General features: G+C 40.3%; 2 protein-coding genes across 2 annotated transcripts; both read left to right on the top strand.

Annotated features, from left to right (window-relative positions):
• The first annotated feature begins 38,548 nt into the window (after positions 1–38,548).
• On the top strand, positions 38,549–41,716 carry LOC140981616 (uncharacterized). Its single transcript, XM_073448039.1, has 3 exons — positions 38,549–40,367; positions 40,491–41,051; positions 41,196–41,716. Exons 1-3 carry the CDS (start codon positions 38,549–38,551, stop codon positions 41,714–41,716), a joined length of 2,901 nt encoding a protein of 966 aa, XP_073304140.1.
• Positions 41,717–42,373: 657 nt separating this feature from the next.
• LOC140981614 (uncharacterized) lies at positions 42,374–42,889 on the top strand. Its single transcript, XM_073448038.1, has 2 exons — positions 42,374–42,536; positions 42,705–42,889. The coding sequence occupies exons 1-2, from the start codon at positions 42,374–42,376 to the stop codon at positions 42,887–42,889; spliced, it is 348 nt and encodes a 115-aa protein (XP_073304139.1).
• Positions 42,890–72,089: the final 29,200 nt, after the last annotated feature.

The following is a 72,089-nucleotide window of genomic DNA, read 5'->3' as shown; positions in this document are numbered from 1 at the left end:
AAAAACCTTGGCTCTGATACTTCTGTTGGATCTCGATTTTCTACGTGCCCAAACGCAGCGGAAGTTTAAAATTTTTATTTTATTTTGAAAACAAAATAATTCTTTTGGACACTCGTATGGTTTTCAGGAATTAAACATGCATAGGATGTTTAAAAATTATACCTTTGTGAATTAAATCACTGGACTCCAACTAATCCGGTATAAACGGATTAGCTCTTGTTGATTCCCTACGAACTTTCTTCAAGAAATCCTCCTATCAAGTCCACGACTAGATAGTGTGTTCCTCTTCCAATTTGCACTAGAAAATATGGAAGATATTTTGCGTAGAAGAGAAAATAATTGAGAGATGGCTCAAATTTTCCTTCAAAAATAGTGGCCAATTTTTTTTTTTCCTTTGGAAGTGGGAGTCTCGAAGGGGTGGTAGGTGGTGGTGTAGGGTTTGACCTTTTTTTTGTATTATTTATAATTAACTTAAACCCTAACTACATAATTAACATTAATGGGCTTGATTTAATTAATTGGGCTAGTCCAACTAGTTTAATTAATTTAATCAAAGCCTATTAAAACTTTAATTATTTATTATGATGGACTTGTACTCTTACAAGCCCATTAAACATACCCACCTTATTTAATTTATTAATTAATAAACTCAACTTTTGAGCTTAATAAATTAAATACATTATAAATTCAACATTTGAATTTATTATTTAAATTATAAATTCAACTCCTTGAATTTTTATCACTTCCAAAATTTAATATTTAATAAACCCAACATTTGAGTTTAATATATCAAATTCTCAAATTTTATAAATTCAACTACTTGAATTTATTCTCTCAAAATTTAATTATCATAAATTCAACTCCTTGAATTTACTATATAATATAAATTCAACTTCTTGAATTTATTCTCTCAACGGGAACAAACAATCCAGTACTTGTGTGACCCTCAATGGTTCAGGGATACAGCTAGCCGTGGGTTCACAACTCTTTGTGATTCAGGACATAATCCTTTATTCGGGCTTACCCTAGTTAGCCCCATTCTTTTCATCAACACCTTGATTAAGAATGTCAGAACTCATTTCTGATTGCACCCATCGGATCATGGTAAGAGCGTCTAGTAGCATCGCCCCATGATCCCCTAGGTATCACTGATAGTGCCTGCAAGAACCAGTCGATTATGATTAACGTACAGTACGGTCCCTTCATCTCATATATCCCGATCGAATCTGCAACCATTGGTTCATCGAGGGTTGCATATTAATTCGATAACTATGTGATAACTATAATAGTGGCATCGCGTGTACTATTGGAGAACTCCTTCTTCAATGTACATCTCATACTCTGGCCAGAGATTCCATGCACTATTATTACATTAGATCACATAGGATATCCACACCCGTAGGTGAGCGGTGAATCCCCGACTACAATGCACTGGCTCCTATATGTGTCGCAACTATACCCAACCTCGCCACCTGATGACTCTCCTGGAGTCGGTAAACGAGTCAAAGCACAGCCCTAGCACATAGAGCCTCAGTGTTGTCCCGGGTCGTAAGGACTAATGGTGTACAATCATAACCACGGACTTATCCTCTCGATGAATGATAACCACTTGGAAAGTCCGAGGGAGGGTTGTTCGGTATAATCATCATATGACTACCCATCTGTATGTTTGGACATCTCTATGCCCTTACCAAGAAACGCAGTACACAACATCACAGATGCTAGTCTCGAGCTCAAGCGACTTTTATCCACGTTTTAGGCGGCTGAATCGACTAGGAACGAATTTAGATCATACAGTGTTTACAAATGAGTTTCAACATCGAATTACGATTCATTTGTATTAAAGTATAATCAAGGTCTTTATCTATGTTTGAAATCATGGGTATACAGATAAAGAAATAACAAACCATGAAATAATGAATTATATTAAAATAAAGATTGTTCTTTACAACTGAGTCAATAAAATCCCTAGTCAACAGTTGACTTGCAGGGCATCTACTCTAACAGTATCAATATCAATAATAAGTCATATTCTAAACGTGTACCAAAATCAGGAACATAAATCCATGTACCATATTCAGGAACATAAATCAATATTAATCAATGAATCACTTTCCGTGATTCTCAGACTCAGACTCAACTCAGTCCTAATTTAGGGATCCCGATCTGAATAAGAACATACACCCACCTACACTCCCGATCGGGGTGGTGGTACGTTTTTATTCACGGACTTTGGCCCTTTCCATATCGAACCTCAGTAATAGAAGCAACTCCAATTCTATCCACTTCGATATGACCAAACGTCCGATGTCCTGACCTATCCGTCAAAGACTATGGCACTTCCGCCATATTCATATACTGTGACAATGTGCAATGTGCCAGTGACGATTCTATCACTATCCGGCACTTATGTCACAAGATGACTCATCTAATACTCGTCTAAAATCAATAGAGCAAGCATATCAATTCATTAATTGCAAATATCAATGCAATAAAATAAAGTATGTGATTTAGGGAAACTCGAGTCAAACCTCACTCGAGTTGTGCAATCCCAACTCAACATTAATTTATACCTTTATCTTCCCTGTTTGACGAAGTCGAAGTCTCGAATTCCACTCTTTCCATACCCAATCTGGCAATGATAATATCGAACAGGCACAATATCAATATATAACTCAATTCAAAGTCTGTTATGATCAATACTCAAATCAAAACATAATCTAATCAATGTCAACGATACAACAATACCATCTCGATCAATACTGAATCTAATCAATATCAATCTACTGATGTTTCAGCAGAACAATACAGTCTCGATAACTCCGTCAATCTCAACATCACAGATATAATATCAGAACTCAAAATCAATAACAATACAACTCTGATATTGAATCTCAATCAAATCAACTCCGAAAATCATAACAATTACATACACAATCTGTTCTTTGATCTGACTTCAATTATACGATGTTTAGTATCTCGAGAACAACATATATGAATTATATCCAATTCCTTCAATGGCATATTTTCAAATCATATCAAAACGTAGTAATACTTACGTCCAGTTGAAGCTCTCGTCGAGAGGAGTCTGAAACTGTGTTCGGATTTAAAATCGGATTGCCGGATCGAACAAAATCGTAAATCTAATATCAATTGGGGCTTGGAGGATTTCTGAGAGAATTTCCCGTTTCTTTTTCTTGTTTCATCTGAAAGAAGTGAAAGAATATATATATATCATGCATGTTACTGTACGGGTGGCTAATTTTTCAAGCAACACGTCTCGCGCATATGCGCGACCTCCCTCGGCGCATATGCGCGAGACCTACTGGTCTCCGCGCTGGACTTCACAACTGCTGGCGCATATGCGCGACACCACTCGGCGCATATGCGCCAAAAGTTCTGTTCTGAACTTTGTCTTCCCATCTTCTCGCGCATATGCGCGCCCCATCGTCGCGCATGTGCGCCCAAATCTCTGCCTTCACATCTTGGCTACGGGTCACCTCGCGCATGTGCGCGCCTCCACTCCGCGCATGTGCGCGCAATATTCTGTCCAGCACAATGGTTTCTCGCACAGCTCTCGCATGATTTCACTTCTTATTCCATATCATTCATATCTTCTTCAAGCTTCTATAAATAATCACATTAATCATTAATAATTATTTTCTGATTACAATATCAGTAATCTCAGGTCTTACATATAAGGTCCAAATGGAGGCGTTGTTTGGACATTTTAGTAGGATGATGAAGGTAGAGTTGGAGCCCTTACATGAGCGGTTGGATAGTCTTGAAGTTAGTACTAGTGGAGATAAACCTAAGCCTAAAGATTTGGGTAGGATAGAAGAAGAGGAAGATTATGATTTGGGAAGAGATGAGGAGAGCCAAAATGAAAATTGGGGTAGGAATGGAAGAGGTAGAGGATTTGGTAGAGGGGGGAGAGAAGCCATACGTGATAGATACAATGACGGGAATAGGGAGGATGGTAATATGGGTAGTATTAAAGTGAAGATTCCTTCGTTCCGTGGGAAATCTGACCCGGAGGCATACTTAGAATGGGAAAAAAGGGTAGAGTTTGTGTTTGGATGTCACCACTACTCCGAACAAAAGAAGGTTAGGTTGGCGGTGGTGGAATTTCTAGACTATGCCCTCATTTGGTGGGATCAATTAGTGACCACTAGGAGGAGGTATAATGAGAGGCCCATTGAAACTTGGGATGAGATGAAGAGGGTCATGAGGAAGAGGTTTGTGCCCAACCATTACTATAGGGGGATGTTTAAGAGGTTACAAACTTTGAGGCAAGGGGTAAGGAGTGTTGAGGACTACTATAAGGAGATGGAGGTAGTCATGATTAGGGCAAATATTGAGGAAGATAGTGAGGCGACGATGGTTCGTTTTCTTTGTGGTTTGAACATGGAGATTAAGGATCAAGTGGAGATCTTAGGTTCGATAAAAAAGGCGCCTTTTTATTGTAATTCCCATGGGCTGTTCCCGATCCAACTGGCGAGAGTCGGTTTGTAATGCCCATGGGCTGTTCCCGATCCAACTGGCGGGATTCATTGAAACGTTCCCATACATCATCAAGTACAAACAAGGTAAGGAAAATGTAGTGGCCGACGCACTATCACGGAGGTACGTACTAATTTCTACCTTGGAGTCTAAAATTTTGGGGTTTGAGCATGTGAAAGAATTATATGTACTAGATGAGGATTTTAAGGAAGTATTTGAAACTTGTATGCAGGGTCCACATGAAAAATTCTATTTGCATAATGGTTTCTTGTTTAGAGAAGATAGGTTGTGCATCCCTAAATCATCCATTCGTGAATTACTTGTTAGGGAGGCACATGGGGGTGGTTTGATGGGACACTGGTGTGGCAAACACCTTGAATGCTTTGCATGAACATTTTTATTCGCCACATATGAACCGTGATGTTGAGCGAGTTTGTGATAAGTGCATAAATTGTAGGCAAGATAAGTCTAAGACACAATCACATGGATTGTATACACCACTTCCAGTTCTTAGTGAACCTTGGATTGACATTTCTATGGACTTTGTTTTGGGGTTGCCTAGGACTAAGAAGGGGAGGGATTCGATATTTGTTGTTGTTGATAGATTTTCTAAGATGTCACATTTTATTGCTTGTCACAAAATTGATGATGCCTCTCACATTGCGGATTTGTTCTTTAGAGAAGTCGTTAGGTTTCATGGCATGCCTAGAACTATTGTTTCTGACCGTGATGTTAAGTTTTTGAGTTACTTTTGGAAAACGTTGTGGGCTAAACTTGGCAAAAAATTGTTGTTTTCTACTACATGTCATCCTCAAACGGATGGACAGACTGAAGTTGTTAATAGAACTTTAGGGACACTTTTGCGTGCTATTCTTAAGAAGAACTTAAAGAATTGGGAAGATTGTTTACCATTTGTTGAGTTTTCTTATAATCGTTGTGTGCATTCTACTACAAATTATTCGCCATTTAAAATTGTATATGGTTTTAATCCTTTGACTCTGTTGGATTTGATGTCTTTACCTGTGAGTGAAAGGTTGAACATGGACGGCAAAAAGAAGGCTGAATTTGTTAGGGGGTTGCATGAAAAGGTCAAGGCCAACATTATGAAGAGAAATGAGCAATATGCCAAGCAAGCCAACAAGGGGAAGAAGAAGGTGATCTTTGAGAAAGGTGATTGGGTGTGGCTCCACTTGCGGAAGGAAAGGTTCCCCGAGAAGCGTCGTTCAAAGATACTACCTAGAGGCGATGGACCATTTCTAATTCTAGAAAGGATCAATGACAACGCCTACAAACTCGATCTACCAGGTGAGTACAATCTGAGTTCCACTTTCAATGTTAGTGATTTGTCATTGTTTGATGTAGGTGATGAACAAGATTTGAGGACAAATCCTTTTCAAGAAGGGGAGGATGATGCAAACACGGGTGATCGAGTGCCAAGGAAAGCATGGGATCCTTTGGAGTTGCCGGAGGGACCGAGCACGAGAGGACGACTGAAGAAGTTTAAGGAGGCACTGCAGGGAGTCATGATCAATCAAGGAGGGCTTACGTGCAAGGAGCAAAGTGCCCCTTCGTGATGCATGAGAGTGAGTTCGGGAACCAAAAGAACATTATTCAAGCAGTCCAGAGCCTACACGGACCCGAGCACGGACCTGTACACGGGGTCCGTGTCCATAACAGCCGAGAATGAAGAAATCCAGAGTGTACACGGACCCGAGCCCGGACCTGTACACGGGGTCCGTGTACCTCACAGTGCCTACACGGACCTAGCTCCGGACGTCTACACGGGGTCCGTGAACTTTGCGGTTTTGCGAGATTTTATTTCTTCTTTAGAGTTTTATTTTTTTGGGAAACTAGATATTGTTATCTTTTTTATATTAAAACATATTTGGACGAAATTTTAAAAGACACATTGTTATTGATTGAATATCAAACTTTGAGATTTTTCTCTCAACATTCAAGGCTTTTGCTTGGTAATCAAAAATCAAACTTATCAAAGTTTTTAACTTTGTTGCGTTTGTCGATCGTTCTTACGCGGATTGTCAAGGGCGTGTTTTTTGAAGGTTCGTTATAGTTTCGATTGTTTTCTTTATGATTAATATGTTGCTAAACTTTTCATAGTTTGGAGGTGAAAATCACGCACACACTTGATTCCAAAGATCGGGACACAACACAAATCATTTTTAACGTTATTGAATTGAGGGCGCGGTTCTAGAATAATCGTGTATGCTTTTCTTACGTACGTGGATTCATATCAGGAGCACGGAAATATGTTCGGATTAAAATCGAATGGTCGGATTCTTCACAATCCAATTTCTAAGCTATATGAAAATTGAGAATTACTCTCGGTTCATTGGCTTACATCTGAAAGAATGAAAGTGATGTACAAATTATATACTTCCAACAAGCATGGCAAGGACAAGTGTCGATTTTTTGTTCAGCATGCCTTGCGCATATGCGCGTCCCCCTTCGCGCATGTGCGCCAAAAGTTTTGTCTCGGAACTTTGGCTACTGCCCTACTCGCGCATATGCGCGCCTCTTCTCGCTCATATGCGCGCCTTTCTCCACGAATGTGCGCGACATCTGCTGGTCTCCATTGTAGCCTTTTGCTATCCCATGTCTTCTTCAACGCTTGTGATGCGAACATGTTTGATCGAGTTGATCAACCTCCAAAGGGGCAACAAAAGATGAACAAGCGGCATGCTAAGTGGGTGGCATTCATTGAAACGTTCCCATACATCATCAAGTACAAACAAGGTGAGGAAAATGTAGTGGCCGACCCACTATCACGGAGGTACGTACTAATTTCTACCTTCGAGTCTAAAATTTTGGGGTTTGAGCATGTGAAAGAATTATATGTACTAGATGAGGATTTTAAGGAAGTATTTGAAACTTGTATGCATGGTCCACATGAAAAATTCTATTTGCATAATGGTTTCTTGTTTAGAGAAGATAGGTTGTGCATCCCTAAATCATCCATTCGTGAATTACTTGTTAGGGAGGCACATGGGGGTGGTTTGATGGGACACTGGTGTGGCAAAAACCTTGAATGCTTTGCATGAACATTTTTATTCGCCACACATGAAGCGTGATGTTGAGCGAGTTTGTGATAAGTGCATAACTTGTAGGCAAGCTAAGTCTAGGACACAACCACATGGATTGTATACACCACTTCCTGTTCCTAGTGAACCTTGGATTGACATTTCTATGGACTTTGTTTTGGGGGTTGCCTAGGACTAAGAAGGGGAGGGATTCGATATTTGTTGTTGTTGATAGATTTTCTAAGATGACACATTTTATTGCTTGTCACAAAACTGATGATACCTCTCACATTGCGGATTTGTTTTTTAGAGAAGTCGTTAGGTTGCATGGCATGCCTAGGACTATTGTTTCTGACCGTGATGTTAAGTTTTTGAGTTACTTTTGGAAAACGTTGTGGGCTAAACTTGGCACAAAATTGTTGTTTTCTACTACATGTCATCCTCAAACGGATGGCAGACTGAAGTTGTTAATAGAACTTTAGGGACACTTTTGCGTGCTATTCTTAAGAAGAACTTAAAGAATTGGGAAGATTGTTTACCATTTGTTGAGTTTGCTTATAGTCGTTGTGTGCATTCTACTATAAATTATTCGCCATTTGAAATTGTATATGGTTTTAATCCTGTGACTCCGTTGGATTTGAGGTCTTTACCTGTGAGTGAAAGATTGAACATGGACGGCAAAAAGAAGGCTGAATTTGATAGGGGGTTGCATGAAAAGGTTGAGGCCAACATTGAGAAGAGAAATGAGCAATATGCCAAGCAAGCCAACAAAGGGAAGAAGAAGGTGATATTTGAGAAGGGAGATTGGGTGTGGCTCCACTTGCAGAAGGAAAGGTTCCCTGAGAAACATCGTTCAAAGCTACTACCGAGGGGCAATGGACCATTTCAAATACTCGAGAGGATCAATGACAACGCCTACAAACTTGATCTACCAGGTGAGTATAACGTCAGTTCTACTTTTAATGTTAGTGATATTTCTTTGTTTGATGTAGGTGATGAGTGAGATATTAGGACAAATCCTTTTCAAGAAGGGGAGGATGATGCGAACACGGATGGTCAAGCTCCAAGGAAAGCATGGGATCCTTTAGAGTTGCCGGAGGGACCAATCACGAGAGGACGCCTAAAGAAATTCAAAGAAGCACTATAAGGGCTTATGAGCAATTNCTTCTTTTTGCCGTCCATGTTCAATCTTTCACTCACAGGTAAAGACCTCAAATCCAACGGAGTCACNGGAGTCAGAAGAACACCATTCAAGTGATGAATGAAGAAAACGTCCAGAATGCTCCGCGCCCGAGCGGTAAAAGTGATGAATGAAGAAAACGTCTAGAATGCTCCGCGCCGAGCGGTAAAATACTACCGCCCGAGCGCCAAAAGTACTGCCCAAGAGTTGATTTCCAGAACAATCGGCGCCCGAGCGGTCACTTTCTACCGCCCGAGCGCGAATAGTCCAGAACCATTGGCACTCGAGCGGTAATATCCTACCGTCCGATCGCGAGTCAGATGCGAGAAAATCTTTAGTTTCCTAGTTAGAGTTTAATTGATCTTGGTAACTTGATTTTGAGAATCTTTAGATTGTACACAATATTATGGACGAAATTTTACACACAACACACATTATTATTGATTGAATATCAAACTTTTGAGATTTTTCTCTCAACTTTCAAGGCCTTTGCTGTGTAATCAAAAATCAAACTTATCAAAGTTTTTAACTTTGTGGCGTTGGTCGATAGTTCTTACGCGTATTGTCAATGGCGTGTTATTTGAAGGTTCTTTATAGTTTCGATTGTTTTCTTTGTGATTATTTGTTGCTAAACTTTTCATAGTTTAGAGGTGAAAATCACGCATACACTTGATTCAAAAGATTGGGACACAACATTGATTCCTTGTTCGTTATTGAATTGAGGGCGCGGTTTTAAAATAATCGTGTTTGCTATTCTTACGTACAAGGATTCGTATCACATATTACCATCCTCCCTATTCCCGTCATTGTATCTACCCCGTGTGGCTTCTCTCCCTCCTCTACCAAATCCTCTACCTCTTCCATTCCTACCCCAAATTTCATTTTGGCTCTCCTCTTCTCCTCCCAAATCATAATCTTCCTCTTCTTTTATCCTACCCAAATCTTTAGGCTTAGGTTTATCTCCACTAGTAGTAGCTTTGTAAGGCCCGAGATTCTATCATTTTAATCCGAGATTATTTAATTTATGAATTTTGGATTGATGAATTAAATTCCACGATTTTTGTAATTAAGTAGGATTGAAATAGAATTAAAAAGAGTTTTGAGGACCAAATTGCAAATAGTGAAGAATTCAAGGGCTAAAGTGCAATTATGACTTGAGTGGACACTTGTCACACATGCAATTTGTTAGATATATATTGTATAGTCTTCATTCCTTTGAGACCAGTAGCAAGAATCGAAATTTCATCTACAAATTCTTTCAAGTTCCTCCAAGCTTTGGATTGTGAGTTTGTTTGACTCGGCTATCCAAATTTTAATCCGACTTCAGTTCTGTGACCCTCGCGTCGACAGCTACAACTGGACGTAAGTTTGATTGTGTTCTGTTATCATTTGAAAATATGATGTTGTTCAAATTTGATATGATTCATATATGGTGTTCTGGACATGTTAAACATCGTAGAATCGAAGTCAGATTGAAGAAAAAATTGATTATGAAATTGTTATGAATTTCTGATTATATCGATTGAAATTGGACATATTTTAATTAAGGATTGATTACAGATTGTAGTGGATATGGGTTATGATTTGTAATTGATATCTGTTGATATGGTATTGACGGGGATATCGAGATTGTGCAGTTATGCCGTTGATTTGCATTAAATTCAGAGTAATCAGATTCAATATTGAATTGGGAATGGAATGGTGATATTCTTATTCTCGATATGTCATTTCAGATTTACAGAGACAGTCTTGAGTTCAGAACTTATATTGCTTCAGACCGAGACTACAAACGAAAGGTATAAATCAATGTCGAACCCGGGAAAATGACTCGAGTTAGATATAACTTGAGTTTCCCTAAACCACATACTTATTGTTATTATATGCATTGATTTGAATTGATATGCTTGTTCTATTGATTTATAGAAAGCGTGATTAGACGATTGATCTTGTGACAGAGGTGTCAGACTGTGATAGAGTAGTCACTGGCCAATTGCACATTGTCACCGAAGAGTTATTGGCGGAGCTGCCAAAGTCTTTGACGGATAGGTCAAGACACTAGATGTTTGGTTTATATCGATGTTTGATAGGAGTGGATTTACTTCTATTACTGAGATTCGATCTAGTATGCCAACGTCTGGAAACCGGGATCCCTAGACTAGGAATGAGTCTAGTCTGAGCTGTAGAGTCACGAGTTATGTAAAGTGTTATATCGATTTATGTTTTCAGATTTAATACATGTGATTGGTATTTGTTTCATGCTTTTATATCGATTATATGATTGCATTTTTTGTTGATTTATACTGGGATGTATTTGTCACCGGAATTATCCGAATGTTGTCGTGTTTGTATGTGTGCATGGCAACAGGTGGGACAGGATCGGGGTCAGGAAGAAGATGAGAGAGATCGTGATTAGAGTGGAGACTTCGGACTTTGATGTAAATAGGGTTTGGAACACTTGACATTTAGTTGTTACACCTTAGTTTGAGTTTGATGTTTGTTGTACAAGATTTGTACTATTATACTGATATGTATATTAGATGAATTCCATTACGTTCCGCACTTTAAAAAAAAATTGTAGACCCAGATTACTTACATTGATCCAATTATCCCAATGACGATTAAGAAGATGATTAGAGTCCGGGTCCCCACAACAGGTGGTATCAGAGCCGTAGGTTCTTGAGACTGAGATAGAACCAGAATAGATTGCTATAGAAGCTAGTGAGCGGGGTAGATTGAGTTTTCTTTCCTGCTGTTGTGCGCTAGCATGTTTACTGTTTTCAAATACATGTTTACCTAAATTATCTGATTTGATTGGTAAAGTGTGTTATTGAGAATGAATTAGAACCGATTCTTGATCAGAGGTAAGATGATCAGAAGAGGACTGAGACAGAATTATCAGATTTGATTACTAATTTTTTTTGATAATCAGATATGCCTCCTCGAAGAGCCCCAGAACAAGGTAGTATCTCCGGTAATCTGATGGATGTGACAGCAACACCGACTTTGAAGGGTACTGAGACTTCAGTTGACTGCGAGAGCTGGCTTGATGATATTGAGATGTTATTTGATTCACTTGACTACAATGATGAGCGGAGAGTGAAACTGATAGGACACCAGTTGCATGATGTTGCCAAGAACTGGTGGATTACGACCAAGAGGGCCTTAGAGCAACGAGGTACGCCTATTACCTGGAATGTCTTCAAAACCGAATTCTATCAGAGATTCTTCCCTGTGTCATACAGAAAGGATAAAAGTGCTGAGTTTGCAAATCTGAGACAAGGGCAGTTGAACATTGAGGAATATGTGTCTAAATTCTCTACACTACTGAGACTTGCTCCACATGTGGCTGAGAATGAAGAAGCGGTGGCTGATCAGTTCATCAATGGCTTGAATCCGGAGATATTTACATTGGTGAACACTGGGCGACCAAACAACTTTGCTGACGCCCTGAACAGAGAAAAGGGAGCAGAAGCTGGTCTTATGAGACAGAGAGGAGCTTCATATGCTGCCCCAGCACCGATACCACAGCAACCCCCTCCCAGATTTGAAAGTGGTAGCAGCAGTGGTGGAAAGAAGGACTATTTGAAAGCCAGAGGAAGACAGTTTAAGAAGTCTGGCAGCAGTTCTTCCAGTTCCAGTGGCTCAAGACAGACTGGTCAGAGCCAAAGTTATACGTTGCAGCACTTGTGGAGGGAAGCATTCCACAGAGCAGTGCCGCGGAATGTTTGGCTCTTGTCGTATATGTCGACAGCAGAGACATTTTGCCCGAGTATGTCCCCAGAGAGGTACGCAGGGATCCCAGGCAGCAGAGTCATCTGGATCAGTGGCTCAGACTGGTAGACGACCAGCTGCAGTCCACTCCTTTTAGCCAGCACCAGCCCAGTCACAGCAGAGGCTAGAGGGAAGCCAGACAGTTAGCCAGCCTCCTAGACAGCAGGCCAGGGTGTTCGCTTTGACTGAGGAGCAGGCACAGGATGCACCTGATGACGTTATTGCAGGTAACTGTTTTATTTCTGGTTATCCTGCATATGTATTGTTTGATACTGGTGCCTCGCATACTTTTATTTTGGCGCGATTTGCATTGAGTCATGCATTGCCTATTGAATCGTTGTCTGCGGTAGTGTCTGTCTCTTCTCCGTTAGGGACAGGGTTGATATCAGTGAAGTATGTTAAATCTTGTATACTGCAGTATGATGGGCATGAAATCGAGTTAGATTGTATTGTGCTTGGGATTTCTGATTTTGATTGTATTATCGGTATCGATATACTGACCAAGTACAGAGCTACAGTTGATTGTTTCCACAAGATTGTACGGTTTAGACCTGAGATGACTGAGGAATGGAAATTTTACGGTAAGGGTTCTCGAGCCCGAATTCCTTTGATATCTGTTATGAATATGACTCGATTATTGCAGAAAGGAGCGGATGGATTCCTTGTCTATTCAGTTGATTTACTGAAATCGAGTCCATCACTGGCGGATTTGCCAGTGGTTTGCGAGTTTGCTGATGTCTTCCCAGATGAGATTCCTGGTTTGCCTCCGATTCGAGAGATAGACTTCAGCATTGAGCTGATGTCAGGTACAGTTCCGATTTCCAGAGCTCCGTACAGAATGGCACCGATTGAGTTGAAAGAGTTGAAAGAACAGTTGGAGGACTTACTGGCCAAGGGTTACATCAGACCGAGTGTATCTCCTTGGGGTGCTCCAGTATTATTTGTTAGGAAGAAAGACGGTTCTATGAGACTCTGTATCGACTACCGACAACTGAACAAAGCAACGGTAAAGAATAAATATCCCTTGCCTCGCATTGATGATTTGTTTGATCAGTTGCAGGGTTCATCTTTATATTCCAAGATCGATTTGAGATCTGGATACCATCAGCTGAGAGTCAGGGATTCTGATATCTCAAAGACAGCATTCAGAACCAGGTATGGACATTACGAGTTTATTGTCATGTCGTTTGGTTTGACGAATGCACCTGCTGTATTTATGGGATTAATGAACCGTGTGTTTCAGAAGTATCTCGATGATTTGTGATTATATTCATTGATGATTGAGCATGCAGAACATTTGAGAACTATGTTGAAAATTCTGAGAACTGAAAAATTGTATGCTAAACTGTCAAAATGTGAGTTCTGGTTGAGACAGGTAGTATTTCTGGGTCATATCATACCCGGAGATGGTATATCAGTTGATCCCAGCAAGGTTGAGGCTGTGATTTCTTGGCCGAGACCGACATCAGTGCCAGAGATTCGCAGTTTTATGGGTTTGGCAGGATATTACCGTCGGTTTATTAAAGATTTCTTGAGCATTGCCAAACCGATTACTCAGTTAACGCAGAAGAATGCTCCGTTTGTGTGGTCAGAAGACTGTGAGTCCAGTTTTCTGGAATTGAAGAAAAGATTGACCAGTGCACCGATACTGACTATCCCCTCAGGTACTGGTGGATTTGTTGTTTATTGTGACGCTTCTCACAAAGGTTTGGGTTGTGTATTGATGCAACGAGGGCATGTGATTGCTTATGCCTTGAGACAGCTGAAGCAACACGAGACTCGCTACCCAATTCATGATCTTGAATTGGCAGCCATTGTATTTGCTTTGAAGATATGGCGACACTACCTCTACGGTGAGAAATTTGAAATTTATTCTGATCACAAAAGTTTGAAATATCTGTTTTCACAATCAGAACTGAATATGAGACAGCGAAGATGGCTTGATTTAATGAAAGACTTTGATTGTGAAATCAAATACTATCCGGGGAAGTCTATTGCAGCAGCTGATGCATTGAGTCGAAAGGTATGTGTTTTATCCTTATCGACATTAGGTGTTTCAAATTTGATTGAAGACTGCTGTTTTTCTGGATTGGTATTTGAGACAGCTTGTAGACCGTTGAGATTATATTCTATTCAAGCTGAACCAGAACTGATTTTGAAGATTAAAGCGGCTCAGAAAGTTGATCAGAAAGTTCAGAAATCGATTGAGATGGTCAAATCAGGTCATCAATCAGAGTTTCAGGTACGTGAGGATGTACTGGATGTGAATAATCGTCTTGTTGTGCCAGATGTTTCAGATTTGAGTCAACAGATATTGTCAGAAGCGCATAGCAGTCGATTCAGTATTCATCCTGGTGGCAGAAAGATGTATAATGACTTGAAAGGACAGTTCTGGTGGAAACAAATGAAAGCTGATACTGCAGAGTTTGTATCCAGATGTCTGAATTGCCAGCAGGTGAAAGCAGAAAGAAAGAAACCAGGAGGTCTACTGCACAGTTTGTTGATTCCTGAATGGAAATGGGATCACATTTCCATGGATTTTGTGACTCAGTTACCGAGATCCTCCAGATGTTGTGATGCGATTTGGGTTGTGATTGACAGATTAACCAAATCAGCATGTTTTATTCCGTACCAGATGACGTACAGATATGACCAGATGGCAGAGATTTATGTCAGAGAAGTGGTCAGATTACACAGAGTGCCGGATTCGATTGTATCAGACCGTGATCGTCGGTTTAGTTCGCAGTTTTGGCAGAGTCTGCAGCAAGCTCTAGGTACGAAATTACATCTGCGTACCGCATATCATCCACAGACTGACGGATAGTCAGAGCGGACTATCCAGGCATTGGAAGATATGCTGAGAGCCATAGTGCTTGATATTAGCACTAGTTGGCAAGATGCATTGCCACTTTGTGAGTTTTCGTACAACAACAGCTATCAGACGAGTATTGAGATGGCACCGTTTGAAGCATTGTACGGCGAGAAATGCAGATCCCCTTCGTATTGGGACGATGTCTCTGAGGTACTTGAGATTGGACCTGATATGATCAGAGATATGACTGAGAAAGTGAAACTGATTCAGAAGAGAATGAAGACAGCTCAAGACAGACAGGCCAAATATGCCAATGTGCGACGAAGACCATTGGTATTTGAGGCATGAGACCGAGTATTCCTGAAGATTTCACCTTTCAGAGGAGTTGTCAAATTTGGCAAGAAAGGGAAGCTGTCTCCACGATATATTGGGCCGTATGAGATTCTCGAGAAGATAGGAAATCGTGCCTATCGAGTTGCATTACCGCCTTCTCTATCTGGAATACATGAAGTCTTTCATGTATCTATGTTACGGAAATATCTCCCCGATGATTCCCATATTATCCAGCCAGACGAGGCTGAGCTTGACGAGTCTCTGAGTTATATTGAGAAACCGGTTCAGATTATTGATCGTAAAGAAAAGCAACTCAGAACGAAGGCCATCCCACTTGTGAAAGTCCAGTGGACTCGTCATGGCATTGAAGAAGCTACTTGGGAGACTGAATCATATATGAGACAGGAATTCCCAGAGTTATTCCACTGATGTAAGTTTACTATTTTAGTTTCTGGTATCTCTGATTTGATTGCCTGTGATATGATTGCATAGGATTTCGAGGACGAAATCATGTCTCAGAGGGGGAGAATTGTAAGGCCCGAGATTATTTAATTTATGAATTTTGGAATGATGAATTAAATTCCACGATTTTTGTAATTAAGTAGGATTGAAATAGAATTAAAAAGAGTTTTGAGGACCAAATTGCAAATAGTGAAGAATGCAAGGGCGAAAGTGCAATTATGACTTGAGTGGACACTTGTCACACATGCAATTTGTTAGATATATATTGTATAGTCTTCATTCCATTGAGACCAGAAGCAAGAATCGAAATTTCATCTACAAATTCTTTCAAGTTCCTCCAAGCTTTGGATTGTGAGTTTGTTTGACTCGGCTATCCAAATTTTAATCCGACTTTAGTTCTGTGACCCTCGCGTCGACAGCTACAACTGGACGTAAGTTTGATTGTGTTCTGTTATCATTTGAAAATATGATGTTGTTGAAATTTGATATGATTCATATATGGTGTTCTGAACATGTTAAACATCGTAGAATCGAAGTCAGATTGAAGAAAAAATTGATTATGAAATTGTTATGAATTTCTGATTATATCGATTGAAATTGGACATATTTTAATTAAGGATTGATTACAGATTGTAGTGGATATGGGTTATGATTTGTAATTGATATCTGTTGATATGGTATTGACGGGGATATCGAGATTGTGCCGTTATGCCGTTGATTTGCATTAAATTCAGAGTAATCAGATTCAATATTGAATTGGGAATGGAATGGTGATATTCTTATTCTCGATATGTCATTTCAGATTTACAGAGACAGTCTTGAGTTCAGAACTTATATTGCTTCAGACCGAGACTACAAACGAAAGGTATAAATCAATGTCGAACCCGGGAGAATGACTCGAGTTAGATATAACTTGAGTTTCCCTAAACCACATACTTATTGTTATTATATGCATTGATTTGAATTGATAGGCTTGTTCTATTGATTTATAGAAAGCGTGATTAGACGATTGGTCTTGTGACAGAGGTGCCAGACTGTGATAGAGTAGTCACTGGCCCATTGCACATTGTCACCGAAGAGTTATTGGCGGAGGTGCCAAAGTCTTTGACGGATAGGTCAAGACACTAGATGTTTTGTTTATATCGATGTTTGATAGGAGTGGATTTACTTCTATTACTGAGATTCGATCTAGTATGCCAACGTCTAGAAACTGGGATCCCTAGACTAGGAATGAGTCTAGTCTGAGCTGTAGAGTCACGAGTTATTTACAGTGTTATATCGATTTATGTTTTCATATTTAATACATGTGATTGGTATTTGTTTCATGCTTTTATATCGATTATATGATTGCATTTTTTGTTGATTTATACTAGGATGTATTTTTCTCACCGGAATTATCCGGCTGTTGTCGTGTTTGTATGTGTGCATGGCAACAGGTGGGACAGGATCGGGGTCAGGAAGAAGATGAGAGAGATCGTGATTAGAGTGGAGACTTCGGACTTTGATGTAAATAGGGTTTGGAACTCTTGACATTTAGTTGTTACACCTTAGTTTGAGTTTGATGTTTGTTGTACAAGCTTTGTACTATTATACTGATATGTATATTAGATGAATTTCCTTACGTTCCGCACTTTTAAAAAAAAAATTTTGTAGACCCAGATTAATTACATTGATCCAATTATCCCAATGACGATTAAGAAGATGATTAGTGTCCGGGTCCCCACAAGCTTCAAGCCTATCCAACCGCTCATGTAATGGCTCCAACTCTACCTTCATCATCTTACTAAAATGTCCAAACAACGCCTCCATTTTGACCTTAGACAACCCCGGGTTCGAACTATCTCCTACCTCCTTCTCCATTTAATTTCAGATTTGTACCTGTAAGAAAAAGTTTGTAGAAAACAAAATATTTCTCACCCAAATCCTCACGGTCACTCGAAAGAAAAGTCGCTCGTCACTCCTATCTAGTTTTTTTTTTTTTTTTTGCTCACAACAAATACTCACCGTTCACTCCAAAGAAAATTCACTCGCACTCAAGTATTTTCACTCAAATTTGATAGTATTCTCGAAGCTGTGCTCAAGCTTTGTATTTGTATATCAAACAATCAAGTTCAACTTGTGAACAAATGTGATCGACTCACTTAGACTGCGTAGACAAGCAATTTGAAGGTAAATATATATATATTTTTTTACTGTGTGAGGCACTTGTAAATGACTCACAAAAAGAAATAGAGCAAAATACCAAAAAGAAATAATGGTGAATTTTCGGATTTTTGGTATTTTTTTTTTTTTTTGAGTACTTACACGAAAATCACAACAAAAAAAATCACCAAAAATTTCAGAAACTGACGAAGAACGATATACTAAAAATATAGATCTGAAAAAGGAACGAAAGGATAACAGATCTGATAATAGACGAGAAAATAACGTGATAAACTTACTTGAATTCAATGAACCTAAGCTCTGATACCAAATGATACGAATCCTTGTACGTAAGAATAACAAACACGATTATTTTAGAACCGCGCCCTCAATTCAATTACGAACAAGGAATCAATGTTGTCCCGATCTTTTGAATCAAGTATAGTGTTGTGATATTCACCTCTAAGTTATAAAAATTTAACAACAAATAATCACGATTAAAACAATTGATAAACATACGAACCTTCAAAGAACTTGTCATTGACAACACGTATGAAATCAATCGACAAACGCCACAAGAACGAGTCTTGATAAGTTTGATTTTTAATGAACACAAAACTCTAAAACTTTTATAAAATATCAATAATGATCTGAATAATGTGTTGATTTTCGTCCATATCATGTTTTAATATAAAAAAGATAACAATATCTAGTTTCCCAAAAAAATAAAACTCTAAAGAAGGAATAAAATCTCGCAAAACCGCAAAGTACACGGATCCCGTGTAGACGTCCGGAGCTAGGTCCGTGTAGGCACTGTGAGGTACATGGACCCTGTAACGCTCTGACCCAATTTCATAAAGTAACAGCGGAACTTAAAATTTTCTTAAAGGAAAGAAGGATTTAAAATACATTTCAATATATAATCAAAAGTATATACATGATCAAATAAGCGTTGCAACAAAATTCAAAATATCATTTTGATCATGTCCAAAAGTTCTAACAAAATAGCCTTCTTCCTTCCATCTACTATGCATATGACCTCGGCTCCAATCAACATCCTGGAACGTCACTCTTATCTGCATCACATGAAATAACTGAAATGAGTATAAAACTCAGCAAGTGGAAATTTTACATAACAATGAATACATATCATACTCTGTAAAACATGGCTTTGAAAACATTAAATATCATCAACTCTGAAACATGAATATCATCGAATAAATAACAATAACGATAGTATTTCTCTTTTCTCTTGTGGATTGATATCTAAATAGTATCTCTGTCTCTGTACCTATATCCCATCGATATAAATCGATAATCTGTCGGGATATAAGCCTATGGTCGTTGATCAACTAATTGCATGCAATCTCTGACTATGTATCTATTAATCCAATAAATCATTTGAATTCTCTCTTTGGCATTAAAACAAACACTTTGAAGACTCTATTCTCTTTTGTATTCCCTTTAACATAATTGAGACAAAAATGCCTCTAATATACAACAAAGTGTATTAATACATAGCATGAATCAAATGGAAGGGAATAACATGTTAAAACCATTGAAACACAATCCATATATTATCATGTGAGCACAATAAATGAAATTCCACTTACTACACTTGGAAACCTTGATTCTAAACTCTTGGTTGAATTCCTACAACAATAAACCATATATTGCACCATCAATAACCCAATAATCAAAGAACCATATCATTAAATCCATAAAACCAACACCATCAACAAACCCAAGATTTCCCAACATCATAATCCAAGAATAAACAAAGCCACAAGCTTACCTTAGCTTCTTAAACCCAGAAGAACCTTGTTTCACCACCACAATCCAACAACAAGCTTGAATCAAAGATATGAAATGAAAGGAAATGAAACCCTAACCTCCCCTTGAGAGAAAGAACCGAGAGAATGGAGAGAAATGAGAGAAAATGAGACCAACTCATGAATTATATCACTTAAATCTCGAAAACATGTTTTTTTGTACTGTGATGGGCGCTCGGGAGGTCATAAATTACCGCTCGGGCGCGGACCATACTGTCCGATACCAAACTTTCAGAATCAGTGGCGCTCGGGCGGTCATTTCTTACCGCTCGGGCGCCGCTCTGTGCACAGCCGCCTCAAAGATCGCCTCCGAAACGCCTCTTCCCGTCATAATTTGGAAAAGTGGTAAACATGAAAGTTGTAGCTCTATGTCTTGGCTTGCTTCTCCAATTGGCCTCATGTCATTTGAAGGTCTAAGTAAAACGTTATGCTCAATCTCCCAACATGTGTCACTGGAGGAACGACGACACACGCGACAAACTTCGGGGCACTATTGGCTTGTCTTCCACAATGATTTGAACAAAACTCAAAACATGAAAGTTATACCTCTATGTCTTATCTAACCATTTCAATTGGCCTCATACCAATTGGATCAACATACAAATTATCATGAATTTAATTGCACGACACTACAGTATCACCACACATCTTCTATAAACACAATACCATAAATCATAAATCTCAACTCTTAACATCAAAACTATATTTAAACTTAACCAAGGAGTCAATGAACATATTAAATCTTAAATCGTACCGATCACCAAGCTTGGATATTACAAACCCCGTGTACAGGTCCGTGCTCGGGTCCGTGTACACTCTGGATTTCTTCATTCTCGGTTGTAATGGACACGGACCCCGTTTAGGCTCTGGACTGCTTGAATAACATTCTTTTTGTTCCCGAACTCACTCCCATGCATCACAAACCTTTCGGCACTTTGCTCCTTGCACGTAAGCCCTCCTTGATTGCTCATGACTCCCTGCAGTGCCTCCTTAAACTTCTTCAGTCGTCCTCTCGTGATCGGTCCCTCCTGCAACTCCAAAGGATCCCATGCTTTCCTTGGCGCTCGATCACCCTTGTTTGCATCACAACTTGCTGCACAAAAAAAAAAAAAAAACGGCCTTCGATTTGTTGCTAAAATCCATCTCATGCGGTTAGAAATCGACCTCAATATAATATCATGTATAAGCTACACAAAATAGTATCTGTAATGCCCGAGATTTTATTTTGTTAATCTGAGATGTGTATTTGATTGATTGATATGATTATAGACAGAACACTTCGAGATTGGATTGGAATTGTTGAGTTGTGAATATGTGCGTGACCAGAAGGTCTCGCGCATATGCGCGAAGAGTTGGCGCGCATATGCGCGAGCTGTGTGGTTCCAAGATGTGCCGAGACGAAGGTCTCGCGCATATGCGCGACAAGAGGCGCGCATATGCGCGAGGTGTCCAGTAGCCAAAATGTTTGTCCAGAGAAGTTGGCGCATAAGTGCCGAGAGAGGGCGCGCATATGCGCCAGCAGCTGAAAATGTCAAGTGTCGAGACAGAGTTGAGATTCTTACTCCTCTCGACAAGGGCTTCGAAAGGGTATATGTTTTATTACTTTCCAGAATGTTTTGATATTTATGTTTTGGAGAAATCAATATATGCTTGATAATATATGTTGTTGAGATGATGAGGCACATATATTTTACACCGGAGCGAAGAACGGATATGTTATGCGATTTTTTCATTTCCAGCATGTCTTGAGTTGAATTGTTTGGATTTTGGAGCTTATGGAACATATTGTGATGGCTATGAGTTATGGTTGTTGATTATCGATATTTGAATCGACCGGTATCGTGAGCTTTCGCCGTTATGCCGTCGAAATGTACCGAGATTGAATATTGATCCATATGTGTACTCCTTTGAGTTTGAGGTTGATATGGTACATTGTACATATGTCTTTTCAGATTTGTATTGACAGATTGGATATCGAGAGTTCAAGACTTCGACTTGTTCAAATCGAGACTACGACAAGAAAGGTATAAAGCAATGTTGATTCGGGATTGCACAACTCGAATTAGATCCGATTTGAGTTTCCCAAAATCACATACTAGATTGTTTTTAATTTGATACGGATATGCCTTGTCTATTGAATTATAGCAATGTACGTGAGATAGGTAAGCCTTGGTAGAATTGCCAAGTACTAGATGTTCGGTGATATCGATGGGCGTAGGAGAAGATCAACTCCTATTGTAGATATTCGATACAGATAGGACCTAAGTCTAGGAATAGGACGTACCGCCACCCCGATTGGGAGAGTAGGTGGGAGATTGTTACGTCTTATTCACACCGGGATCCCTAAACTTAGATATGAGTCTAGTCAAAGAATAAGAGTCGAAGATTTTTATTCGTATTCACTAATGTGTTATAAATAGGGATTTATGTTTTATTATCTTGTGTTTATTTGCATGACATGCATGTATACATGTTTTATACTGAGATTTGTTCTCACCGGAGTTTCTGACTGTTGTTGTGTCTGTATGTGTGCATGACAACAGGTGGGGCAGGATCAGGGTCACGACGATGATGACTGAGATTGGATAGCGTGGAGACTTCGGGCGTAGAAGAGGAACTAGTAGTTTTGCATGTGATATGTAGTGTGTTATAAACACTAGTTTGTATAAACATGTAATGGAAGAAAACATGTACTTACTGTTGTTGGAATAGAATAGAGATATCACTTGTGTATGATTATATACAAATGTTGTGATGTTAAAAGCAAAATTTTGACCCACATTTTCTAGAAAAGATCCACCTAATCCCAAAGATAATTGAGCTAGAGGCCGGGTCCCCACAACAGGTAGGATCTGAGCAGTAGGTTCTGTAGACTTAACTAGCAGAGAGTGAACGGGGCAGATCGAGTCGCCTTCCTTGCCTTTGTGATGTTAGCATGCTATTCATTGTATGTTGATTTACATATGTCCTATATGTAAGCATGTTTCTTGTTGTAATACATGTCTACCTGTTTATTTGATTTGATTGCGACATGTATTAGGAATGAAATGAATCAGAACCGATTCTGGATCAGAGGTATATGATCAGAGGAGGACTGAGACAGATTGTATAGATTGTGTACTAATCCGGTTGATAAGCAGATATGCCTCCTCGAAGAGCAGCAGTGCCTGTGCGTCCGGTGCCAGAATAGGGCAGTACTTCGAATGATCCTATGGATGTTACTGCAACACCGACGGAGACACTACTGAAACGGTTTCAATCCTTCAAACCGCCGACACTGAAAGGTACTGAGAGTGCTATTGATTGCGAAAGCTGGTTAGATGACATCAAGATGTTATTTGAGTCCCTTGACTATACCGATGAGCATCAAGTGAAGTTAATTGGGCATCAACTGCATGAAGTCGCAAAGAATTGGTGGTTTACCACAAAGAGAGCGTTGGAGCATCATGACACAGAGATCACTTGGAAAGTCTTTAAAGCAGAGTTTTATCAACGCTTCTTTCCCGTGTCATACAGAAAAGATAAAGATGCTGAATTTGCCAATCTGAAATAGGGACAGTTGAATATCGAAGAATATGTGGCAAAGTTCTCTACGTTGCTCAGATTTGCTCCTCACGTTGCAGAGAGTGACGAGGCCGTTGCAGATCAGTTTATCAATGGCTTGAATCCTGATATCTTTACCTTGGTGAACACCGGCAGACCGAACAACTTTGCAGATGCCTTGAACCAAGCCAAGGGAGCGGAAGCGGGCCTGATTAAGCAACGAGGACTATCGTATGCTGCTCCGGTTCCGAGACCACCACAACCCTCTTTTCAATCATCTCCCAGATTCGAGAGCGGTGGTAGTAGTAGTGGCAAGAAAGATCAATTGAAAGCTCGAAAAAAACAGTTCAAGAGATCAGGGGGCAGTTCGTCGAGCTCCAGTGGGTCACGACAGAGAGGTCCTGGCCAGAGTACAGAGTATACAGGTGTGTATTGCAGTGCTTGGAGGCAGACATGCCACTGAACAGTGTCAGGGCGTGATGTGTCGTTGCAATATCTGCAGACAGCAAGGACACTTCGCCAGGGTTTGTCCACAGAAAAGGGTACAACAAGTTCAAAGTGTAGGAGCATCTGGTTCCTTAAATCAGCTTGAGAGGCAAGCTTCATCTGTTCATTCCTTTCAGCCAACCCCTACACAGACCCAGCCCCAAGCCAGAGGTAGCCAGACAGCGAGCCAGCCTCCTAGACAGCAGGCTCGAGTATTTTCACTGATAGAAGAGCAGGCCCAAGATGCACCAGATGATGTGATTGCAGGTAACTGTTTTCTTTGCGTCTATCCTGCCTATGTATTGATAGATACATGTGCATCTCATACATTCATATCAGAACGCTTTGCATTGTTACACTCATTGCCTGTCGAGTCATTAGCTAGTGTAGTGTCTGTCTCTTCTCCGTTGGGAAGTGGTTTGATATCCGTGACATCGGTTAGACATTGTATACTACAATTTGAGGGTAATGAGATTAATTTAGATTGCATTATACTTGGGTTATCTGATTTTGATTGTATTGTTGGTATCGATATGTTAACCAAGTACCGAGCCACTGTAGATTGTTTCCAGAAGGTTGTCAGATTCAGACAAGAGATGGCAGACGAGTGGAAATTCTACGGTAAAGGTTCCAGATCTCGGATTCCTTTAATATCTGTATTATCTATGACTCGATTATTACACAAAGGAGCAGAGGGATTCCTTGTGTATACAGTAGATTTACTGAAATCGAGCCCTACCTTGGCAGAATTGCCAGTGGTATGTGAATTTGCTGATGTGTTTCCAGACGAGATTCCAGGGTTACCTCCAGCTTGAGAGATAGAGTTTAGCATTGAGCTTATTCCAGGTATAGTTCCGATTTCTAGAGCTCCGTACCGAATGGCGCCAATCGAATTGAAAGAATTAAAAACTCAGTTAGAAGATCTATTAACTAAGGGATACATCAGACCGAGTGTGTCTCCTTGGGGCGCTCCCGTACTGTTTGTTCGAAAGAAAGATTGTTCGATGAGACTTTGTATTGACTATCGGCAATTGAATAAAGCAACGGTAAAGAACAAATACCCATTTCCTCGTATCGACGATTTATTTGACCAGTTGCAGGGTTCTTCAGTGTATTCCAAGATCGATCTGAGATCTGGATATAACCAGCTGAGGGTCAGAGATTCTGATATATCGAAGACAGCTTTCAGAACCAGGTATGGACATTATGAGTTTATTGTCATGCCGTTTGGTTTGACGAATGCTCCAGCTGTTTTTATGGGTCTAATGAACCGTGTGTTTCAGAAATATCTCGATGATTTCGTGATTATTTTTATTGATGATATTTTGATTTATTCGAAGAATATGATTGATCATGCTGAGCATCTGAGAACTGTACTGCGACTTCTGAGAACTGAGAAATTATATGCGAAACTGTCGAAATGTGAGTTCTGGTTGAAACAAGTTGTGTTTCTGGGGCATATTGTTTCTGGAGAGGGTATTTCGGTTGATCCTAGTAAGGTTGAGGCTGTGCTTAGTTGGCCTAGACCGAATTCAGTGCCAGAGATACGTAGTTTTATGAGTTTAGCTGGGTACTATCGACGATTCATCAAAGATTTCTCCAGTATTGCGAAGCCGATTACTCAGTTGACTCAGAAGAATGCTCCTTTTGTTTGGTCAGAGGCATGTGAGTCTAGCTTCTTAGAGTTGAAGAAGAGATTGACCAGTGCTCCTGTATTGACGATCCCTTCAGGTACTGGTGATTTTGTTGTATATTGTGATGCATCTCACAGAGGATATGGTTGTGTGTTAATGCAGCGTGGGCATGTCATTGCTTATGCCTCGAGACAGTTGAAATCACATGAAACTCGTTACCCAATTAATGATCTTGAATTGGCGGCCATTGTATTTGCACTGAAGATATGGCGACACTATCTCTACGGCGAAAAGTATGAAATCTACTCTGATCACAAGATCTTGAAATACCTATTTTCACAGTCAGAATTGAACATGAGACAGCGTAGATGTCTCGATTTATTGAAGGATTTCGATTGTGAAATCAAATACTATCCAGGGAAGTCTAATGCAGCAGCGGATGCCTTGAGTCGGAAGGTATGTGCTCTATCCTTGTCGACGATAGGTGTTTCGAATTTAATTGAAGATTGTTGTTTGTCTGGAATAGCATTTGACACAGATAATAGGCCATTGCGACTTGCTACGATTCAAATGGAACCAGATTTGATTGTTTGCATGAAAGAAGCACAGAAAAATGATCAGAATGTTTAGAAGTCGATTGAGATGTTCAGATCCGGACATCATTAAGAGTATCAGGTACATGATCAGGTTTTATATGTGAATAACCGTCTTGTCGTGCCAGATATTTCTGATTTGAAACACCAGATATTATCAGAAGCGCACTGTAGTCGTTTTAGTATTAATCCTGGTGGCAGATAGATGTAAAACGATCTAAAGATACAGTTTTGGTGAAACAGATGAAATCAGATATTGCAGAATTTGTATCTAAGTGTTTGAATTGCCAACAGGTGAAGGCTGAGAGAAAGAAACACGGAGGTTTACTTCAGAGTTTATCTATTCCTGAATGGAAATTAGATCACATTTCCATGGATTTTGTTACGAGGTTACCACGATCATCCCAAGGCTGTGATGCGACTTGGGTCGTGGTCGAAAGATTGACCAAATCCGCATGCTTTATTCCATACAGAATGACGTAACGACTTGATCAGATGGCAGAGATATATGTCAGAAAGGTGGTTAGATTGCATGGTGTGCCGAAATCTATAGTATCAGATCGTGATCCGCGATTTACTTCACACTTCTGACACAGTTTGCAGCAGGCTCTAGGTACGACTTTACAACTGAGTACCGCATATCATCCACAGACCGACGGACAGTCAAAGCGGATTATCCAGAATTTTGAAGATATGCTGCGAGCTGTAGTGCTAGATTTTGGCACTAATTGGAAAGAATCATTGCCTTTATGTGAATTCTCGTACAACAACAGCGATCAGACGAGCATAGAAATGGCACCATTTGAAGCGTTGTACGGTAAGAAGTGCAGATCTCCTCTTTATTGGGACGATATCTCTGAAGTACCAGAACTTGGGCCTGATATGATTCGTGAAATGACTGAGAAACTGAAGCTGTTTCAGAAGAGAATGAAAACAGCTCAGGATAGACATGCTAACTATGCCGATGTTCGACGTAGACCGTTGGTATTTGAGGAAGGAGATCGAGTCTTTCTGAAGATTTCACCTTTCAGAGGCACTATCAGATCTGGCAAGCGAGGGAAACTGTCTCCACGATACATTGGGCCATATGAGATTCTTTAGAAGATAAGAGATCGTGCTTATCGACTTGCCATTCCGCCTTCTTTATCTGGGATACATGATGTGTAGAGGCCTAAAAATCCTTACTTGAAAATTTGCGGAAAATTTAAATTTTTTTTTTCTTTTAGAATAAATGGAGTGCCTCATTCATACCAAAAACTGATAAAATATTTAACGTTCAAAATAGCAGCAGAAGAAATTATTACTTGCCAAAATAACAAGTTAAAGTATTCAATAACAAGTAAAATATTTGAGCATCAAAATGGCATGTGCTGAAACTGAGGTCCTCGGGTGCCACTACTGCCGACTCGAGCTAGCTCACTGGTCCCCGCCCTCGATCCCGACATCATCAGTACCTACAACAATCAAGTTTAGTGAGTCTAAAGACTCAACATGCATATATCGTAAATAACGAGTAAATATAGTAAAATTGCATGGGAGTAAAATTTCATGTCATGAGGCATATCGTAAAATGTCGTGTCATGATTAATTATAATACGTGCATAGCTGAACTGAAAATCATAGTGAAACTGTTTGCTCCTTGGAGCCCTGTACTGAAATAGCATATAATAATTTTCTGTGAGATTATGGTCTACGCAAGTGGTCCCTGAACTGAACTGAACTGAGCTGACCGATACTGGTGACCGGACCGATACTGGGGATCGGATTTACGTCTGATCAGACTACTGCCACAGTACTGGGTGAAACAACTGAACTGACCGGTAAATGGTGACCGGGCCGATACTGGGGACCGGACTTAAGCATGATAGTAAAGTGACCACAAGCAATATCGCATAAATCTCAAAATTTGTATTTTTGCACGTAATATAATTAAATTACTGAATTAAATATCCTGTACCCATTTTACTGCTTGGATTGGATCGCTTCCAGGCTCGCTGCAACCTAAATATGCAATGAAAATATGCAATAGATTTATGAGACCAAACTATACAATAGCCTTCAAAAATGTGACACTTACGCCTACCGACTTCGTATTAAATCATGACTCCGAGCCAACCCGAACCAACACTGAACCATCATGTAGTCATGATTAAAATACGTCTAAAATGATCAAATAATGCTCCTAAAATGGTGAGGGCCGAAATCTAGGTGAATGGAGGCCAAAACATGAAACGCTCTTTCGAGAGTCAATTTGGCACATCGCACCGTAAATTCTCGTACGACCTCAAAAATGATCCGAATCACGAACGGCCAAAAACATGACCTTCCTAACTCAATGAGGCACTGTCCAGTCCAAGGCCATGGGCTAAAAGCCAACCGAGAACTCGAACGAGCCACTGAACCGTCACAGCAAGTTGCTGTCCAGAAATACAGCAGCTGTGCTTTGGTTTCTTGCGTCGATTGCGAGGCTAATGGCCATTGGGGCTTGAACCACCGACCAGAGACTCTTACCAACATCCCAAGGAATGATTTGAACCATGGCTAAGGGCCCTAGGCCAGCCACAATTCGCATCACACCAGCAACAACCGAAAAGTTCCAACCGAGAACCAATTCTGCGCGTCGGGGCATTGTTCTTGTTTAGCTGTCACCGATCGTTCGAGTGGCCATTTAATTGACCAAGACACGATCTAGACATCTAGGGGCATGGTATGAACCGTGGCTAAGGGCCATAGGCCAACCAAGATCCACACCATTCCACAAAAGTCGAAACACACATGCTGTCAAAAATGATAAGCCGAAGGGTGCAGGGGCTGTTCTTGAGTATTTTGTAAAAACCGATTAACCAGGGACCAAGCCACCAAAAGGGCAACTTAGTCACGTCTTAGACATGCTAGGGAAGTGATCTAACCATGGCTATAGGCCTTGGGGCAGCCATGATCAGTTTCATTTCCCTTTTGACAGCAACTGAATTTTCGAAACACAAATGGAGAGCAATGGGGAGTTGCTGTCATTTTCTTGATCTCCAGCGTACATGAGTTTAAATGAATAGACCAACATGGTCCTTATGCATCCTATTACATGTCTAGATGTCGCCTTAGGAGCCTGGAATCGAACCAATACCTGAAACCCACAAAACAAAGCAAACCGTGAAGCTTGTCATGAAACTCAAAAAAAATCTGCATCTTTATTTTCGAAATGTTCATGATATATTTCGGTTTTTGGCAATTAAAACATGATCATGTAAGGTTTAAAAAACATAATACGACTTGATTGAAGAGTCAAGGAAAAATATATGCATGCCTGGTTTCGTTTGAAAGAAAAACGAAAAGAACGAGACGATCCGGCGCGGAGGAGGTGGAGCGTTTTCTTTTCTTGCTTGCTACTCGATTTTCTCTCCTAATTCTTGCTAGGATGCTCACGGTTTTTACACTCTGAAATGCCTCTGAATTTCGGTCATGGGGGAGGGGAAGTGATGGTTAGGAGAGTGAGGGAAAATGAGTGCAATATAGGTGGAAAAAGCAAGACCAAGTCTCCATTTTATTTTTTTGAAATTTGAATTTTGGTTGCTAACAAATATTTGTTGGGGAGAGAAATGGATGGGGTGACCGATTCTTCATGCTAGACTAGGTTAGGATATTGGTTAATAATTAATTAATTAAGGTGGATAAAGAATTAAAAAGATTAGTATGCTAACTCAACAAAGAATGGGTCAAAAGGGTGATGAGTTGGCAATGACTAGTCTAGATACTAAGGGCCGAAAATTCACTAATATATGGAGGGGAAATGTTGATTATTTACTAAATTTATAACCCTTAAAAGCCTTACCTATCGTTTAAATAATTTAGTGAACTAACCCTTTAATTAAGGAACTTAAATGAATTTATTTTCTACTCACCTCAAGTAACTTAAATAATTCCTTAAACTCCCCTTTTAACTTAAATTAACTTACTTGCTAGCTAAAATAAATTCCGGAAATATTTTCTGAATCTTAAATTTTATCTCTAAGCTCCAACTCCAGTCCGGCCTCACTGAAATAACTGAAATGATTAAAAAAAAAAAAACTGCTGCATGAAATAATTAACTTAAGGAAAAATCATTTAAATACTCATGAAATAAAATCATTTAAAATACTAGAATTATGCATGGCTTATACGTAGTCTAAGTTACGGGTTATACAATCCTTCCCCCCTTAAAAGAAAATTCGTCCTCGAAATTAAGACTCACCGAATAACTCGGGGTATCGACTCCTCATCTCTGGCTCAGACTCCCACGTAGCTTCCTCCTCTGAATGGTTGAGCCATTTGACTTTGACTCGCCTAACCAGCTTGTTCCGAAGCTTCTTCTCCTGCCTGTCTAAGATCTGAACTGGTCTCTCCTCATAAGATAGGTTCGGAGTAAGCTGCTACGGCTCGAAGTTTAAGACATGCGAAGGATTCGCCATGTACTTCCTTAGCATAGAGACGTGAAAAACATTGTGTACTCCGGCCAGATTCGGCGGAAGAGCCACACGACAGGCTAGCGTCCCAACTCTGTCGACGATCTCAAATGGTCCAATGAATCTCGGACTGAGCTTCCCTTTCTTTCCGAACCTCATGACACCCTTCATCGGTGCCACCTTCACGAAAACATGGTCGCCGACAGCAAACTCTAACTCTCTCCTTCTCTGATCTGCATAGCTCTTCTGTCGACTCTGAGCAGTCCTCATTCTATCACGGATCCGGGCTACTACATCGACAGTCTGCTGTATAATCTCTGGACCCAACTCTGCTCTCTCTCCTACTTCATCCCAATGAACAGGAGATCTGCACTTGCGACCATATAGTGCTTCATACGGAGCCATACCAATAGAAGACTGGAAGCAGTTGTTGTAGGTGAACTCAACCAATGGCAAGTTCGACTCCCAACTCCCTGAGAAATCAATGACGCAAGCACGGAGAAGATCCTCCAAGATCTGAATAACTCGCTCTGACTGCCCATCTGTCTGCGGATGGAAAGCTGTGCTAAACAGCAACTTCGTACCCATGGTCGAATGCAAACTCTTCCAAAACGAGGAAGTAAATCGGGGATCTCTGTCAGACACGATAGAAACTGGAATGCCGTGAAGTCGGACTATCTCTCGGATATACAACTCCGCATACTGAACCATAGTGAAAGTCGTCTTAATAGGCAAGAAGTGCGCTGATTTGGTAAGACGATCTACAATCACCCAGATAGCATTCGATCCTCTGGCTGACTTCGGCAATCCTGTCACAAAATCCATGGTAACGTTCTCCCACTTCCACTCGGGAATAGGAAGAGGCTTGAGCAAACCTGCTGGTCTCTGATGCTCGGCCTTCACTAACTGGCAAGTCAGACACTCGGATACAAATCGTCTGATGTCTTTCTTCATCCCAGGCCACCAATACAATAGCTGTAGATCTTTGTACATCTTCGTACTCCCTGGATGAATAGAGTACGGCGACATATGGGCCTCTGATAAGATGTCTGCTCGGATAGAATCACTGCTAGGAACCCATATCCTGTCTCGGTATCTCAGTATGCCGTCGCTGACTGAATACAAAACACTGCCCTTGGCCTCATCTCTCTGCTTCCACTTGGCCAACTGCTCATCTGCTGCCTGACCACTGCGAATACGGTCAAGAAGGGAAGACTGAATGGTCAAGGTAGATAGACGGGGAACTCTACCTCGAGGATAAGTCTCAAGATCAAACCTCTGCATCTCAAACTGAAGAGGTCTCGAAACTGCCAAATGAGCCATCACTGCAACTTTTCTGCTCAGTGCATCTGCAACTACATTAGCCTTACCCGGGTGGTAGCTAATGTCACAATCGTAGTCTTTCACAAGCTCCAACCAACGCCTCTGACGCATGTTCAGCTCCTTCTGCGTAAAGAAATACTTGAGGCTCTTGTGGTCGGTAAAGATCTGGCACTTCTCTCCATACAGATAGTGCCTCCAAATCTTCAAGGCAAAAACTACGGCGGCCAACTCTAGATCATGGGTAGGGTAGTTCTTCTCATGAGTTTTCAGCTGCATAGAAGCATAAGCTATCACCTTCCCATGCTGCATCAATACGGCGCCAAGACCGAGCTTCGAAGCATCGGTATACAGAACAAACTCACCGGGCCCTGACGGCATGGCCAAAACTGGTGCTGAGATAAGAGCTTGCTTCAAAGTGTCGAAGCTCTTCTGACACTCCTCGCTCCAAACAAATTTCACATTCTTCTTTGTCAGTGCTGTGAGTGGAACTGCAATCGAGGAGAATCCCTTGATGAACTTCCGGTAATATCCTGCTAGGCCAAGAAAACTGCGGATCTCGGATGCATTCTGAGGCACTACCCAATCTCTGACTGCTGCAACTTTCGCTGGGTCCACCTCAATGCCACTGCTAGAAACAATGTGGCCTAAGAACGCCACCTTCTCCAACCAGAATTCGCATTTACTGAACTTTGCGAATAGTTTGTGCTTCTGCAATGTCTGCAACACTGTAGTCAGATGCCTGCTGTGATCCTCCCGATTCTTGGAGTAGACGAGGATGTCGTCTATGAATACTATCACGAACTGATCGAGGTACGGCTGAAATACGCGATTCATGAGATCCATGAAGATCGCTGGCGCATTCGTCAAACCGAACGGCATCACAAGGAACTCGTAGTGGCCATAACGAGTCCTGAAAGCTGTCTTCGAAACATCAGCATCTCTCACTCTCAACTGGTGATAACCGGAACGCAGATCTATCTTAGAGAAAATCGAAGCTCCCTGCAACTGGTCAAACAGATCCTCAATCCTCGGAAGTGGGTATTTATTCTTCACTGTAACCCTGTTCAACTCCCGATAGTCAATACAAAGTCTCATCGAGCCATCCTTCTTCTTAACAAACAAGACTGGCGCGCCCCAAGGTGAGAAACTAGGGCGAATGAACTCCTTGTCAAGAAGTTCCTGAATCTGCTTCTTAAGCTCTGCCATCTCTGTCGGGGCTAGTCGATACGGCGCTTTTGAGATCGGAGCCGTACCTGGCATAAGCTCGATGGAAAACTCCACCTCTCTCTCAGGTGGAACACCAGAGACGTCCTCAGGGAAAACGTCTACGAAGTCTCTAACAATCGGAACATCTGAGGCTGACTGACTGGGTGCCTCGGGGACAGATATAAAAGTTGCTAAAAATGCCCGACACCCTCTATGCATGAGCTTTCTAGCCTGAACATATGGAATAATGCGCGGTAAAGGAAAGTACCTGTCCGGCTCAAATAAGAACTGAGTCATCCCAGGCGGTCGGACTAGAATGGATCTCCGCTGAAAGTCGATCAAAACTCTGTTCCGCGATAGCCAGTCCATCCCCAGAATGATGTCAAACTCTGGCATCGGCAATAAGATGAGATCCGCATAAACAAGATTTCCATGCAGCTCAAGGTCTATGTCTCGGATCACGCTGGTGGCGGTTATCTCCTCTCCCGAAGGCAATGACACCGAATAGGCTACATCTAGCCCGATGGTCTTAACTTTGAGAAAGTTTGCAAAGACCTCTGAAATAAATGAGTGGGTAGCCCCTGAATCTATCAGGGCTTTGGTAGCTGAGCCAGCTATGAAAATTCTCCCTGAAAGTTCGGAACACTAAGCTGAACCCAAATAATCACAAGAGCTAAGCTTATAGACATGCAAAGGTCACAGTTCTTCTAACTAAATCCCGAAAATAATACTGAGTAGAGCATGCAATCCTATCGCAATTCTAAGTTCAAAATCTTAATCCCGATTCCCAAAACATTGGAATGCAAATGTAACTTAAAGCTGTAAGGTACCTGTCATCAGCATGGTGTCAGGGTTCGTCTCCGCAGCATGGAGAGCAAAAACTCTGCCTTGGGTAGGCAGATTCTTCCGGGGGCACTGCCGTAGCATGTGGTCCGTGCTGCCACACTTAAAACATTTCCCTGAGCCAAACATGCATGCTCCCGGATGACGGCGTGAGCACTTGGGACAGACTGGGTGCTCAAAGGTCCTCGGGACGACACGTCCCTGCTGCTGCTGCTGCTGCTGCTCCTGCTGAGGTCCTCCTCTGTTCCTGGGCGGGCCGTGATACGGCCTCTTATGCTGATGCTGGTGCTGCTGAGGAGGAGGACGGCGGTGTGGTATCTGAACTGGTCGCTTTCCCAAGCGATCCCTCTCTATATCTCGCTGGTCCTGCTCTGCGGCCAGAGCTCTGGAGACGGCGACCTCGTAAGTAGTAGGGTCAGACACCCTAACATCACGGCGCAAGATCGGCCGTAAACCCACCAAGAAATGCATCAACTTGGCTTTAGCATCGTTCGCGATCAAGGGCACAAAGTGACAACCCCTCTCGAACTTACGGATGAACTCCGTAACCGTCAGATCCCCCTGTCTAAGGCTCATAAACTCCGTGGTCAATCGGGTGCGCACCTCATCCGTAAAATACTTGGAGTAGAATACCTCCGTGAAACGTGTCCATGACAGGGTAGCCAAGTTAAGGGCTACTGAAGCTCCTTCCCACCATAAGCGGGCATCTCCTCCGAACAGATAAGAGGCACAACGAACTCGATCTGCATCTCCAAGCTCCATGAACTCGAAAATAACCTCGAGGGACTTGATCCAGCCCTCGGCAACCATGGGGTCCGTCGTCCCAGAAAACTCCTTTGGACGCATCTTCATGAATCTCTCGTATACTGCCTCAGGCTCTGTCGGCCTGGTCGCCACAGCATTGTTCTCCGCAAACTGCGCGAAGAACCGAGTCATCCCAGCTAGCATCTGGGCATTCATGTCCGGTGGTGGTGGAGGTGGTAAGTCTCTCTCCTGCCTCTGCTCCTCCCTGTCCTCCTGGCGAGGCTCCTCATTTATAGTGCGCTCGAGAATGCGTCTAGGGGGCATACTGTTCCATACATAACCCATACGTAACTAACATGCATAATTCCATAATTTATTTAAATTTAAGTACTGAACAATAACATAAATATGGAAGTAAAACATTTCATGTAAACATGCTGTTAAATAATTCATGCTTTAAATAAAATGCGTAACTGTAAAACTTACAGACCGACGACGTGACTTCATGAGCTTCTCGCGGTCAGTAGTAGTGCAACCCTTTACAGAACCATTGCTCTGATACCAGATGTAGAGGCCTAAAAATCCTTACTTGAAAATTTGCGGAAAATTTAAAATTTTTCTTTTAAAATAAATGGAGTGCCTCATTCATACCAAAAACTGATAAAATATTTAACGTTCAAAACAGCAGCGGAAGAAATTATTACTTGCCAAAATAACAAGTTAAAGTATTCAATAACTAATAAAATATTTGAGCATCAAAATGGCAAGTGCTGAAACTGAGGTCCTCGGGTGCCACTACTGCCGACTCGAGCTAGCTCACTGGTCCCCGCCCTCGATCCCGACATCATCAGTACCTACAACAATCAAGTCTAGTGAGTCTAAAGACTCAACATGCATATATCGTAAATAACGAGTAAATATAGTAAAATTGCATGGGAGTAAAATTTCATGTCATGAGGCATATCGTAAAATGTCGTGTCATGATTAATTATAATACGTGCATAGCTGAACTGAAAATCATAGTGAAACTGTTTGCTCCTTGGAGCCCTGTACTGAAATAGCATATAATAATTTTCTGTGAGATTATGGTCTACGCAAGTGGTCCCTGAACTGAACTGAACTGAGCTGACCGATACTGGTGACCGGACCGATACTGGGGATCGGATTTACGTCTGATCAGACTACTGCCACAGTACTGGGTGAAACAACTGAACTGACCGGTAACTGGTGACCGGGCCGATACTGGGGACCGGACTTAAGCATGATAGTAAAGTGACCACAAGCAATATCGCATAAATCTCAAAATTTGTATTTTTGCACGTAATATAATTAAATAACTGAATTAAATATCCTGTACCCATTTTACTGCTTGGATTGGATCGCTCCCAGGCTCGCTGCAACCTAAATATGCCATGAAAAATATGCAATAGATTTATGGGACCAAACTATACAATAACCTTCAAAAATGTGACAATTACGCCTACCGACTTCGTATTAAATCATGACTCCGAGCCAACCCGAACCAACACTGAACCATCATGTAGTCATGATTAAAATACGTCTAAAATGATCAAATAATGCTCCTAAAATGGTGAGGGCCGAAATCTAGGTGAATGGAGGCCAAAACATGAAACGCTCTTTCGAGAGTCAATTTGGCACATCGCACCGTAAATTCTCGTACGACCTCAAAAATGATCCGAATCACGAACGGTCAAAAACATGACCTTCCTAACTCGATGAGGCACTGTCCAGTCCAAGGCCATGGGCTAAAAGCCAACCGAGAACTCGAACGAGCCACTGAACCGTCACAGCAAGTTGCTGTCCAGAAATACAGCAGCTGTGCTTTGGTTTCTTGCGTCGATTGCGAGGCTAATGGCCATTGGGGCTTGAACCACCGACCAAAATCTCTTACCAACATCCCAAGGAATGATTTGAACCATGGCTAAGGGCTTTAGACCAGCCACAATTCGAAATATTCCAGCAACGACCCAAACGTTACAACCGAGAACAAATTCTGCACGTAGGATGCATTGCTTTTGTTTTGCTGTCACGAATCGTTCCAATGGCCATTTGATTGACCATGACACGATCTAGACATCTAGGGGCATGGTATGAACCGTGGCTAAGGGCCATAGGCCAACCAAGATCCACACCATCCCACCAAATTCGAAATACACATGCTGTCAAAATGAGAAGCCGAAGGGGGGCTGGGGCTGTTCTTGCACTTTTAATTAAAAACCGATGCACCATGGACCAAGCCTCCAAAAGGGCGACTTAGTCACGTCTTAGACATGCTAGGGAAGTTATCTAACCATGGCTATAGGCTTTGGGGCAGCCATGATCAGATTCATTTCCTTTGACAGCACACGCAGAATTTTCGAAAACACAAATGGCTAAGAATGAGAAGCTGCTGTCATTTCTCGTTTCCAGCGGGTGTGGGGCTCGAATGAATGGACCAAAGTGATCCTAATACATCCTATTACATGTCTAGATGTCGCCTTGGGAGCCTGGAATCGAACCAATACCTGAAACCCACAAAACAAAGCAACCCGTGAAGCACAAGAGAAAAACCGAAAAATTCTGCATGTTGCATTTTCTGAAATCTCTTGATGTATTTCGGTTTTAACATGGAAATGATGATCATGTAATGAAAAATAATTGATAATAGGACTTGATTGAAGAGTCAAGGAAGAATATATGCATGCCTGGTTTCGTTTGAAAGAAAAACGAAAAGAACGAGACGATCCGGCGCGGAGGAGGTGGAGCGTTTTCTTTTCTTGCTTGCTACTCGATTTTCTCTCCTAATTCTTGCTAGGATGCTCACGGTTTTTACACTCTGAAATGCCTCTGAATTTCGGTCTTGGGGGAGGGGAAGTGATGCTTAGGAGAGTGAGGGAAAATGAGTGCAATATAGGTGGAAAAAGCAAGACCAAGTCTCCATTTTATTTTTTTGAAATTTGAATTTTGGTTGCTAACAAATATTTGTTGGGGAGAGAAATGGATGGGGTGACCGATTCTTCATGCTAGACTAGATTAGGATATTGGTTAATAATTAATTAATTAAGGTGGATAAAGAATTAAAAAGATTAGTATGCTAACTCAACAAAGAATGGGTCAAAAGGGTGATGAGTTGGCAATGACTAGTCTAGATTCTAAGGGCCGAAAATTCACTAATATATGGAGGGGAAATGTTGATTATTTACTAAATTTATAACCCTTAAAAGCCTTACATATCGTTTAAATAATTTAGTGAACTAACCCCTTAATTAAGGAACTTAAATGAATTTATTTTCTACTCACCTTAAGTAACTTAAATAATTCCTTAAACTCCCCTTTTAACTTAAATTAACTTACTTGCTAGCTAAAATAAATTCCGAAAATATTTTCTGAATCTTAAATTTTATCTCTAAGCTCCAACTCCAGTCCGGCATCACTGAAATAACTGAAATGATAAAAAAAAAAAAAAAAAACTTCTACATGAAATAATTAACTTAAGGAAAAATCATTTAAATACTCATGAAATAAAATCATTTAAAATACTAGAATTATGCATGGCTTATACGTAGTCTAAGTTACGGGTTCTACACATTGATTATTGGTATGATGATAAGCTTTACATGTAATATGTTTTGAAAATGATTTTAAATTGAGATTGCAATATAGGAAAATGCCACCCAAGAGAAAAGCTCCTGAAGTACCTCCTAGAAGGAGAGCCGGAGAAGACCGAGATAGTACTTCCTCTAATGTAGTTGATGAGTTTAGTAGGTTACTTCATGAGCAAGCTAAATTGCATGGGGAACAAATCCAGAAACTTCTCCGATTGCAATCACCGATTCAAGGTATAGGCCAAGGCCGTGATCAACGAGTTCAAGAACGAGTTGTTGAGGGAGCTTATGATAAATTCAAGAAGATGAATCCACCCGAATTTGTAGGGAGTCCGGACCCTTTGATTGCGATGGAGTGGGTGAAGGCGGTCGAGGCGATCTTTGATTACCTTAACTTTGATGATAAATATCGAGTGAGTTGTGCTGTGTTTCTCTTAACCAAGACTGCAAGAATTTGGTGGGAAGCAACCAAGGTAACGATTAATGTTCAAACATTGAAATGGAATGAGTTTAAAGATTTGTTCTATGATAAGTACTTTCCGAGCGATGTTAAAGCCCGCAAGGTGAAAGAATTCTTGGAGCTAAAGCAAGGGACAATGAGCATGAATGATTACATATTTAAGTTTGAAGAAGGTTGTCTTTTTGTTCCTTTCATTGCTAGCAACGACAAAGATAGAGCCGAGCATTTTATGCGGGGTTTGAGAGCGGAGATTCGAAGAGATGTTCGAATGTCGAAGGCTAATTCTTACAAGGAGATTGTTGAGAAAGCATTACTGGCCGAATATGATGAGAAAGAGATTGATAAAGAAAGACAATTCAAGAGGCAAAAATTTGTCCAAACGGGTCAAGCTTCAGTTCAAGGAGGAAGAGGAGAACACAAGTGGAAAGGTAAGGAAGAATATCGCGGTAAACCTCCTGCGGTGCCATTTGAATCAGATAAGCCTTTATGTCCTAAATGCCATAAAACACATAAAGGAGAGTGCTTAGTTGGAAACAACAAATGTTATAGATGTGGAGGTGTTGGGCACATTGCGATCAATTGTACTCAATCATCAGGCAAGGGCCGAGTTCAGGGGCGTATTTTCTCTTTGACCAAGGAAAGAATTAATCCTGATTCGTCAATCATTTCAGGTACCATTCTTATTTCAGGCAAGATAGCTACTACTCTTATTGATACTGGCGTCACACATTCTTTTATATCTGAGCAATTTATGCATTCTCTGGGTCTTGCTCTTATTGGTGAAATTGTCCACTTTTCTATTGTGCTTCCTTCGGGAGATTATATTCATTCTTCAAGTGTGATTCGAGCGTGCCCTGCTCAAGTAGACGAGGAATTGTTGAATGCTGATTTGATTGTCATTCCCATGATTGAGTTTGATGTTATTTTGGGAATGGATTGGTTATCTACTTATCGAGCTGTGATAGATTGTGTAGCCAAGACAGTGCATTTTCCTCTAGGACATGGTGATAGCAGGGTCTTCACGGGGTCAGGTACTTCGCTTGGTCTTTCTTTTATTTGTTGCTTGCAAATGCAACGGATGTTGGTTAAGGGTTGTCATGGGTTTCTGGCATCGGTGGTGGATATAACTAGAGAAGGGAGTGGGAATATGAGCGACATTGATATTGTGAGGGATTATCTTGATGTTTTTGCGGATGATGTGCCGGGATTGCCACCAGATAGAGAGGTGGAATTTGTTATTGATATTGTACCAGGTACCGCACCGATTTCTAAAGGCCCTTATCGAATGGCCCCAACTGAAATGAAAGAATTGAAGAGTCAATTGCAAGAGTTATCAGATAAGGGTTTTATTAGACCAAGTTCATCTCCATGGGGGGCACCTGTATTATTTGTCAAGAAGAAAGATGGGTCCTTGAGACTGTGTATTGACTATCGAGAGATCAACAAAGTAACGATCAAGAACAAATATCCTCTGCCCAGAATTGATGATGTTTTTGATCAGTTGCAAGGTGTTACTGTATTTTCCAAGATTGATTTACGGTCAGGGTACCATCATTTGAAAGTAAAGATGTGTGACATACCTAAGACGGCTTTTCGAACCAGTTTCGTTATTGTCTTCATTGATGATATTTTAATCTATTCAAAGACTCGAGATTTACATAAGGAGCATTTGAGGATCGTGTTACAGCAGTTGAGGGACAACCAATTATATGCTAAATTCAAGAAGTGTGAACTTTGGCTGGAACAAGTGGCATTTTTAGGTCATATTGTTTCCAAGGAAGGAATTGCTGTGGATCCGGCTAAGATTGAAGCAGTCAAGAAGTTGCCTATTCCCTTGAGAGTTGCTGAGGTACGAAGTTTCCTTGGGTTAGCAGGGTACTATCGTCGTTTTATTACTGATTTCTCTAAAATAGCCTTGCCACTTACTACTCTGACGAGAAAGACAGTTAAGTTTGAATGGACTAATGAATGTCAGCAAGCATTTCAAGTATTGAAGGACAAATTGACTTCAGCTCCAGTGTTAGCACTTCCTCAGGGAGTTGAAGACTTTGTGGTTTATACAGATGCTTCGAAGAAAGGTCTCGGTGCTGTGTTAATGCAGCGAGGCAAAGTTATTGCTTATGCTTCTCGTCAATTGAAGGATTATGAAAAGAAATATCCGACTCATGATCTTGAGTTGGCAGCCGTGGTATTTGCTTTGAAGATCTTGCGACATTATTTATATGGCGTGAAATGTGAAATTTTCTCAGATCATAAAAGTCTTATGTATCTCTTTACTCAGAAAGAACTGAACATGCGTCAGAGAAGGTGGTTAGAACTTGTGAAGGATTCTGATTGCACTATCAGTTATCATCCAGGAAAAGCGAATGTGGTTGCTGATGCATTGAGCCGAAAGTCAGGTCTTCAATTGGGTTCTATGATTCCAAAGCCTCTATTGTTGGATTTGCAGAAAAGTGAGATCGCATTGGTTGAGGAAGGCACGATCGCTCGACTTTCAGCCTTAGTTATTCGACCGACTTTGATCGACAGAATTAAACATGAGCAACAGTTGGATACTCTTTTGTTTGATTTGAGAGCAAAGGCAGAGAAGAAGGGGAATTCTGAATTTGGATTGAACAGTGATGGCCTGATTACATTTCAAGGTCGTATTTGTGTTCCTATTGGTGATTCTATTCGTCGTGGTGTTTTGACGGAAGCTCATACTGCACCTTATTCAGTACATCAGGGTGGCACCAAGATGTATCAAGATCTTCGTCGATTGTACTGGTAGACAGGCATGAAAAAAGATATAGCATCATTTGTTTCTGAATGCTTGACTTGTCAGCAGGTAAAGATTGAGCACCAACGACCGGCGGGCTTGTTGCAATCCTTACCTATACCGCAATGGAAGTGGGAACACATCACTATGGATTTTGTTGTTGGGTTGCCAAGAACTCAGAACGGTTATAATTCTATTTGGGTGATTGTGGATCGATTGACCAAGTCATCACATTTTCTCCCTGTCAAGACGACATATTCTATGACTCAATATGCGGAGACGTATGTCCAAGAAATTGTAAGACTTCATGGGATACCCGTGTCGATTGTTTCAGATCGTGATACAAAGTTTACATCTGAATTTTGGAAGAGTCTCCATAGAGCTTTGGGTACAAAGTTGGCCTTTAGCACAGCCTATCATCCTCAGAGCGATGGGCAATCAGAGAGAGTTATACAGATTTTGGAGGATATGTTGAGGACCTGTACTATTGACTTTCCTGGTAGTTGGGATTCGAAGTTACCTCTTGTCGAGTTCATATATAATAACAGCTACCAGTCATTGATTGGCATGGCACCATATGAAGCATTATATGGTAGGAAGTGTAGATCACCTTTATATTGGGATGAAGTAGGAGAAAAGAAGATGTTGGGACCCGAGTTGGTTCAACAAATGGTTGATGTGGTCGCACTTATTAGACAAAGAATGAAGACGGCTCAATCTCGACAGACAAGTTATGCAAATGTTCGAAGAAGACCTTTGGAGTTCAATGTAGGTGACCAAGTGTTCGTTAAGATAGCTCCCCTCAAGGGAGTTATGAGGTTTGGAAAGAAAGGTAAGTTGAGTCCTCGCTAGATTGGACCTTGCGAGAGTCTGGTTAGGATTGGTGAAAGAGCGTATCGATTGGCTTTGCATATGGATTTAGATCGAGTTCACAATGTTTTCCATGTTTCAATGTCACGGAAGTATTTGTCCAATCCATCCCATGTTCTTTGACACGAAGCATTGGATCTTTTGCCTAATCTGAGCTTTGAAGAAGTGCCGGTTCAAATTCTTGACGGCAAAGTGAAAGTGCTAAGGAACAAAGAAATTGGCTTTGTTAAAGTTCTTTGGAGGAATTATGTGATTGAAGAGGCTACATGGGAACCGGAGGAAGATCTGAGAGAACGTTATCAAGATTTATTTTGAAGTAAGCAAATTTCGGGGACGAAATTTTTATAAGGGGGGGAGATTGTAATATCCCAACCATTTATCCTTCTATTGTCAATGATGATTATTCTATGGTTTGGTGTTATGGCTATATGGTTAAGTTATTATTGATCATGGTTATTGTTATGGTTTATGAGTATAGTTGATGGAAGGGTTGATATTGCATGTTATAGCATCAATATGGTTATTGCAATGTATTCATGGTTATTTATTGTATGGTTTTGGTATGGTTTAGTAGATGGTTGTGTATTTGAGGAGTTCTTATTGTTGTGAAGGTATAATGTTGGGTGTTGGATTGATGGTTTGGATGGTTTGAGCCAAATAGGTAATTGGGGTGCAGAAATGGTATAAAAAATATGGCAGTAGTTGTGTTTTTTAGCATACATTTTTGTATATTGATCCAAATGACATGAGGCTAATTGCATTAGAAAGCTAAGATCCAAGGCTACAACTTTCATGTTTTGAGTTTTGTTCAATTAGCTGAGAAAGATGAGTCAAAAGTGGCCCGAAGTGGGTCGTGTGTTTTGTTGTTCCTGCACTGACACATTTTGGTAGAATGGACATAACGTTTTACTCAGACCTCCAAATGACCTGAAACTAGTGGGAGATTCAAGAAAAGACATAGGGCTACAACTTTCCTGTTTACCACTTTGGCTAATTCGGAAGAAAAAGTGCAGTTTTGGCCCTTGGACCGAGGGCACACGGACCCAGACACGGACCCATGCACGGGGGCCGGGTCTTGACAACGAAAATTTGTATTTTTCCAAGTATACACGGACCTATACACGGAGGGGGGCACGGGGTCCATGTTTATGGCGTAGAAAACATATTTTTAAGAGTTTTTAAGCCAATAACTTTTCCATTTCACTTATTCCTCTTGCAACCATCGACTTGGGAAGGTAGGGTTCTTCATTTCCTTTCTAAATTCCTTTCTTTCCCAAGTTTGAATCTTCAAGTTGGAGGTGTGATCTTCATATCCTCAAGAGCAAGTAATCAAGGTAAGGAAACTGATCTTTTGGATATTGGTTGAAGTGAAGGGAATTGTGGTTTAGGCTTGAATGATAGTTTATAGGTTGATAATGTGAAGTTAATGGTATAATCTTGATCTTATGTTGTAGGATCAACTACCAAGAAGTTATCACAACAAGTTCTATTGGTAGTAAGTGGAATTTTTCCTTGAATGCATCTCATGGCCTATATATATATGATGAATGGTGTTCTTATTGTTCCTAGCTCCTTTAATACATTGATTATATACTTGCTATGTAATGGTTCATTGATTATGATAAAAGGAAAGAAATTTTGTTGCCAATTGCTAAGAAAGGAGCTAGTTCTAATTCATGCACACCACATGTTTGATAAAATGATTCAATGGTTCTTTTTATGGCTTGATGGTTATATGGTAGTGGTGGTGCTTCTAGCACTTCTAAATCCACATAACGGAAGTTGATCAACATTTAACGTGTACAGTGACTGATTTTGACTGAAATGTACATGTATACCATCGACGGACGACTTATCAATGCCATACAAGGAAAATGAAAGAAATGGTGTATAGAATGCCATCTTATAATTGTTATATATATATTCCACTGAACGATGGCATTTTCTATGGTTCAATTGTAATGATTCCTTTCTTTACACTATTGTATATGTAATTGTTATTGAAAGTTCCACTTACTGAGTTTTGTAAACTCATTCCAGTTATGTCATGTGGTGCAGATAAAAAGGAATAGCGATAGAAGCGTCGAAGCAGGGAAGGTGCATGTGCCAAAGCTTGGAGAATAATGTTTTGATATAATGTGACAATTAAATAATGGTTTTGAGTATTGTACCTTGGTTCATGTTTTAAACAAGAAAATTATGTCACATCTTTTGTCAAACACTTGGTAATTATGGAGATGGGATCTATGTGTATTTTGGAAAGATTGATTGTTGTAATATTTATTTTGTTTGCTTGGGAATATTTGATAAGTCTATATTTATGGGCAAAATTTGCCAAAATTTTATTAATTATTATTTTTCTCCAAATCTTTTATAAGGCTTCCGCATTATAGTATTTATAGTTTAATGTCATGAGGTAAGGGTGTTACAGATTCTTACTTCTCTCGACAAGGGCTTCGAAAGTGTATATGTTTTATTACTTTCCAGCATGTTTTGATATTTATGTGTTGGAGAAATCAATATATGCTTGATAATATATGTTGTTGAGATGATGGGGCACATATATTTGACACCGGAGCGAAGAACGGATATGTTATGCGATTTTTTCATTTCCAGCATGTCTTGAGTTGGATTGTTTGGATTTTGGAGCTTATGGAACATATTGTGATGGCTATGAGTTATGCTTGTTGATTATCAATATTTGAATCGACCGGTATCGTGAGATTTCGCCGTTATGCCGTCGAATTGTACCGAGATTGAATATTGATCTGTATGTGTACTCCTTTGAGTTTGAGGTTGATATGGTACATTGTATATATGCCTTTTCAGATTGGTATTGTTCAAATCGAGACTACGACAAGAAAGGTATAAAGCAATGTTGATTCGGGATTGCACAACTCGAATTAGAGCCGATTTGAGTTTCCCAAAATCACATATTAGATTGTTTTTAATTTGATACGGTTATGCCTTGTCTATTGAATTATAGCAATGTACATGAGATAGGTAAGCCTTGGTAGAATTGCCAAGTACTAGATGTTCGGTGATATCGATGGTCGTAGAAGAAGATCAACTCCTATTGTAGATATTCGATACAGATAGGACCGAAGTCTAGGAATAAGACGTACCGCCACCCCGATTGGGAGAGTAGGTAGGAGATTGATGCGAACACGGGTGGTCAAGCCCCAAGGAAAGCGTGGGATCCTTTAGAGTTGCCGGAGGGACCAATCACGAGAGGACGGCTAAAGAAATTCAAAGAGGCACTAAAAGGGCTTATGAACAATAAAAAAGGACTTACAAGCAAGGTGCAGAGTGCTGAAGGGTTCGTGATGCATGGGAGTAAGTTTGGGAGTCATAAGAACACCATTCAAGTCATGAACGAAGAAAACATCCAGAATGACCCGCGCCCGAGCGGTAAAATACTACAGCCCGAGCCCGAGCGTGGGATCCTTTTATGTTTTATTATCTTGTGTTTATTTGCATGACATGTGATGTGAATCCACGTACGAATAAAAGCAAACACGATTAAATATAAATCGCGCCCTCAATTTAATATCGAACAAGGAATTCGTGTTGTCCCGATCTTTTGAATCAAGTGTGTGTGTTGTGATTTTCACCTCTAAACTATGAAAAGTTTAGCAACAAATAATCACGAGATAAACAATCGAAAATTATGACGAACATTCAAAGAACAAGTCTAAGACAATCCGCAGAAGCACGATCGACAAACGCCACAAAGTTAAAAACTTTGATAAGTTTGATTTTTTTTGTTTTTGAAGAACAAAGCAAGAGCCTTGAAAGTTGAGAGAAAAATCTCAAAGTTTGATATTTAATCAATAATATTCTGAAAAGTCCCTTCAATTTCGTTCATCATAGGTTTACATATCAAAAGATATCAAATATAGTTACCAAGATAATTAAAACTCTAAATAAAGAAACAAATAATTTCCCGAATATGACTCGCGCTCGGGCGGTATAATGTGACCGCTCGAGCGCCGAAGGCTCTGGACTATTCGCGCTCGGGCGGTAGAATGTGACCACTCGGGCGCCGAGGGTTCTGGAAATTTTCTCCTTGGACAGTAAGTGTGGCGCTCGGGCGGTAATGTTTGGCCGCTCGGGCGCCAAAGCTGCTGGGTTCTTTTGGCTCCCAAACTTATTCCCATGCATCATGAACCCTTTAGCACTTTGCACCTTGCTTGTAAGTCCTTCTTCCTTGCTCATAAGCCCATGTAACGCCTCTTTAAACTTCTTCAGTCGTCCCCTCGTGATTGGTCCCGCAGGTAACTCTAAGGGATCCCATGCTTTCCTTGGGACGTGCACATCCGTGTTCGCATCATCCTCCCCTTCTTGAAAAGGATTTGTCCTCACATCTAGTTCGTCACCTACATCAAACAACGACAAGTCACTAACATTAAAAGTAGAACTCACGTTATACTCACCTGGTAGATCGAGTTCGTAGGCGTTGTCATTGATCCTTTCAAGGACTTGAAATGGTCCATCACCCCTAGGTAACAGCTGTAAGGCCCGAGAATTTGGTTATTATAATCGGACATGATTTGTTGATAATTGATGTGCTTATATATGTATTGTATCGGACTGGAAAAGACGAGAGAATATACAAAATGTGTGCGAGGCAGGCAGAGGACCTCGCGCATGTGCGCGAGACAAGGCGCGCATATGCGCGAGGAGGTGTGCTTCAAAATGTTAAGTCCAGAGAACCTCGCGCATATGCGAGGAAGAAGGGCGCGCATATGCGCGAGCTGTCAAAAAGAGAAAGTCCGAGACCCGTAGGTCTCGCGCATATGCGCGAAAAGAGGGCGCGCATATGCGCGAGATGATGAATTCGGAAATGCCGAGACCGTAGGTCTCGCGCATATGCGCCGGTTGAGGTCGCGCATATGCGCGAGACGTGCAGAATGAAAAATAAGCCATGTGTCCTTACCATGCAAGATATATACATGAATTGTACTTCCTCATTTCATTCTGCAGGAGAAGAATGGAGAGAAGCTTCAGAATTTCCTTCAAGTTGCATCCTAGCTTAGATTGATGGTTTTGCAAGATCCGGCCAACCGAATTTGAATCCGAGTCTATATTTGTGCTCCTCTTATTATTAGTTTCAAAAGGACGTAAGTATTAATACATTCAGCATGTTTTGAAGTTGAGATGATTGAATAAATCAGAGTTTGATTGTTATTATTTGCTCTTGTGATTTTTGAGAACGTTTATTCGCAACCGGATCGAAGAACCGTTATAATATGCGATTTTTGTATAAATTTCAGCATGTCTTGAGTTGAGTTATGTAGATTTGGAGATGATGGAATATATTTGGGATGATTTTGAGTTATGATATTGATTATGATTTGTGATTTAGTATCGATTGTTGTTGAGTTGATTGGTATCGCAAGATTACGCCGTTATGCCGTCGGATTGTATCGAGATTTGATATTGAACCGTACTAGTATTGGTTGGAGTTGGAGATTGATCTTGTGATATTTGACATTGCCATTCCAGATTTATATTGACAAGATTCGACTTCAAGATTTCGATCACGATAAAGACGGAACAACGAAAGGTATAATTCATGTTGTTTCGGGAAGATACAACTCGAGTTAGATTTGATTCGAGTTTCCTAAAATCACATACTAGATTGTTACCTTTTTATATGTTGATGCTTTATTTATAGATTCATATTCAAGCATTTAAGATAGGAGAGTTACTGGCAGACTTGCCAAGCTAGACGTTCGGTGATATCGACGCATAGGAGCAGAATTGACTCCGATTGTAGACATTTGATACAGACATGACCGAAGTCTAGGAATAAGACGTACCGTCACCCCGATTGGGAGGGTAGGTGGCAGATTGTGACGTCTTATTCACACCGGGATCCCTAGAGTTAGAGTCGAGTAGAGTCAAGATATGATTTCGATTTCATTTGCATACTGATATTGATTAGGTTTCATAGATTATGGAACCTATTGCCATTGATTCTATTCATGATAGTATGCTTCATGATTTATATTGTGTATATGCATGTGCACCATGTTTTATACTGGGATTTGTTCTCACCGGAGTATCCGGCTGTGGTTGTGTCTGTATGTGTGCATGATCACAGGTGGGACAGGATCAGGGTCGAGACAAAGATGAGAGATCGAGATAGTGTGGAGATTTCGGGCGTAGAAGATTACTAGTGGTTTCTTACTAGACATGTACTGAATTTCTAAACACTAGTATGTTAATGGTAGTCGAACATGTGAATGTTATTCGGAGTTGAATAAGATGACAGTATTTTTATATGATGTCTTGTGCTTGTTTATATACATTTGAATAAATGTTAAAAGCAAAATTTTGACCCACATTTTCTAGCAAAGATCCAATTAATCCCAAAGATAATCGAGTTAGAGCCCGGGTCCCCACAACAGCTTTGAACGTCTCTTCTCGGGGAACCTTTCCTTTCTCAAGTGTAGCCACACCCAATCACCTTTCTCAAATATCTCCTTCTTCTTTCCCTTGTTGGCTTGCTTTGTGTATTGTTCATTCTTCTTTTCAATATTAGCTTTGACCTTCTCATGCAAACTCCTAACAAATTCCGCCTTCTTTTTCCCATCCATGTTTAACCTTTCACTCACAGGTAAAGACATCAAATCCAACGGAGTCAAAGGGTTAAAACCATGAACAATTTCAAATGGCGAATAGTTCGTAGTAGAATGCACGCAACGATTATAAGCAAACTCAAAAAATGGCAAACAATTTTCTCAATTCTTCAAGTTCTTTTTAAGAAGAGCACGCAAAAGTGTTCCTAATGTCCTATTGACAACTTCAGTTTGCCCATCCGTTTGAGGATGACAAGTAGTAGAAAACAACAATTTTGTGCCAAGTTTAGCCCATAAAGTCTTCCAAAAGCAACTCAAGAATTTAACATCGCAATCAGAAACAATAGTCCTAGGCATGCCATGCAACCTAACGACTTCTCTAAAGAACACATCCACAATTTTTGAAGCATCATCAGTTTTGTGACAAGCAATGAAATGTGCCATCTTAGAGAATCTATCAACAACAACAAATATTGAATCCCTACCCTTCTTAGTCCTAGGCAACCCCAAAACAAAGTACATAGAAATGTCAACCCAAGGCTCACTAGGAACAGGAAGTGGTGTATACAATCCATGTTGTTGTGTCCTAGGCTTAGCTTGTCTACATGTTATGCACTTATCACAAACACGCTCAACATCACGCTTCATGTGTGGCCAATAGAAATGTTCATGCAATGCACTTAAAGTTTTTGCCACACCAAAGTGTCCCATCAAACCACCCCCATGTGCCTCCCTAATAAGTAATTCGTGAATTGATGATTTAGGGATGCACAACCTAACTTCTCTAAACAAGAAACCATGATGCAAGTAAAATTTGTCATGTGGACCATGCATACATGTTTCAAACACACTCTTAAAATCCTCATCTAGCACATACAACTCCTTGACATGCTCAAACCCCAATATTTTAGACTCCAAGGTAGAGAAAAGTATGTACCTTCGTGCGTCGGCCACTACATTTTCCTTACCTTTTTTGTACTTGATTGTGTAGGGGAATGTCTCTATGAATGCCACCCACTTGGCATGCCGCTTGTTCAGCTTTTGTTGCCCCTTAAGGTGCTTTAGAGACTCATGATCCGTATGAATCACAAACTCCTTAGGCCTTAAGTAGTGATGCCACGTCTCTAGAGTCCTCACAAGTGCGTAGAACTCCTTATCATACGTGGGATAATTCAGGGCGGCTCCATTGAGTTTCTCGCTAAAGTACGCCACGGGCCGTCCCCTTTGCATCAAAACTCCGCCGATACCTACGCCTGAAGCATTACATTCAATTTCAAACGTATTAGCAAAGTCAGGCAAAACAAGTAAAGGAGCATTAATTAATTTTTGCTTAATAGTATTAAAAGACTTCTCTTGCTCCTCGCCCCAATGGAATGGAACGTTCTTCTTGATCACCGCTGTCATGGGTGCTGCCAATGTGCTAAAATCCTTTACAAACCTCCTATAGAAGCTTGCAAGTCCATGAAAACTTCAAACTTGACCAACAGTAGTAGGCGATGGCCAATCTCGAATAGCACTTACCTTGTCCTCATCCACTTGTATCCCCTGTGAGCTTACCACAAAACCAAGAAAGACAAGTTTGCTTGTACAAAAATCACATTTCTTTAGGTTAGCATATAGATTTTCAGCCCTTAGTGTGATTAGCACAAGTTTCAAGTGATCAACATGCTCATCCAAGTCTTTGCTATATACTAGGATATCATCAAAGTAAGCAACAACAAATTTTCCTATGTATGCACGCAAGACATGGTTCATTAACCTCATAAAGGTGCTAGGAGCGTTAGTTAAGCCAAATGGCATCACCATCCACTTATACAACCCGTACTTGGTTTTAAAAGCAGTTTTCCACTCATCACCTTCCCTCATCCTAATTTGGTGATATCCACTTTTCAAATCAATTTTGCTAAAGATACAAGCACCATGCAACTCACCTAACATATCATCTAGTCTAGTTATGGGATGCCTATACTTAATGGTTATGTTATTGATTGCCCTACAATCCACACACATACGCCATGAGCCATCTTTCTTAGGAACTAATAAAACAGGTACAGCACAAGGAGACATGGACTCACGCACAAAACCCCTATCTAAAAACTCACTTACCTGCCGTTGAAGCTCCTTAGCCTCCTCCGGATTGCTCCTATAAGCTAGATGTAAGGCTTGAGATTTATTCGTATTCATTGACATGATACTCGAAGATATGAGAATGCATGAATTGATGTAAATATTGATGACAGCAGAAACGATGTTGTGATTAGAATTGGATTGCAAACGATGGTGGTGAAACAGCCAAGACAGTGCACCTGCGCTGGTCTTGCCTTTGAAATGGTGAAAAATTACAGAAGCCAGACCGCACCCGCGCCCCAGTTTCTACCGCACCCGCGGTGCAAGGGCAGAAAGTAGAGTTTTGACTAAAAGAGAGACCGCACCCGCGGTCCAAGACATACCGCACCCGCTGTTGTAACTCATGAAATGTGGAGAATTACAGTAGGGTCACCGCACCCGCGGTCAGAAGTGAGCGCACCCGCGGTCGTGGAGTCCAGAATTTTGGATGGAATGCCGTAGCCTGAGCGCACCCGCGGTTAAGAGCTACCGCACCCGCGGTGCGAAGTGTTGAGTGAAAAATAAAACATGTGTCCTAGCCATGCAATTTAAGGTGCTGAGTCTTCAATCTTTCTTTCATTTCTCATTCAGCAGACCAGCAACGAGAGCTCCAAGTTGTTAGAGTAGGTGCCCGTCGAGCCAAGTGTTGGCCGAGTGTTCACAATGAAACTCTATGTATAAGCAATCTTTATTTTAATAATATTTGAAATTATTGTTTTGGCACATCTTTATCTGTATACCCATGCTAGTTGCATAGATAAAGCCCTTGAATATACAAATAGTAGAAAGAATATGAGATGCTCATATGATGAGTATCATGAAACTCATATTTGGAATACTGTATATTCTAAACGGTTCCTAGTCGATTCAGCCGCCGCTAAGAAGGATATAGGCCGCTCGAGCTTGAGACTAGTATCTGCGATGTGAGTACCATGTTTCATTGGTAGGGGACATTGTGATGTCCGAGCATGCAGATAGGTGCTCCTGGTAGAGTGCACTGAACAACCCTCCATTAAAGGACTTTCCAAGTGGTTCTCACTTATCGAGTGGAAAAGTCCTAGTTTATGGTTGTACACCATTAGTCCTTATGACCCGGGACAACATTGAGACTCTATGTGCTAGAATTACACTTTGACTTGTTTACCGACTCTCATGGGGTCATCAGGTGGCAAGGTTGGGTGTTCTGTCGAAACATATAGGAGTCGATGCATTGTAGTCGGGGATTCACCGCTTACCTACGGGTATGGATATCCTATGTGTTTTTCATGTATATGTAGTTTGAAATCTCTGATCAGAGTATGGTGGTAATTATGAAAGGGGTTTCATAGATTACACCATCGATGCAACTACGACATGACACATAGTATCGATTCATTGACAACTCTCGATAAACCAATGGTTGTCGAATCGGTCGGGATATATGAGTTGAAGGGACCGTACTGTACGCTAACCATAATTGAATGGTTCTTGCAGGCACTATCATTTGATACCTAGGGAATCATGTAAGCGATGCTGCTAGGCGTTTAACATGATTGGTTGGGTACTATCAGACTTGAGTTCTGACGTTCTTATTATCAAGGAGTTGATAAATAAGAATGGAGCAATTGGGGTATGCTCATATAAGGACATGTTTAGTCCGAATCACATGGAGATGTGAACCCACGGCTAGTTGTATCAATGAACCATTGAGGGCCACACAAGTACTAGCTTTCTAGATCCCGTTGAGAAGTAAAATAGTTCAATGTGTTGAACGGCTTATAAAGGAGTTTATAAGCGTAAGGAAAATTAGAAGTATGACTTCTATAAAGGAGAAAATAGTTCAATGTGTTGAACGGCTTATAAATGAGTTTATAGGCGTAAGGAAAAATAGAAGTATGACTTCTATGAGAGAAATGTAAATTTTAATTTATGGAAGTGTTCCTAAATTAAAAGTTGGCCAAGTGAATAATGTATTTGAAAATTGTGATTTTCATAAACATTATTATGGACTAAATTAAATTAATTCAAGTGTTGAATTAATTAAACACTAGTGGACCTAGTAGAGTCCAAATAATTAAATTAATTCAAGTGTTGGATTAATTAAATCATATTGAGTCTTGTAGAGCTCAATTAAAATAATTATTTAACTAGTGGGACTTGGGTAAATTCAAGTAATGTTTAATTAGTCTCAAATATGTTTGAGATAATTAAATTTAGTCCATGGTTTTTAATTTGATTAAAAACCATATAATATACATGCATGGGAGGTGAAAGGTTGGGAGACTACTTTTTGTGTTTTCAAGGCATGGCATGCAACTTTTGTTTTCAACTTTTTGCATGTCCAAGACAAGTCTCCCTTCCCCCCATTAGATACACCTTGGCCGAAAATTACACACACTTCTCTCCAAGTTTTTCTCTCATTTTTCTTCTTCAAGTGTTGAGGAAGAAATATTCTTCTCATTGAAAAATCTTCTTGTTTTTCTAGTGCAAAACAAGAAGGGATTTACCTAGCAAGTGGTGGGCCTAATTTTTGAAGGAGGAGGAAGCTTGTAGATCTTCATCCACTCAAGAGCCAAGTTGTTTACAACTTGGTTGGTGCCATTCATCAACCTCAAGAGGTTGATAGGTATAATTTTTCTAAACACACTATGTATGACATTTTGTTGTTTTTGTATTTGCTACACCAAGATATGGAGGTGGCCGAAATTTTTACATAAAAATTTGATTTTTAAACTTCCGTTGCGCTTCCGGTCACCGTAACCGATCCCCTTTCAAGTGGTATCCGAGCTATGGTTACGATTTTGGTGTAGTAAATACATAATATTATGTTGAGGTTCATTTCTAACCGCATGAGATAAAATTTTGCATCGAATCAAGGCCGGTTTCGGGGGATTTTTTGGGCAGCAAGTTGCTGCCCATTTCGGGCAGCTCGGGCTGCCCGAAGGGCTGCCCATTTCGGGCAGCAAGGGCAGCCCGAGGGGCTGCCCGAACAGCCCCTATTTTTAATAAAAAAAAAAAATTTTTTTTTTGTGCCGGAATCCGGCGACGGAGCCTCGGCGACGGCGATGACGACTAGGGTTTTCAAAAGGTGTTTTGAAATATCAAAGTGTCATGGGCCTTGAGTTGTTGGGCCATTGGATGGCTAACACATTTGTGAAATTTTAAATGGGCCGAAATGTTTTTGGTGAAAAATGAATTTTTGGGCCCTTAAGTTTAAATTTACAAAAGTTGCAAATATTTTCTCATGAAATAAATAATTTAAGTTGGACTTTAATTATTTATAGTAAATGGTGATTTACAAGAAATTCGGTTATAAATAAATTAATTTGAAAGTAGACAAAGGTGTTTGTATACTTTGTTAATTTAGTTTATAATCGTGGCGGTTAGTGATTGGATCAAGATATATAATATTGGATCAATTAATTATTGTGATAATTAATTGATGGTGTATGATATGTGATATTATGCATGAAGGATGATCAAAAGCCCAAGCCCAATTTGCTAGGTGTATGCTAGGATATTTTGTGTTGAATGATTGTAATAATTATCAAATTTATAAAGTGGGCTTGGTTTATGGCCCGTTCCCACCCCATGAGATGTATCCCTATTTGCCATGGATATTTATTTGTAAATATTAGTATAGTGGATGATCAAGATTGGAAGATGGTGGCCATGATGATTATGAAGATCGAAGACATGTAAATATTGGAAGCTAATGTAATAGTTGCATTTGCATCCCGTGCATTTCCCTAGGATTGGACCTAGGCCCGTGTTTAGCTCACACGGGCCATTAGTGTTGGGGCGATTGATCATCCTTATTTTGTTTACTGTTTATAATATATGCATGATATGTTATAAATAATGAGTATGTGCGTTATTATTATGATAATAACAAAGTTGCATGAATCCGGCAAACATACGATCAAACATGGCGAGCTTTTAAATAAAATTAATGATGAGACCTTTCAAAATTAAAAACCCTCATTTTGAATAAGATTCAAAATTAATATCAAGCCCGAAAAGGGGAATTATAAATTTGTTTATAATTTCCATGTCTTCCATCGACAATGGGTGCATGATGAACGCTACCCGTGCTCGGGGCTCGGCTCATATTATTGGGGGGGCCTTGGGTGCCGGAAAGCTGTGACATCCATTGACATGGTGATGTGAACTACGTGGAACTCCCATGATTTCGGCTCATATTATTGAGGGAACTCATGGCGACCGTCCATTAAGGTTCAATATCGATGGGTTAGGCTTGACACGTGAAGATGAACGACGTCATATTATTGGGTCCTAATCAAACGTGAGACAAAAGTTTACGTAGAGGGTTGCATGGAGATGCAATTGGAAACTACCTTTTAGGAATTGTGATTGGCTGATATTATTCGGGATCATAATTCGCTAGTTGGACCTTACGTACCTACTGAGGAAAGGAGTTTCCCGTTTTCACTAGAGGGTAGTGAAAGATGTCAAAACAGTGGGAGCAAATATTTATGAAGTAAAAGTCCAAACTTCATATCTTACTAAATATTTTAAAATAGTCATCAACATTTATCTGTTTTCACTTTTCAGTACAAATTGACAATGTCTTCGATTCGCAATCCGATATCTGCAATACTCGACAAACACATGTTAACCGGACCTAATTACCTCACTTGGCTAAGAAACCTAAAAATCGTCTTGAATTCGGAAAGGATAGCATATACACTTACTGAGTCGCCCCCTGTTGAGGCTCCGACTGACTGCACTCCTGAGGAATTGCAGACTTACAAGGAATGGTGTGACCATGACTTGAAAGCCAGGTGTTATATGCTGACTTCTATGAATGATGAGCTACAGAGGCGTTTTGAGGATGCAAAGAGTGCTGCTGACATTCATTTGCATCTCAAGGAGCTCTTTGGAGAGCAAACACGGCCTCTTCGGCATGCTACCGTCAAGGAGCTAATCACTTTACGCATGCGAGATGGGGCCTCGGTCCATGAGCATGGCCTAAAAGTGATTGGGCTCGTGGACAAGCTCGTTGGCATGGATTTGATGTTGCCTTTGGAGTTGACCACTGACGTGTTACTCTTGTCACTGCCTAGCTCGTTTGATCCTTTTGTGGTGAATTTCAATATGAACAAGATGGAGCCGACCCTTGAGGAGTTGGTGAACATGCTTGTGACCTTTGAGTCCACCATCAAGAATGAGAAGCTGGTTCTTTATGTGGGTTCTTCATCTGGTACGAAGATTGATCCACATGGGAAGGGAAAGAAGCGTTCTTTCCAACGTCCCAAGAAGAACGTGCCCTTGATGAGGCAATCTCCGAATCCCGTTGTGGCAGCCACACCAGTTAAGGCTGACAAGACTGCTGATGAATGTCATCACTGCAAGAAGCCTGGACATTGGAGGCGTAACTGCTGGGAATATCTTGCCCAGAAGGGTTCTGGAAATGGTATGTTCTTTATCGAAGTAAACATTTCAATTAACTCTACTTCTTGGGTATTAGATACCGGCTGTGGCTCACATCTCTGTAATGAGTTGCAGGTGATGGGAAGAAGTAGGAGGCTCAAGAAAGGTGAGACCTTCTTGAGAATGGGCAATGGAGCAAGAGTTGCTGCCAAGACCTTAAGAGATGTTTACTTATTGTTGAACAATGATTTTAAGTTATTTTTAAGAGATGTTTTGTTTGTACCTGATTTGGTAAGAAAACATTGTTTCCATTTCTATGTTGATAAAGATGGATATTCTTGTTTATTTGGCAAAGGTGTTTGCAATATTTACAAGAATGAATGTTTGATTGGTACTGGTGAACTTGAAGACGATCTCTATAACTTAAAATTGAAAGATATTCCACTAAATGTCCATTTAAAGGCAGACACCATATGAGATATGGATGGGTAAGTCTCCCAAATATTCTTGTCTTAGAATATGGGGGCCCTGCTTATGTGAAGCAGGTAGTGGGAGATAAAATTGGATTGTTGATCCATTTTATGTAACTTTGTGGGATATCCAAGGAATTAAGTTGGATATTGTTTCTATCATCCCCAAGAAACAAAGGTGTTTGTTTCTAAGAATGCAACCTTTTTGGAAAAGGAATTTCTATTGGATAGAAAAGGGGAGATGATAGAACTCGAAGAGGTTCGAGAGACACCCACAATTGTAGAACCCACACCCGAAGAGCCAAGAGAGGAGATACAAGCTCCTAGAAGATACGAGAGAGTCTCGAGACCACCTATGAGGTATGGTCTGCTTCTTGAAGAGGGCCATGATGAGCCTATTCATGGATGTGATCCAAGGACCTTCAAGGAAGCGTTATCTGATGCCGATTCATCCAAGTGGCTTGAAGCAATGGAATCTGAGATGAATTCCATGCATTCGAACCAAGTGTGGGATCTTATGGATCCACCTGAGGGAACGGTTCCCATAGGGACTTGGGGCGGATGGGAAGGTATTGACCTTCAAGGAGCGATTGGTGGCAAAAGGATATACTCAAAGACAAGGAGTTGACTTTGAGGAAACCTTTTCTCCAATTGCAATGTTCAAGTCTATAAGGATATTGCTAGCCATGGCTGCATGGTATGACCATGAGATATGGCAGATGGATGTCAAGACAGTCTTTCTTAATAGGGATTTTAAGAAAGTGATTTACATGTCTCAACCTGAAAGATTTACATCTATCGGAAGTGAGCATATGGTATGCAAACTTCAGAGATCTATTTATGGTCTAAAGCAGGCATCTAGGAGTTGGAACCTCATATTCGATAATACAATCAAAGAGTTTGGTTTTACTAAGAATCCTGAGGAACCCTGTGTGTATAAGAAGGTCAGTGGGAGTGTGGTGACATTCCTTGTGCTTTATGTTGATGACATTCTACTCATTGGGAATGATGTAGGAATGTTGCAATCAACTAAGATATGGTTAGCGAGTAAGTTCTCGATGCAGGACTTGGGTGAAGCATCTTTTGTATTGGGAATACAGATCTATAGAGATAGTTCAAGAAGATTGCTTGGTCTCACCCAGTCCACATACATGATACCATCGTGAAGCGGTTCTCGATGGATGAGTCCTAGAGAGGACATCTACCAATGTGTCATGGCGTGTCCCTATCCATGTCTATGTCTCCCAAGACTGATGCAGAGATAGCGGCGATGACGAGCATTCCTTATGCATCTGCGATTGGTAGCATCATGTATGGGATGATATCTACACGTCCTGACGTGGTTTTAGCACTAAGTGTAGTGTATAGATATCAATCGAACCCTGGTCTTCCACACTTGAAAACTGTGAAAGACATCCTCAAGTAATTGAGAAGGACCAGTAAGTTGTTATTGGTCTATGGGGTGGAGAACTGAAATTGGAAGGCTATACCGACTCTAGCTTCCAAAGCGATATCGATGACTCAAAGTCAACCTCTAGGTTCGTATTCATGCTCATTGGTGCTGCTGTCTCTTGGAAGAGTTCCAAGCGAGACAGTACTGCGGATTCCACCACTGAGGCCGAATACATTGCTGCATCGGATGCAGCAAAGGAGGCTGTTTGGATAAGGAATTTCGTCCAAGCGTTGGACGTCATTCCTAATGGAGTTGCTCCTATCCCGGTGTTTTGTGAAACACGGGAGCCATAGCTCAGGCAAAGGAGCCAAGGTCTCATCAGAAATCCAAACAAGTATTGAGAAAGTACCACATCCTCGGAGAGATTGTGGAAAGAGAAGTGTCTATCGACTAAGTCGGCTCCGCAGATAATGTTGCTGATCCACTAGCTAAGCCTTTACCTGAACCATTATTCGAGATGCATCGCGAATCAATTGGTTTGAAGTATATGGGTAGTTGGCTCTAGTGCAAGTGGGAGATTGTTAGAGTAGGTGCACGTCGAGCCAAGTGTTGGCCGAGTGTTCACAATGAAACTCTATGTATAAGCAATCTTTATTTTAATAATATTTGAAATTATTGTTTTGGCACATCTTTATCTGTATACCCATGCTAGTTGCATAGATAAAGCCCTTGAATATACAAATAGTAGAAAGAATATGAGATGCTCATATGATGAGTATCATGAAACTCATATTTGGAATACTGTATATTCTAAACGGTTCCTAGTCGATTCAGCCGCCGCTAAGAAGGATATAGGCCGCTCGAGCTTGAGACTAGTATCTGCGATGTGAGTACCATGTTTCATTGGTAGGGGACATTGTGATGTCCGAGCATGCAGATAGGTGCTCCTGGTAGAGTGCACTGAACAACCCTCCATTAAAGGACTTTCCAAGTGGTTCTCACTTATCGAGTGGAAAAGTCCTAGTTTATGGTTGTACACCATTAGTCCTTATGACCCGGGACAACATTGAGACTCTATGTGCTAGAATTACACTTTGACTTGTTTACCGACTCTCATGGGGTCATCAGGTGGCAAGGTTGGGTGTTCTGTCGAAACATATAGGAGTCGATGCATTGTAGTCGGGGATTCACCGCTTACCTACGGGTATGGATATCCTATGTGTTTTTCATGTATATGTAGTTTGAAATCTCTGATCAGAGTATGGTGGTAATTATGAAAGGGGTTTCATAGATTACACCATCGATGCAACTACGACATGACACATAGTATCGATTCATTGACAACTCTCGATATACCAATGGTTGTCGAATCGGTCGGGATATATGAGTTGAAGGGACCGTACTGTACGCTAACCATAATTGAATGGTTCTTGCAGGCACTATCATTTGATACCTAGGGAATCATGTAAGCGATGCTGCTAGGCGTTTAACATGATTGGTTGGGTACTATCAGACTTGAGTTCTGACGTTCTTATTATCAAGGAGTTGATAAATAAGAATGGAGCAATTGGGGTATGCTCATATAAGGACATGTTTAGTCCGAATCACATGGAGATGTGAACCCACGGCTAGTTGTATCAATGAACCATTGAGGGCCACACAAGTACTAGCTTTCTAGATCCCGTTGAGAAGTAAAATAGTTCAATGTGTTGAACGGCTTATAAAGGAGTTTATAAGCGTAAGGAAAATTAGAAGTATGACTTCTATAAAGGAGAAAATAGTTCAATGTGTTGAACGGCTTATAAATGAGTTTATAGGCGTAAGGAAAAATAGAAGTATGACTTCTATGAGAGAAATGTAAATTTTAATTTATGGAAGTGTTCCTAAATTAAAATTTGGCCAAGTGAATAATGTATTTGAAAATTGTGATTTTCATAAACATTATTATGGACTAAATTAAATTAATTCAAGTGTTGAATTAATTAAACACTAGTGGACCTAGTAGAGTCCAAATAATTAAATTAATTCAAGTGTTGAATTAATTAAATCATATTGAGTCTTGTAGAGCTCAATTTAAATAAATTATTTAACTAGTGGACTTGAGTAAATTCAAGTAATGTTTAATTAGTCTCAAATATGTTTGAGATAATTAAAATTAAGTCCATGGGTTTTTTAATTGTTAAAAAAACCAAATAAAATGCATGCATGGGAGGTGAAGGGTTGGGAGACAACTTTTACTATTACCAAGGCATGGCATGCAACTTTATGCCTCAACTTTTTTTTCTACCAAGACAAGTCTCCTTCCCCTTCATTCCACTTACCTTGGCCGAAAATTTCATGGGTTCTCTCCTCCATTTTTCTCTCATTTTTCTTCTTCAAGTGTTGAGGAAAGAAAACAATTCTCATTGAAAAATCCTCTTAGTTTTCTATTGCAAATTAAGAGGGGATCTACCTAGTTGGTGGTGGGCTTAATAGTTGAGCAAGGAGTGCTCAAAGGAAGCTTGAAGATACTTTCTACCATTGAAGAGCTAAGGTGTTTACACCTTAGTTGGAGCCATTACATCAATCTTTGAGATTGATAGGTACATTTCTTAACACACTATGAATGTCATTTTGTGTTTTTGTATTTGCTACACACTATTTACTTGGTGGCCGAAATTTTTACATCAAAATTTTTGTGCTTCCGTTGCGTTTCCGGTCACCGTAACCGATCCCCTTTTACAAGTTTTGTTCTCTTCTCTTCAACACGTGGTTGTGACAAATCCGTTTAACCAAATTGCGATCCGAGACTAGATTTGCGCTCCTCTCTTCAATAGCTTCGTAAGGATGTAAGTCTTGTTTATTATCTACCTGAAGTGAAGTTTAGATGTTGGGGAAATTTGATATGATTGAGATTATGTGTTCTTATGATTATTGTGAACGTATATTCGCAACTGGATCGAAAAACGGATATAATATGCGATTTTTACAGTTTTCAGCATGTATGAGTTGAGATATGCAGATTTTAAGATTACAATGAGTATATTGTGATGTTTATGAGTTGAGAATTTGACTTGTTGATATATGTTGAGATTTGAACTGATCGGTATTGCAAGATCACGCCGATATGCCGTTGAATGGTACGAGATTGAATAATGATTTGTACAAGACTTGTTTGAGTTGTATATTAATAGAATACATCTATACATTGCCATTTCAGATTTAAGATTGACAGAGTTGATATACCGGCTTCGAGACTTCAATTTATTTCACGACAAGAAAGGTATAATTCATGTTGATTCGGGAAGACATAACTCGAATTAGATCTGATTTGAGTTTCCCAAAATCATATACTAGATTGTTACCTTTTTATATGTTGATGCTTTGTTTATAGATTTATATTCAAGCATTTAAGATAGGAGAGTCATTGGCAGACTTGCCAAGCTAGACGTTTGGTGATATCGACGCATAGGAGGAGATTTCCTCCGATTGTAGACACTCGATACAGATATGACCGAAGTCTAGGAATAAGACGTACCGCCACCTCGATTGGGAGAGTAGGTGGGAGACTTGTTACGTCTTATTCACACCGGGATCCCTAGACTTAGATATGAGTCGAGTCAAAGAGTAAGAGTCGAAGAGTTTTATTTGTATTCACTAGTGTGTCATAATTACTGATTTATGTGTTATGATTTTGTATTTATTTGCATGACATGCATGTATACATGTTTTATACTGGGATTTGTTCTCACCGGAGTTTCCGGCTGTTGTTGTGTCTGTATGTATGCATAACAACAGGTGGGGCAGGATCAGGGTCACGCAGAGGATGAGAGATCGAGATAGCGTGGAGATCACGGGCGTAGAAGATCACTAGTTGTTTTTACTAGACATGTACTGAATTTCTAAACACTATGATGTTAATTGTAGTTGAACATGGGAATGTTATTTGCAGCTAAATAAGATGACAGTATTGTATATGATGTCTTGGACTTGTTCATATACATTTGAATAAATGTTAAAAGCAAAATTTTGACCCACTTTTTCTAGCAAAGATCTAATTAAGCCCAAAGATAATCGAGTTAGAGCCCGGGTCCCCACACTGGACGATTTGGCAATGCACTCCCGGGCACCAAATCAATTTGGTGCTCAATCCCCCTCAATGGTGGTAGCCCTTGAGGTAGCTCCTCCGGAAATATATAATCAAATTCCTGCAAAAGTGAAACAACAATGCTCGGAAGGGACCCGGCTATGTCACTTGCGTTAAAGAGGATCTCTTTATAAAGAATCAACACAAGTGGTTCCTGTGTGTGCATCAATTACTTCAACTCACTTTTTTGGGCAATGTATGTTTTCTTTTTGGCCTCTTTCCTCTCATTTTCTTTTCCCTCATTTTCTTTCCCCTCCTTTTTCTTTTGTATGGCTATCTCACTCTTTTGATCACTCTTTTTTTCAGCCATTTTCTTTTTATTTTCCAAGGCCACCTCACTTTTTAGTTCACTCTTTCTTTCGGCCTTATCTCTCTTTTTCTTTTTTAAATGGTCCTCCAACACTTGCTTTGGGGACAAAGGAAGTAATACAATGGAATCCTTTTTTAACATAAAGGAATACCTATTCTTGAAACCATCATGAGTCACCTTCCTATCGTATTGCCAAGGCCTACCCAACAAGATATGACAAGCATGCATTGGCACTACATCACATAAAACCTCATCAATGTACTTCCCAATCGAAAAAGACACCAACACCTGTTTTGTCACCTTCACCTCCGCACAATCATTCAACCATTGAAGTCTATATGGTTGAGGGTGCTTTAGTGTAGGCAAGCTCAATTTTTCCACCATCTCAACACTAGCCACATTAGTACAACTCCCCCCATCTATGATTAAATTGCAAACCTTTTGATTCACAAAACACCTAGTGTGGAACAAGTTCTTTCTTTGGTTAGTCTCCTCCTCCTTGACTTGGGCACTCATGATACGCCTAGTCACTAGTGCCTCACCTATAACCGCCTCATACACCTCGTCAGGATCCTCTAATGCAGGCATCTCATCATCATCATCACCCTCACTATGAGATTCATACTCACCATAGTCATTCAAAATCATCACCCTCTTATTAGGACATTCACTAGAAATATGACCCAACCCTTGACACCTTAAACATTTAGTATCTCTAGATCGATTCGAAGGAGTTTCAGATTTACCTTGCACTCCTTGCTTAGGTGCCTCTTGTTTGGTCTCAAATTTGGGCTTGCTCACCACCTTATTCTCCTCACGCTTCACCACATTTGATAGCCATGAAGATGATGAACCTCCGGTTTGATTGGTGCGGCCAACTCCACGCCTTTTGAGTTGTTGCTCCACTTTTATGGCCATTTGCACCATTTCGTCTAGATCCAAGTAGTGCCGAAGCTCAACTTGATCTTGGATTTCCCTGTTCAAACCACAAAGAAAACGAGCCACCGTCGCCTCATTATCTTCCTCAATATTAGCCCTAATCATGACTACTTTCATCTCCTTATAGGAGTCCTCAACACTCTTCACCCCTTGCCTTAAAGTTTGTAGCCTCTTAAACATATTGTAATGCCCGAGATTTTAGGTGAATAAAATAAAATGATGAAGTGTTGCTTGAAGAATAGACCGCACCCGCGCCCCAGGTTCTACCGCACCCACGGTGTAAGGGCAGAAAGTAGAGTTTTGACTAAAAGAGAGACCGCACCCGCGGTCCAAGACATACCGCACCCGCGGTTGTAACTCATGAAATGTGGAGAATTACAGTAGGGTCACCGCACCCGCGGTCAGAAGTGAGCGCACCCGCGGGCGTCGAGGCCAGAATTTTGGATGGAATGCCGTAGCCTGAGCGCACCCGCGGTGAAAAGCTACCGCACCCGCGGTGCGACGTGCAGAATGAAAAATAAGCCAAGTGTCCTTGCCATGCATATATAAGGTGTATTGTCTTCATTTCCTTCCTTCTTCAGCAGCAAATAACCGAGAGAAAAGCAGAATTTCTTCAAAGTTTCATCCTAGCTTAGAATTGAGCTTGTGCAAGAGTTAGCTATCCAAATTTCGATCCGAATATAGATTCATGCTCGTCATGCCATAAGCTTCAAAAGGATGTAAGTTTTGTTATATTCTTATTTGATTTGGCAATAAGATGTTGGGGAGAAATCAGATTTGATTCTATGATATGTTTTTATGATTATTATGAACTCATACTCGCAATCGGATTGAAGAACGGATATGATATGCGATCTTTTTATGTTCCAGCATGTATTGACTTGGGTATATGCAGATTTCAGTATAGTAGATGTTACTATGATGAGAATTATGAGTTGTTGGTTATAGATTATTAATGTTGGATTGACCGGTATCGTGAGATTACGTCGTTATGCCGTCAAAATGTACCGAGATTTGATATTGAACCGTACTAGTATNTGCATGTATACATGTTTTATACTGGGATTTGTTCTCACCGGAGTTTCCGGCTGTTGTTGTGTCTGTATGTGTGCATAACAACAGGTGGGGCAGGATCAGGGTCACGCAGAGGATGAGAGATCAAGATAGCGTGGGGATCACGGGCGTAGAAGATCACTAGTTGTTTTTACTAGACATGTACTGAATTTCTAAACACTAGTATGTTAATTGTAGTTGAACATGGGAATGTTATTTGCAGTTAAATAAGATGACAGTATTTTCTATGATGTCTTGTGCTTGTTCATATACATTTGAATAATGTTAACAGCAAAAATTTTGACCCACATTTTCTAGCGAAGATCCAATTAATCCCAAAGATAATCGAGTTAGAGCCCGGGTCCCCACACATCTCCCTATAGTAGTGGTTGGGCACAAACCTTTTTCTCATCACTCTCTTCATCTCATTCCAAGTTTCTATGGGCCTCTCATTGTACCTCCTCTTAGTGGTCACTAATTGATCTCACCAAATGAGAGCATAGTCTAAAAATTCAACCACCGCCAACCTCACCTTCTTTTGTTCGGAATAGTGGTGACACTCAAACACAAACTCTACCCTCTTTTCCCACTCTAAATATGCCTCCGGATCAGATTTCCCGTGGAACGAAGGGATTTTCATCTTAATACTACCCATATTACCATCTTCCCTATTCCCATCATATCTACCCCGAACGGCTTCTCTTCTACCTCTACCAATTCCTCTACCTCTTCCATTCCTACCCCAATTATCATTTTGGCTCTCCTCTTCTCCTCCAAAATCAAACTCTTCCCCTTCTTCTTCTCTACCCATATTTTTAGGATTTGATTTTTTTTCACTCGTACTAACCTCAAGCCTATCCAACCGCTCATGTAATGGCTCCATCTCAACCTTCAACATCCTACTAAAATGCCCAAACAACGCCTCCATTTGAAACTTAGATAACCCCGGGTTCGAATTATCTCCTACCTCCTTCTCCATTTAATTTCAGATTTGTACCTGCAAGAAAACGTTATTAGAAGAAAAAAATATTCCTCACCCAAATTCTCACGATCACTCCAAAGAAATTCACTCGTCTCTCCTCTCGTATTTTGTTTGCTCACAACAAATACTCACTAGTCACTCCAAAGAAATAACACTCACACTCAAATGTTTCCACTCGAATTTGATGTCTCTCTCTAAAGGGTGCTCAAGCTTTGTATTCGTCTATCAAACAATCAAGTTCAAACTCGTGAACAAATGCGATCGACTCACGTGGACTGCGTAGACAAGCAAGTTGAAGATAGATATTTTTTTTTCTTGACTGTGTGAGACACTTCTATATGTCTCAAAAAGGAATAGAACACAATATCAAAAAGAAATATTGGCAAATTTTCGGATTTTTGGTACTTTTTTTTTCCTGCTCTGAAAGTTCCAAAAATTCAGAGAAAAATAAGACACGAAGTTTCGTGTATCAAAGATTCACGAACGACGAAGAATAATAGAACAAATCAGATCTGAAAGCGGAACTAAAGAATAATTAGATCTGAAGGATAAACTTACTTGAATTCAATGAGCCTAAGCTTTGATACCAAATTATGTGAATCCATGTACGAATAAAAGCAAACACGATTAAATATGAATCGCACCATCAATTTAATATCGAACAAGGAATTCGTGTTGTCCCGATCTTTTGAATCAAGTGTGTGTGTTGTGATTTTCACCTCTAAACTATGAAAAGTTTAGCAACAAATAATCACGATATAAACAATCGAAAATTATGACGAACCTTCAAAGAACAAGTCTAAGACAATCCGCACAAGCACGATCGACAAACGCCACAAAGTTAAAAACTTTGATAAGTTTGATTTTTTTTGTTTTTGAAGAACAAAGCAAGAGCCTTGAAAGTTGAGAGAAAAATCTCAAAGTTTAATATTCAATCAATAATATTCTGAAAAGTCCCTTCAAATTTCGTTCATCATAGATTTACATATCAAAAGATATCAAATCTAGTTACCAAGATAATTAAAACTCTAAATAAAGGAACAAATAATTTCCCGAATATGACTCGCGCTCGGGCGGTATAATTTGACCGCTCGAGCGCCGAAGGCTCTGGACTATTCGCGCTCGGGCGGTAGAATGTGACCGCTCGGGCGCCGAGGGTTCTGAAAATTTTCTCCTTGGACAGTAAGTGTGGCGCTCGGGCGGTAATGTTTGGCCGCTCGGGCGCCGAAGCTGCTGGACTCCTCTTCATTTATCACCAGAATAATGTTCCTTTGGCTCCCAAACTTATTCCCATGCATCATGAACCCTTCAGCACTTTGCACCTTGCTTGTAAGTCCTTCTTCCTTGCTCATAAGCCCATGTAACGCCTCTTTAAACTTCTTCAGTCGTCCCCTCGTGATTGGTCCCACAGGTAACTCTAAGGGATCCCATGCTTTCCTTGGGACGTGCACATCCGTGTTCGCATCATCATGCATGTATACATGTTTTATACTGGGATTTGTTCTCACCGGAGTTTCCGGTTGTTGTTGTGTCTGTATGTGTGCATGACAATAGGTGGGGCAGGATCATGGTCACGACGAGGATGACTGAGATTGGATAGCGTGGTGACTTCGGGCGTAGAAGAGGAACTAGTAGTTTTACATGTGATATGTAGTGTGTTATAAACACTAGTTTGTATAAACATGTAATGGAAGAAAACATGTACTTACTGTTATTGGAATAAAATAGAGATATCACTTGTGTATGATTATATACAAATGTTGTGATGTTAAAAGCAAAATTTTGACCCACATTATCTAGCAAAGATCCACCTAATCCCAAAGATAATTGAGTTAGAGCCCAGGTCCCCACAGTATCCATAGCTCTCTTGATACCACTTGAAAGGGGATCTGTTACGGGTGTTCAAATGCGCAACGAAAGTTTTCAAAAATATTTTCAAGCAAAAATTCGAACACCTAAACTATTATGTATAGCAAATACAAAACCACAACTATGACATTCATAGGGTGTTTAAAATGTTACCTATCAATCTCAAAGATTGATGTAATGTCTCCAACCAAGTTGTAAACAACTTGGCTCTTCAAAGGCAAGACAAATCTACAAGCTCTCCTTATTCTTGAGTCCTTCCTTCAAAATCAAGCCCACCACTAACTAGGAAGATCCACCTTACACGTGCACTAGAAAATGTATGGCATTTTTCTTTGAGAAGAGTATATTTTCTTCAACCAAAATTGAAGAGAAAAATTGAGAGAAAATGTTGAAAAATTCGGCCAAAAAGGGAATGGGATTGAAGTGAGGATGATTTTTCTTGGTAGTGCAAAAAGTTAAAACAAAAAGTTGCATGCCAAGCCTTGATAATTGAAAAAGTAGCCTCCCAACTCTTTACCTCCCATGCATGCATTCTACTTCGGCTTATAACAATTATAAAGCCCATGGACTTTTATTGTCTCAAACACATTTGAGTCCATTTAACCTTTACTTGATTTTACTCAATCCCACTAGTTTAATAATGATTTTTAATTAGGCTCTACAAGGCCCAATGCAATTCAATTAATTCAACACTTGAATTAATTTAATTATTTGGACTCTACTAGGCCCACTAGTGTTAAATTAATTCAACACTTTGAATTAATTTAATTTAGTCCATAATAATGTTTATGAAAATCATAATTTTCAAATACATTACTTGTTTGGCCAACTTTTAATTTAGGAACACTTCCTCAAATTAAAAGTTACATTCTCTCATAGAAGTCATACTTCTATTTTTCCTTACGTCTATAAACTCCTTTATAAGCCATTCAACACATTGAACTATTTTACTTCGCAACGGGATCTAGAAAGCTAGTACTTGTGTAGCCCTCAATGGTTCACTGATACAACTAGCCGTGAATTCACATCTCCATGTGATTCGGACTAAACATGTCCTTATATGAGCATACCCCAATTGCTCCATTCTTACTTATCAACTCCTTGATAACAAGAACGTCAGAACTCAAGTCTGATAGTACCCAACCAATCATGTTAAACGCCTAGCAGCATCGCTTACATGATTCCCTAGGTAACAAATGATAGTGCCTGCAAGAACCATTCAATTATGGTTAGCATACAGTACGGTCCCATCAACTCATATATCCCGACCGATTCGACAACCTTTGGTATATCGAGAGTTGTCAATGAATCGATACTATGTTTCATGTCGTAGTAGCATCTATGGTGTAATCTATGAAACCCCTTTCATAATTACCACCATACTCAGATCAGAGATTTCAAACTACATACACATGAGATCACATAGGATATCCATACCCGCAGGTAAGCGGTGAATCCCCGACTACAATGCATCGACGCCTATATGTTTCGCCAAAACACCCAACCTTGCCACCTGATTACCCATTGAGAGTCGGTAAACAAGTCAAAGTGCAATGCTAGCACATAGATTCTCAATGTTGTCCCGGGTCGTAAGGACTAATGGTGTACAACCATAAACTAGGACGTTTCCACTCGATAAGTGAGAACCACTTGGAAAGTCCGTTATGGAGGGTTGTTCAGTGCACTCTAGCAGGAGCACCTATCTGCATGCTTGGACATCATAATGTCCCCTATCAATGAAACATGGTACTCACATCGCAGATACTAGCCTCGAACTTGAGCGGCCTATATCCTTCTTAGTGGCGGCTGAATCGACTAGGAACAGTTTAGAATATACAGTATTCCAAATATGAGTTTCATGATACTCATCATATGAGCATCTCATATTCTCTATACTATTTGTATATTCAAGGACTTTATCTATGCAACATGCATTGTAAACAGATAAAGAAGTGCCAAAACAATAATTTCAAATATTATTAAAATAAAGACTATTTATACATAGAGTTTCATTGTTAACACTCGGCCAACACTTGGCTCGACGTGCACCTACTCTAACAGTTGGAACCTCAGATTCGATAGTACAATCAAAGAGTTTGGTTTTACTAAGAATCCTGAGGAACCCTGTGTGTATAAGAAGGTCAGTGGGAGTGCTGTGACATTCATGGTACTTTATGTTGATGACATTCTACTCATTGAGAATGATGTAGGAATGTTGCAATAAACTAAAATATGGTTAGCAAGTAAGTTCTCGATGCAGGACTTGGGTGAAGCATCTTTTGTATTGGTAATACAGATCTATAGAGATAGATCGAGAAGATTTCTTGGTCTCACCCAGTATACATACATTGATACCATCGTGAAGCGGTTCTCGATGGATGAGTCCAAGAGAGGACATCTGCCAATGTGTCATGGCGTGTCCCTATCCAAGTCTATATCTCCCAAGACTGATGCAGAGATAGCGGCGATGACAAGCATTCCTTATGCATCTGCGATTGGTAGCATCATGTATGGGATGGTATCTACACGTCCCGACGTGGCTTTCGCACTAAGTGTAGTGAGTAGATATCAGTCAAACCCTGGTCTTCCATACTGGAAAGCTGTGAAAGACATCCTCAAGTATTTGAGAAGGACCAATAAGTTGTTCTTGGTCTATGGGGGTGGAGAACTGAAATTGGAAGGCTATACCGACTCTAGCTTCCAAAGCGATATCGTTGACTCGAAGTCAACCTCTGGGTTTGTATTCATGCTCAATGGTGCTGCTGTCTCTACGAACAGTTTCAAGCAAGACAGCACTGCGGATTCCACCACTGAGGCCGAATACATTGCTGCATCATCTGCAGCAAAGGAGGCTGTTTGGATAAGGAATTTCGTCCAAGAGTTGGGCGTCATTCCTAATGGAGTTGCGCATGTCCCATTGTTTTGTGACAAAACGGGAGCCATTGCTCAAGCAAAGGAGCCAAGGTCTCATCAGAAGTCCAAACACGTATTGAGAAAGTACCACATCCTCCGAGAGATTGTGAAAAGAGGAGAAGTTACGAATGACAAAGTCTGCTCCGCATATAATGTTGCTAATCCGCTAACTAAGCCTTTACCTAGACCATTATTTGAGAAGCATCACGAATCGATGGGTTTGAAGCATATGGGTAGTTGCCTCTAGTGCAAGTGGGAGATTGTTAGAGTAGGTGCACGTCAAGCCAAGTGTTGGCCGAGTGTTGACAATGAAACTCTATGTATAAACAGTCTTTATTTTAATAATATTTGAAATTGTTGTCTTGGCACTTCTTTATCTGTATACCTATGCAAGTTGCATAGATAAAGTCCTTGAATATACAAATAGTAGAAAGAATATGAGATGCTCATAAGATGAGTATCATGAAACTCATATTTGGAATACTGTATATTCTAAACAGTTCCTAGTCGATTCAGCCGCCGCTAAGAAGGATATAGGCTGCTCGAGTTCGAGACTAGTATCTGCGATGTGAGTACCATGTTTCATTGGTAGGGGACATTGTGATGTCCGAGCATGCAGATAAGTGCTCATGGTAGAGTGCACTGAACAACCCTCCATATAGGACTTTCCAAGTGGTTCTTGCTTATCGAGTGGAAAAGTCCTAGTTTATAGTTGTACACCATTAGTCCTTATGACCCGGGACAACATTGAGACTCTATGTGCTAGCATTGCACTTTGACTTGTTTACCGACTCTCATGAGGTCATCAGGTGGCAAGGTTGGGTGTTTTGTCGAAACATATAGGAGTCGATGCATTGTAGTCGTGGATTCACCGCTTACCTTCGGGTCTGGATATCCTATGTGTATGTAGTATGAAATCTCTTATCAGAGTATGGCGGTAATTATGAAAGGGGTTTCATATATTACACCTTCGATGCAACTACGACATGACACATAGTATCGATTCATTGACAACTCTCCATATACCAATGGTTGTCGAATCGGTCGGGATATATGAGATGAAGGGACCGTACTGTACGCTAACCATAATTGAATGGTTCTTGCAGGCACTATCATTTGATACCTAGGGAATCATGTAAGCGATGCTGCTAAGCGTTTAACATGATTGGTTGGGTACTATCAGACTTGAGTTCTGACATTCTTGTAATATCCCAACCTTTTAGCATTTTATTGTTTATGATATTATTTTTGGTTGGGTGTTTAGGAAATATGGTTATTGGATATTTATGGTTTAAAATGGTAATGGATATTTCATATGGTTTGATGGTTGAGATTATGTGTAATGGTTATGTTTATTGGAATGGTTAAAATATGGTCATTGTTTATGGTTATTG

The sequence above is a fragment of the Primulina huaijiensis genome, chromosome 7 (genome assembly GCF_012295235.1).
Source record: "Primulina huaijiensis isolate GDHJ02 chromosome 7, ASM1229523v2, whole genome shotgun sequence".
NCBI classification, from domain to species: Eukaryota; Viridiplantae; Streptophyta; class Magnoliopsida; order Lamiales; family Gesneriaceae; genus Primulina; species Primulina huaijiensis.
The sequence above is the reverse complement of the archived record's forward strand: the minus strand, read 5'-3'. Positions and strand labels throughout refer to the sequence as shown.

Bases quoted from the DNA above. Each gene is read 5' to 3' on its own strand.
- LOC140981616 (XM_073448039.1), top strand. From the start codon at position 38,549: ATGCCACCCAAGAGAAAAGCTCCTGAAGTACCTCCTAGAAGGAGAGCC. The intron at 40,368-40,490 runs GTATTGACTATC...ATTTACGGTCAG, and splicing joins AGATGGGTCCTTGAGACTGT to GGTACCATCATTTGAAAGTA. The intron at 41,052-41,195 runs GCAAAGTTATTG...AAATTTTCTCAG, and splicing joins TGCTGTGTTAATGCAGCGAG to ATCATAAAAGTCTTATGTAT.
- LOC140981614 (XM_073448038.1), top strand. From the start codon at position 42,374: ATGGTTGATGTGGTCGCACTTATTAGACAAAGAATGAAGACGGCTCAA. The intron at 42,537-42,704 runs GTAAGTTGAGTC...TTTGACACGAAG, and splicing joins TATGAGGTTTGGAAAGAAAG to CATTGGATCTTTTGCCTAAT.